The sequence below is a fragment of the Ixodes scapularis genome, unplaced genomic scaffold, assembly GCF_016920785.2.
Source record: "Ixodes scapularis isolate PalLabHiFi unplaced genomic scaffold, ASM1692078v2 PGA_scaffold5__190_contigs__length_132052651, whole genome shotgun sequence".
Classification (NCBI taxonomy): domain Eukaryota; kingdom Metazoa; phylum Arthropoda; class Arachnida; order Ixodida; family Ixodidae; genus Ixodes; species Ixodes scapularis.
The window spans coordinates 40,103,289-40,175,229 of NW_024609880.1; the positions used below are offsets into that span (position 1 = coordinate 40,103,289).

Genomic DNA, 71,941 nt, shown 5'->3' on the forward strand with positions numbered 1-71,941 from the left:
GCGCGCCATGACCTTAACCTTAATTGCGTTTAAAAACGTAGATATAGTGCGCATTTTTTTTTCGATAGAAAATGATACCTAGGCCGTTTCAGAGAGATTTTGTTTTAATTTCAATGTCCCTTTAAGCTTCTCCCTCTCGTTCTCACTAGAGTAAACATTATTTTTATCTTTATTTTGTTCATGACGTTTGGTTACTGTTCCATAAAATTATCTTTAGTTTTTGTTTTAAGATAAAAGTTGAGGCGTTATGCATCCCTGGCGACATGCCTGCGTATCGCAGTCTTATGATAGCAGGCTAGAGACTATATAAGCGGCATCAAGAAGTAGTGATGACCTTCTTTGTGTGTAGAACTCTGTGTGTGGGAGCCGCTGCTTTGTTTCTATACTCCGTTTGACGATTTGCGTAGAACTGTCGAAACTGCTGGCATAAGTCTGTCTCCTGGTTCCCACTCTCTCGTGTGGAAATGAGATTCTAGATCAAGCAACTCATTCGCGTCACTATACACTCTAAAAAATGTCTGTAAGTCTACTTTCACGCACAACACTCGGAGAGCCAATCACCGCAACTTACGGATGCTGCTCAGCGAATGACGATGCGGAAACATATGTTTAGACCAAAAAAACGCAGTTTGAGTTGTGACACTAAGCAATGCAAAACGTCACGCTTGCATTGCTTAATGTCACAACTCAGACTGCGTTTTTTGGTCTAAACATATGTTTCGGCATCGTCATTCGCTGAGCTGCCTCCGTAAGTTGCGGTCATTGGCTCTCCGAGGGGTGTGCGTGTAAGTAGACGCACATACTTTTTTTAGAGTGTATACTGACGCAAGTGGGACTACTTTCCTGCAAAGCACTTAGAATCAATCGGTGCAATCTACGAAGAGAGCTCGGCAAATGGCTAGACTGAAAACATGTTTACACCTCAGAACCAGTGCGAGCTCTGACAAATACCACTCACGTTTCTTGTACTTACATGACGTAAGTCTCACAGAGCAGACCGTTTTTTTAGGTATCCTCATAGACGTTTGATTACGTTTTTTACGTTACGTTTTGAAATATTCGCAAGTTGCCGGTACATCAGTGGTTCGTATGTTGCCTGGAAAGCTACTCTCTGAATTGGTTGACATATTTACTAACTCTACTAGTTCCCACACTTCTTAAGAGTCACAAGTGTCCCGGCGACTCGCAGTTTTAGTTGGACGTAATCAGACGTAAACGTTCCAAAGTAAGAAAATGTAAAAAAAAGACGTTATTTTTTTTAACGGGTTTTAAGTATGAAAGGTTATAAATATGTCGAGGCCATGCCCGAAAATTGACCAGAAGGTAAATAGTTTTGTTTTGTTTTATTCAGTCACCGTCATTAAAAAAACTAGAGTGACAACTGTGCACGTGAGGAATCAGACGTATATTATGCAAACTTGGTAGAAAACAATAACAAAGTATGTACTCTCCAAACAAAATCTGGTCATAAAAGTACTCTTAGGGGTTCTTCGGCCTGTCCATATTTTGCACCCTAAAAATTTCTCTTAAGAACCTATAAAATTATTCTTCGTAAAAACCTAGAAGGGGTTCTTTCAAGATCCCTTTTGATGCGAAGTAGTGTGTGATCGTCCAGCTGAATTTCTATTGCGACAGGGGGCGATAGTGCTTGATTCGAAACGGTTCTTGGCGAGCCGAAAATGCCCTTTTGGACGTCCAAGCACCTTTCAAGAACGATTTCTTTTATTGTTCTTAGAGAATAGACCCATGTACGCAACAGCCGAAGTAAAGCTGCGATTTCATACTGATTCACCGCGATGCTAAAAGAACGTACGCAGCTGCTCCAAGCTGCGAAGAAAACATGTTTCGATAATGTTAACCATCTGTGCGACCTTTTGTAGAGCGTTTGGGGACGCATGATGATCCTTCGACGTATATAAACGCTATATATTCCTTGCACGTTACGCACTTGTCGGATGCTGATTTTGCTGTCATCTTTATTTAATTATCTCTTGTTAACACTTAGCAAATTATAATGATTCAGTATTATCGACTCAACCACGCATTTGTTTGGTATATTGTGTTTTTTATTACGTTTATGATGCATAGCTCGGCAGAAGACGATGTCAATAACGGCAACGAAGTTGCAAAAGAAGTGGAGAATGTCAAAAAGATTTCGGAACCGCTATTAGCCGGGAAACTGGCTATTGTCACTGGTGGTGCGAGTGGGATCGGCCGAAGTGTCTGCCAGGTGCTGGACCGTGAGGGTGCAACGGTGGTCGTAGCCGACATAAATGACACAGGATCGGCCGAAACCATCAAACTCCTGTCAAGTAAGTTGTAGTATATCATTCTCAAACATTTATATTATTGTTTCGCTTTCAGAGGTGGGACGCTGTAAGATAAAATAATATGAGAGACAACTTATTTAGTTACACATACTATTTTGCAAGCCTGGATACGTCGCATATCGAATTTAAGTCTTCCACGATCGAGTAAAATACCGTTTTAATTCATATTGTATTGTTGAGGCTTTAACGTCTGTGAGCTCTCAAATCTGTGATATTTCAATTTGGATCGCTAAATGAATCGCGAGAAAAAACCCATGCCACTCGATGAGTAGGTATGCACGGGTAGTGATTCTAATCGAGTATTGCTGTTTCAGTGACAGACTTCACAAGTCAAAAGTAAGTTATGAGGTGCCAGCTGTCTTTGCATTGTTGAATGCTAGATATGACACAGGACTATTTAGTTTTGAACAAGTATTCGTGTACCTTTAAAATAATCAAAGCCGAAATTAAATCGTTCTTTTTCATTATTCCACAACCCATTCGTAGATTCAACAAAAATAACATTTCTACCATATTTCCTCTCTGAATAGAGGCCCATTTACTAAAAGGCGTCTCCTTACGTGTTCTGCTTACGTAGGGTGCAAAGGTACTTAGTGTTTGTACTGTCTGCGACGCTTCATTCGAAGCACACATTTCTTGGTGACTCTCGACGTAAGCATACGTTAGAAAAGAGTGATTTGTGAACCAATTTTAAATCAGTGCGCAACCAACGCTCAGGCCATTGGGGTCGGTCATGTAGGCTCAAAGGCGCAGCGTCACGGTGGTCGTCTTGTTTCAATGCGTATATTATCAGCGGAACAACCAAACAAGGGGGCGTATGTGTGAGCTGTGAACTTGTGCGGTTCACTTTATGCGTCTGTGTATGTGTGTCTTCCAACTTTTGAAAGCGTTACGACTTATGCTGAAACAAAGTATAGGCCTCCTGCCAGTGGCGTAGCCAGAAATATTTTTCAGGGGGTGTTTTACTTCCCCGGTGAGACCGGAGGAGAAGAGAGGGTTCACATATATACTCTTAACGAACATAAGAGCATACTTTTGGTTATTCCTCTGCTCTTATCAAGAAAAAGACTCACTTCTTATTTCCACTCTCACCACTACCTACATAAGAAAGCGCAGGAGACTCAGTACATTCAGGTACTAAGAGAAAAAAAATGTAATACATGAAAGCACAACAATTCCTGTAGACAATGTTTTGAACATAACATAGAAAATGAAATGCCATATGTACAGGGTCCAAAGCAAGGAATGTAAGCAACAATTTTAAGATTAAAAGAATTCGCATCTCGTCATTTTTACGTTGTTCATCGTATCCCGGAGGATAGAGAAAAAACTCCTTCATTCAGAAATTTCGCGATTCCGCTGCATAATCGCAAAGAAAAAATCGAGCTTTTTCCCCCACCTGCAGCGGCAAGTGGCAGCCGAAGGAACTGCGGCGAAAAGATTGCTTGACCTCGGTCGGGGATCTAAGCTGCAGCATCACGCCCGCTAATGTCAGCAGAGAGAGGGACAGGAACTGTCGTCCTAGAAAGCACACGAGAAGCTATATGGTACCCCAAATTACGTCACTAGGAGGGGGACCAGGTGTGACCCCGAAGACTGTGACTGAGTTGGGGGGTGCGAAAATGCCAATATTTATATTTTTTCTTCACAACAACTAGGACACGCAGGCGAAATCTGTTTTCTGTTCTTTACTTTAGAAGAGTCAGAGGGCAACTTCCACAAATGTCTGACCGAAGTCCGGGAATCAGTATTCTGTTCGCACGAAGTCGCGTAAAACAATTCCTTTCCATTGCCGCATCTAGCGTCCGTGTTTTTCACAAAGCTGCACATAAGTAATGAGACGGAGTATAGCCCATACTGTGGATATGAACGGAGTGTATCTTTTTAAAATTCCAGAACTTCAAATCAAGGGAACTTGTGTTAGGACGTTTCTAGTAGTACCATTAGTTTTCTCGGCTTGGCGGCCAGTGGGAACAAGCTTGCTGGTGCAATTAGGCGGCTAATCATTTGATAGTTTATTAATCTTTTAATTAATAAAAATACACACATAGCTCAAATTGAAAAATTGCTGGCATCGTCAATAACCACGAAATCAGTCAACTTCAAAAAATTAAAAGCAAACGCTTTTTTTTTTTTTGGGGGGGGGGGGGGGGGGGAGAAGGGGGTTCAAAATGGGCCTTGATGTGCCCGCCCCAATTTATCACAAGCGGTAATTTTTGCACTTTTCTGAGATGCTCCAAATATTTTTCAAATCGACTGATTTAATGGTTTCCGATCATTACAAGATAAATTGTAATAATGAAACTTGAATAAAGATAGTTTTCCTAATTAGCCGCCTAAATGCCCCTTTCTAGTGTCCACCAAGCCAAGCAAACTAGTTGTAAAGCTAAGTGTCATAACGCAAGTTCCATGTTGCTAAAACTTATTGATCGCCTAAAGTAACTTGTTTTTAAGCCGTTATTAGACTGAGAGATGAAGGTCGAACCTACCTGATATGTCAGTTGTCTCGTCCACCAGCTATGTGAAGCACTTCGCATTGTTCATTTGGATCAGAATTGTTTCCTGAATGATCCTCCCACTCGCGGCGATGACCTCATTTTGAATTAGAGGGCTGAGGTAAGTCGCATTCCCAGGTCCAGATTCGATGTGCTCCCCGAGGACCTCGTCACCGCTGTGCACTTTCATACGTAGGAGCGCTCGAAAGTTCCCATCGTTTTCAACTGGTTAGTCCAGTTCCAGGCGGCCCGCGTCGCGGTGTCCTCTCATAGGAATCCCTTGCCTGCCACAGACAAGAACAACGACCGATTATCGAGAGAAGGTTCTTGCGATTTTTTTCTCGTTCACGGCGATTCGCCGAGTACAGCTGATCGTGAACCGATTCTCTTTCAATTGCTTGCAGGAAGTTGCTTGCAAACAGAACGGCGGCTTTGTGGTACTCCGCTTCGCTGTAGGACTTGAAGGTCTCCAGCGCGCATTGCCATCGTGTGAACGGCGTACGCACCAGAGCACCGAGCCGTTGGTTACAGCCCTTTCCCACTTTCTCTTGTCTGAAGAGCACGCAGACACCACAGAAAACCCCTTTCTGGCATTCTGAGTACTGGAGCCAGGAATATGACTTTAGCCAGTGCGGCTGGAAGTTCAGTCTCCGCTTGCCTCCAACAGGAAAGGCGTAGTTAGCGCCGGGTGTCCAAGGATTCAATAGCAGCTTTCGCCTTGTCTCATCATTCTTGAGTTCTGAATTCCTTGGGCTAGATGTGATATAAAGTCCGATATCGTTTTTGGGAACATTTCTCTCGCTCAGGCAGGGGGATGGGGGTGCCTGACCTGAATGTGTAGACTGTGCTGGAGACTTTGATGGTGCGCTTGACGACGTGGGTGATATTTCTTTTTAAAAAAGTCGTCTATGGTCAGCTTGACTCGTTTAGGCGTGCTCATTTTCAGAACAGGCACATGGCATCGAGGCACACGGAACACGCTCTTAAAATCAGTAACAAAAATTACTCGAAAGTTGATTCATCCACTCAGCTGCGCAGGTTCGTGGTTTTCCTAGGACCAACGCCTCCTCTACTTTATAAGGCTGCCAGGGGACTCGCTCTCCCGTTGCGGCCGCTCTGCCATCGTGTTGTATCCAAACGCCACGCGGTTGCGCTCACCTGCGACACTGACCCACGCAACCCTTCTGGGCGCTGTAAAGGACGTCCTTCGCGGCCGCACCTGGAGGTGGAAGCGGATTCTCGCGTAGAGCGACCCCGGCGTTCCAAGGGCACGACTTCCGCTGACAACCTTGAGCCACGATTATCTTCCCCCGGTAGATCAGGTGAATGTCTTTCACCCGTTGCGTCGACAAAAGAGGGAAACGAGCTGTCATCGATACCTTTTTCAGGCGTACGGCGCAAAATATAGACTGTCAACAATAATTTCCCACTTATGGGCTTCCGAGGTCCTTCTCGTCCGGAATGAAAAGGGGGATGGTATCCTCTGATCGTTCGTGCCCTCTTGGAGTCCACAGAAGTAATTATCCTCTGTGTGCGTTTATGCGTGCTTGTAGGCGGTTGCTGAACGTTTCGGAATGACCTTCTGGGGGTCACCTCGACGTGCAATTCAGAAGAATAGCCACAGCTTCCGAGTTTCCCCTACAACCCACACGAATCGGCGGAGCAATTATCCTCTGTGTGTGTTTGTGCGTGCTCATGGCCTTTCAACACTGCGATTCAGGTAGAGACCTGGGGTGTGAGCCGGTCGTTTGAGTCCTGCGTCGTGGATGGTGTTATTTTTGCCATTTGAGCCGATATGACGAGGACGCGACGGAGCGACCTGGCGCCCGAAAGAGAGAAGACCGCAGAGGGGGGGGGGGGGGGGGGGGGGAAGGGGGGGGGGGGTGTTGGTCGGAATTTCGGGGGGGTGTTCTGACACCCCAACACCCCCCTGGCTACGCCACTGCCTCCTCCGCTGCCCAGGGGGGCGCTCCGAAAAAAGACTTGCTACGACTTGTTTTGGGTAGTACGAACTTGAGCGCCTCAAGCTGTCGAACATGTAGAAGCTTGACTGCTCTGGTGCGGAACGCGAGATCATTAGGAAAATACAAAGAAACAACAAAAATTCGAACGCAGTCGAAGTAGAAGTCAAAGCTAAGGCGCTGAAAGTGTGCGACCAGAAAAAGGCTCTTTCACGCGTTCCAAGGTAAAAATGAAAATAAAAATAAAAGTGTCGAGACGCCAGATGTTCTGACGCCACCACCCAGAAATAAGAGTACACTAGCGGTGGTGGACTGAATATGAGACATTTGATCGTCCTGCGGCGTTCAATCTAGCTGATTTTGAACGTCCAAAGTTTTTTTGTTTTTTTTTTCATTGTTCAGCACTTTATAGAAAGGAAAAAAAAAGCTAAAACCAACCTGCCAAAGTAGTGCGAAACCCAATCAAGTGAGCTTGTACTACCCAAAAATGAGGGCGCCACAGTTGCTTCAAAGCTTCAGCACAGAAGGCCAATGCGGAAAAAAAGTCGTCTGCTTCTAGCACAGGAGTTGCGGTGACGTCAGAACGACGTCGAGCTTTGATTGGCTTTGATTAAAAAAATAGTTGGAGGACCTCGTTGCTAGACGCCTTGAGGCCTACCCACTATTTTTTTTTTCAATCAGCCAATAATAGCTTGGCGTTCTGGCATCGTCGCAACTCCTGCGAAGAAGCAGACGTATTTGCGCTTTACATAGACCTTTCCAGGGCTTATCACGCACGCCAAAAGTGCTGAGCCACCGAGCTGCCGACTCATGCGCAGCGTCTCACATACAGCACAACAGAGCAACAGCGCATGCTCAGAAGGGGATCCACAGCGCATGAGACAAAGATGACAGCGCGAAGAAGGCAATTTTCGGAAAGGTTTATTGACGACCAGGGGCCTTAATCACTTGGCGAAAAAGTGGGCGAGAAATCCGGTGGCTATGAGTGGCCGGCGCGAAGGTCAAGCGCGGAATCGGCCAATCACTGCCGCAGGATTTCTCTCGACGTTTTCGCAAAGTCCCAGATTAGGGGCCCATAAGCTGGCCAATTGGCGAGAATGACCGCGAGATTTCTGTCCGCCCCGATTGGCTGGCGCCGCGCTTGACCTCGGCGCTGGCCAATCATGGCCGTCAGACATCTCACTTGCGTTTTCGCAGAATGTCCGGCTTAGAGGCCAAGATCTCGTGATTATGTACGGCGTGCAAGTTTTGTGTTCTCCCTGCGCATCTCGGAGGTTTGTTAATCGCCAAATGCGCGCCCGTGCTTTTGCTTACCAACGAATGCAGCCATTGACTGCGCGCAGTTCGCTGCTTTGTCATCGCGCGGTTGCTACACTTTCTTCGAGCTAGCCTTTCTGGAACAGTTGCTCGCCAGCAGAGATGGCGAATTTACTTTCTAAAAGTAATTAAATTACATTACTAACTACTTGTCTGAACACTTCAAAAATGTAATAAATTACATTACAAATCACCGCAGACTAAAGGTAATGACATTACATTACACTTACTTTCCAAAAGTAATGAAATTCCTTTGATATTAATTTTGAATACCTTGAGGTAGTAATTCATGCTCATTTTATTTACAGTATACACCAACACAGTGTTTAAAAAACAAGCCCTTGTTTGCCCACACAGCGCGTATGCAGGAACCAGATCCGGTAGAAGCGAGGCGCTGGGCATCCGCAGTGCCGACAGCAGTGCCACCCCAGCGATGTGACGTCAAAGAGCTGAGTTGGTCTATAAGTACCAAAATGCAGATCTTCCCAACGTTATTAACCAACTTAGTTCTGGAACTCCGCTCCGGAGGGGGGGTCCCTTTGCGTGGCGCCTGTTAGAGGGCGCGCGCTCCGCATTAATACTCGCCATCATCATCATTGACGGCACGCTTGTGGCCGTTGCCATAGAGATCGTACATGGCCGTTGCATGTGGCCTACTGAGCATATGGATGTTAGTGGCGCTTTTTCTGACAAGAGCAGACGACTTTCAAATTGTTTCTGCTGCAGCTGGTAGTCATCGGCACCTCTACTATTACAGTATGTAGAAACTTGCCCTGATTGTAGCCACCGGATTGTGGCGCCGACGAATTTGGGTTGTTCGAAACGCTTCGCGCTGTCAGCAAGCTAAGGCAGCAGCATTTTACAATAATGCAAAGCGTATGCCAAAACGGTCGTAGCGCTTTTCATGCTCAAGTTGTAATTTTTACTGGCGAAAAAGCAAACATTACCCAAAAACCACGCTGAACCTTGAGAAGAGTCGGGACTCGCAAGCAGCCGCGGAGCAGTAGCAGACGAAAACGCGTGGATTAATGCGCCAGCAGCGCCACCTAGTTGCAAAAAATCGGACACGGTTTTGGACTCCCTCCAGTGTACAGCGTCTATGGGAAGTGACATAACTGAGTTGATCTAGTAACGGTGGATCTTCCTGCCTACCCTGCAACAACCTTATGTGCCTCAAAGTGAATCATACTAAACAGTGGCTTTGCTGGTGCCAGCGTCATTAGATTACCTCATTTGTGAAACTCCCGTGGAGAGGGGTACCCCTCCTCGCTCACTCCAATCCGCCAAGCGTCGATCGAAGCGCCATCTATATTTTCGTCTCATAACTATGCGTTCCCAAGAGCCCAGCTGAAGCGCCAAATGGCGATCACAACGCCGCCATTTATCCTGCAGCGGTCACTCAAGGAACTGCACGTAACATCTATTTTGGGTTCAATCGGTCATTTCGGAGCCGAAATAGATACAATGGAAAGGGTCACAGGGGTGCCACCCCAGTGTCCCCAGCGGACGCGCCACGGAATGCCCCGAAGTTAAGATGAGCCTAGGTTGGGACGCGCTACCTGAAATCGCCACTGAGGCATGGTTGTATGAAAACAATAATAATTGTACTGCAAAACCTTGCAAACTAAAGAGTTTAGAAAACATCACGCGTCCCCCATTTTGTACTAAACTCCAAAAAGCAAAACCTTGCAAAAAGAGTTTTTTTCCGTTGGTTTTTACGTTTATAGTAACGTTGAAACGTACGTATCCTGATTCAGTTATCAAAGCAGCCGTCTGGCGGCGCGTCGAGCGACGCTTGGCGAGTCGTGGTGAGTGAGGGGGGCTACTGTTCCTGTATGCGGCGCCTATGAGCAGTTCCGTAACTGAGCTAATCTAATAACGTTGGCTGGTGCACGCGACATAAGTGTTAAACATGATGAATAGCATCTTCTTTAGGTGTGACTCAGAAAGGAAGTGGACTCACCGGTTTCGCTGTTCATTCAACAGAGAAGGTTCTTACTAAAAGGGTGATATGGTTCCGTCTTCCTGATTTAACAGTTGTAGTCCGTGTCAGTTTGTTAAGTCGGGCAATGGCAACTCGTTCTTACAAGGAGTCGTAACGTGAAACGTTTCCCTCCTGCCCCAGATGCCAATCTAAGTCTATTCTCCCAAATGCACTTACTATGCTCGGCAACCACTTTTCTTGGCAACGCAGTGGAGAGGAGGAGAGCCCTCGCACAGCCTTATTCAGCATTCAAAATTGGAGAGGCAACACGTGCCTACACCCCCCCCCCCCCCCCCCTGCATTGCCAAGAATTGTTGTCGCCAAGTATAGTTCACCTATTCTCGGTCATTCCTTTCAAGGAGCATTTTTCCCAAACACCCGAAGAGCACAAGGTTTTGCGGATTGCCCCACATAGAGCCTGAATAATCGCTCAGCAGAAGCGTTACCAGTTGAGAAATGGCGAAAGCTTCCTAAATTGTGTACTTTCCCAACAAACGGGGGCGGTATCTCATTGTAGGCTTATTCCCGAATGAGCTTCGCTAGGGAGGGCAGCGAGGCATAGCGCGATCTGCACCTACTTTGTTCGAGGACGCACGAAACGTTCTGGGGCTTTGACAAGACATTTAGAATTAACTATTTATTCCGGTCTTTGGTTATGCACAGTTGCCGATGCTTAATGTTTTACCTTGCTTGACAAAGGAGAAAGAAGGCTGGGGATCTGTTTGTTCTATCTTCTTAGGTTTTAAAAGGTGTTGACCTCACTGGTGACGTGTCCTTCGCCTTGAAGCCTATAAGCCGTTCACCCCTAAGCTGAAAGGGCGGTGGAAGCTACGTGCTCGTTGGAACAGTCACACGTCAATCTTTTGCCACGTAAACACGTTCTCGTCCATGCCCACGCGCAGAGAAAAGTACGGGTCACGCGCTGAAGGGTGGTGTTTGATTGGTTCTGGTTAGCTTACAGCCCCCAAACCACTGTCAGCTTAAGGATAAGCGAAGCACAGCATCGTCGTGATGACGCGACGCCGTGAATCTGTCGTGCCTGGAGTTCGTAAGCCTTTGCCTTCCAGCGATGTCTACGCGGAAGCTTTTTCCTTCTCTATTCCAGCCCTCCTTTGTGCACCTGTTTAGCTCTTCGTGCGAGGCTTTGCGCTCAGGTGGCCGTCGATTATTTCCTCTGATGCTCTTTCACATTTCACCACGGAAAATAATTTTTCTCTTTTTTAAAGCTTGAAAACGAATTTTATAATTTAGGACAAGTAATTTTAAAAGTACTGAGTGATTTTCTCGAAATTACAGCCTGAAAGTAATTCATTACATTATTAAATTACTAGCCTAGAGAAGTAATTGATTACATTACCCATTACTTCAAAAAGTAATTTAATGACTGTAATTCGATTACAGTAATCTCATTACTGACCTCTCTGCTCGCCAGATACGAGCCACATATTGCCGCGCGCAGGGCCGAGCAAGCAACGCTCAGACAAGGACTTCTAGAAGATTCGCGTTTATTCTTACTCTGGGAGTAGCTTTTATAATTGTTTCCTGGTTTCTTGTCTTCAAAAGTGCCTGTTCATTCACACGCCGAACGCGCGACGCTCGAACCTTCTGGGCCGAATTTTCGAGATGGTGACGCACACTAGATAAGGAGCTGCGCGGGACCTTCTCGAGTCAGTCTCGTTCCTGCTTCCTGTCACGCCGCCAAATCGCCACCCTTTTTTTTGCTGCCTCAACGCTTGTTTAATATTTTGTTTGGCATAAGTACGCCGATTAAATATTACTTTTCATTTCCATATTTATCATCTTCTTGTCTTCCTCCTTGACAATGTCAGCCGTGTTTGCTTTCGTGTTTTTTTTAATGTCACGGGCCTTTTCTACAATCTACACCGAAAGCTTTAGCCTCCAGAGTGTTGAAGGATGAATGGGGACCATCAAGCTGCCCAGATAGCGCTGGGTTACGGCATTTTTACGCGACAACGTCTCACCCGAAGGTGTGCATGTACGGAAAATTATCAACGGAAACAGACATCATCACGGGGCGGTTCCACGTGACACACTTCCGGGTCGAAATTTTGAATCTGCTCGAGCGCTTGTCAACTTTATATATATATACTTTTTTTTTACAATGCGGGATTTTGATTTTTTTTTTTTGCAAAGAAAGTTACAAAAGAACAAGTAAAAAACATAACAGGCGCTGTCTTGCTGCATTTTTTGAATATTCAGACGTCGCCAGCGACAGATGAACCATCGGGATCAACAAACGGGACCGCCGATGTCCTCGTCTGTACCCCGCCGTTCCAAAGCGCCCCAACGAATCGGACCTTTCCCTCTAAATGAACTCTATGGGAGGTGGTTTTCCGTCGCAGAGTTGTGAACTGTGTAGCCGATCCCGGGGGTTGTGGATTAATCTTCGGTCGGAGCTCGGAAAGGCGACAGATTTAATCATCGTTGAAACACTACGATATATATCACATTCCTTCCACAATTGTCCCATAATAAATCGCGTGCGCCAGTCAATGAGTTTCGTCTCGAAGGTGGAATGAAACTCTAATTCCAAAATGGGCTTGTTTCGACTGTTTGTATGATTTCTCAGTGTATACGCTTGTAGTTGTCTTGGCAGTTTCGTTCGCTTTCTTTGGCATACCGTACAGTTGTATCAGTTTACCTCATGTTTTAATATTTGTTTCTTAAAATTAATTTTGTGATTAACAAATAAATTTGTTTCATTATATACTTGTGTTTCATTATATCCTTGTGTTTCATTACACTAATTTCATTACATCAAAATAAATTTCTCACGTTTGAATTTGTTGCAAACGTTTCATTTCACTAGACTCGGCCCTTAGACGTTGCCACAACAGAACTTTGCGGCCGTGTCGTATACACAGGCTATCTGTTTCTGTGTGTTTATAGGCGGGTGTTTCCGTCACCTAATCTAATCAAGTTGAAGAATGCGTCGTAACATAGCCTTTGTATTCTTTCGTTTTGTGTTTATTTTGCACATTTACAGTCATCTGCCGTTTAAATGGACCGCGTAAATATGGAAATTGTTTTCTGGGACAAACTGAAAAAAAAAAAAAAATGCGTACATTCTTGTCGAGTTATTAGGAACAACTCACACCATAGATGATTGTTTTCCAGGAACGTAGGTGTCCATATTAACGGGACATCACCGTACTTCGCTTCACCTTAAAAGTATGCGGAAACGAAATTCTGAAGATAACGTCTTTGCTTCAACGTGACGTCGGTAGCTCTAGGACATCAGAAATATAAATATTTTGTAGAAAACGCAAAGAAATATTTTAAACCTAGTTACACGATAACCAAAATCCACCTAGTAGTTGGTTGTGAAGCTTCAATGGTATGTCGTGACGGCATCGGCCTCCAACGGCAGCGCCACAAGTAGGAAAAGTACGCCCTGCCAGTACAGATAACCTAAGTTAGAACGTAATACCGAAGGTTTGATGTAGAAAGTAAAAGCGCAGTTTGCCACCTTGGATTCACTCTGCCAGTCAATCGCTTCCACTCATTCTTTGACGACACTGACGTCAGGGGCTGATGAACTATCTTTCTGAACATGGCTCGTGCTGCTTTCAACGATGTTCTCCAAGTGGGACGTCGACTTCTCGATTTTTTGTTGTTGTTTGCGGGTTTTATGGCCCAACAGCAACGGAGGCCATACTGCGCCAGACTAAATTAACTGATGAAACTCCTATGGTTACCTCATTATAAAAAGGCGATCCTGGAAACAACTGGGACTAGATCTGGTGTATAAGGCCAGTACTAGTAACAAATGATAAAACTCGATCAAGAGGAACGAGAGGGTGCTTTCCCAGCAAAAGAGCGGGAAGAAATGGAATACAAAATCTAAAAAAACTCTGGAAAATGAGTGCGTCGTTCAGTGTCGAATTCCGGGCAAATCCACAAAATATGAAGAATAGTAAGGTTGTCTCCACAGTGCTCACAAACTGGTGGATCCTCCCCATAATGGAGATATCTGTGTGTTAGGTAGGAGTGCCCGATTCGAAGCCGGCACATTACAACTTCGTGAAAGCGGTTCTTAAGTGAGGAGCTCTCCCAAGACCCAAGGACTGGTTTGCTTACATGGAGCTTATTATTAGACTCCATGGCCCACTCTGCCCGCCATAGACGAAAAAGTGACGACTTAATGAATGACTTGATATCCTGATAGGGCAAGCTAGCTTGAAATCGAGAGTAGTTACCTGAAGATGCATCGAGCCTGTCTGCCTCCTCATTACCCTTTATTCCCACATGGCTCGGAACCCAGCAGAATTTTATATTGTGACCTTTACGTAAAGCTTCGTTAAGTTTACTTCGCATCTGTTCCACAAGCATATTCTTAGTGGCTTTTAGAGAGCATATTACAGTAATGGCACTTTGAGAGTCTACAAATATTACGGCCCGTCTAGTTTTAGTCTTCAGAATATAATTAAATGCAAAAGACACAGCATAGATTTCAGCAGTAAATATACTCGCAAATTCTTCTAGACGTTTAACTTTTACAAAACGACCTGAATGCACGGCACACCCTACAAATGATGACGTCTTGGCACCGTCCGTGTAAAAGCGAGCATAATGTTTATATTTCTCTTCCAGGTCAAGAAATTCCTGCTGAATCACAAGAGCTGATATGCTATTCTTATTAAACTTATTGAAAGTCCAGTCACAAAAAACACGCACCACATTCCAGAGCGCCAAGCAGACAGTGTTCTGAATTAGGTTAAGTTCGTCCAGATGAAGTTGAAGTGAGGAACAAAATTGCTCTATACCAAAATTCAAGGGTCTGACAATGCTTGGCTTATCTTCAAAAAGACGGTTGAATTGATATCTTTGTATGGAATGATACGTTAGGTGATCAGGGCTTGCTAGGATTCTAGACGCGTAGGTTAGGCTGAGGTATTGACGTCTTTTACACAGCGACATCTCATTTGATTCCGCATACAAACTAAGTACAGGCGATGTCCGAAAAGCACCTCTTGCCAAACGCAAGCCAAGATGATGTACAGGATCCAGCATCTTGAGAGCAGATGGGCGAGCTGGCCCGTACACTACGGCGCCATAATCAAGACGAGATCGCACAAGCGCGGTGTATAAATACAACAGACATTTCCGATCCGACCCCCATGATTTATGAGCCAAAACTTTCAGAAGGTTTGTGGAACGAAGGCAAATTTCCTTGAGAAATTTCAGGTGGGGAATGATGGTAAGTTTTTTGTCAAATATGACACCAGGAAACCTGTGCTCCTTCCTAACAGAAATCAGAGTACCGTTTAGTTCCAAAGCTAGGTCTAAGGAAAGCCCGCGACGTAGGGAGAAAGGCACACAGACTGTCTTTGCAACAGAGGGCTTGAAACCATTTTCGTCTGCCCACTTACAAAGTTTGTTTATAGCCAGTTGTAACTGCCGTTCACAACTAGAAAGATTGCAAGAAGACGAGGAGGTCTGTATATCGTCAGCATAAAGAGAGTAGGAAATGGACCGAGGTAGCATTCGTGCGAGAGAATTCATTTTCAGTACAAACAAAGTAACGCTCAAAATGCCTCCGTGTGGGACTCCGTTTTCTTGAACAAAAGGTTTAGATAGGGTCCCCGGACTTGAAAGGTTCTGTTTGTTAGAAAGTTCTTAATGCATTGCAACATCCTGCCACGGATATTGCAAGCATACAAGTCTTTCAGGATACCATATCTCCAACTGGTATCATACGCCTTGTCTAAGTCAAAAAACACTGCAACACAGTGCTGCTTGTTCACAAATGCCTCGCGTATAACGGTTTCTAGGCGAACCAAATTATCGAGAGTAGATCGACCTTGGCGAAACCCGCACTGATTTTTGTCAAGGACCTTTTGCCTTTCTAATATGTATACTAACCGCCTGTTATGAGCCTTTCAAATGTTTTCCCGACACAGCTCGTCAGAGCAGTGGGACGGTAACTTGATGGTAGTGAAGGGTCTTTCTCTGGCTTTAGGAGCGGGATGACATGTGCATGCTTCCAGGCATGGGGAAGCAGGCTTTTTTCCACAATAAATTGAAGAACAAGAGAAGACTCTTCAGGGACTCAGGAGAAAGGCGACGAAGCATTTCATAATGAACTGCGTCGGGCCCTGGAGCAGAAACCCTCGTTATGTCACGTGCCATTTCAAGTTCACCCAGCGTAAAAGGCTGGTTATAAGGCTCAGAGTCTCCTCCAGACATGGAGATGTTTTGTCGCCGTGCACGAGATTTAAATCTACTGAACGAATCACTGTAGTTTGCCGAGCTGGATGTGTTATAAAAAGGTTCACCAAGGATGTTGCGATGTCAACTAAAGATGAAGAAGGGGCATCAAAAGTAGGAATTGCAAAGCACCTATAATCCCCATTTATTTTCCTGTATCTATCCCAAACCTCCTTGGCAGGCACAAAACTATTTATAGAAGAAACATACCTCATCCAGGATTTCCATTTTGAATGCTTCCTGGTCCAACGGGCTTTAGCTTTCCGCTGTCTGAACTCTGCGAGATTACATGATGTGGTATATCTGCGAAGTTTGCCCCAAACCCTGTTTGGATCCTCTAAGGTTGTGGCACACTCCTTGTTCCACCATGGTTCGCATTTTTTTTGGCACATTACCAGAGGTTCGTGGAATAGACACCTCAGCAGCATTTAGTATCTGCTCAGTAATATACAGTGTAGCATCTTCGAGTGACATAGAAGAAAGCAGAGAAGGGTCCAAGGTGGAATGTAGCCCAAAAAGTGACCAGTCAGCTTTATCTAACTTCCACCTAGGGATACGTTTCAGAAGTGAGGGCAGCTGAACAACGCTCTCTGAAACAATCGGAAAGTGATCACTGCCAAAAAGGTTGTTGAGAACATTCCATGTAAAGCAAGGAAACAATGAGGGGGATGGGATCGACTTATCTATGGATGTAAATGTGGTGTGAGTTGCACTGAAAAATGTTGGCTCTTTCCCATTAAGAAGGCATAGCCCAGATGCCAATAAAAAACGTTCAACTACACCTCCACGAGAGTCTTGACGAATACTACCCCATAGGGGGTGATGGACATTGATATCGCCTAGAATCATAAAGGGTTGTGGGAGTTGACCTACAAGACCCTGCAATTCACTAAGATGGAATGGAGTGTTAGGTGGTAAATAAAGTGATACTACAGTTATGAGGCAGTCTAAAAAAAGGCGCACTCCCACGGCTTCAAGTGGTGTGCAGAGTGGGACCTCAGAGCAGGCAACCCCAATCTGTAAAACCAATGCCACGCCACCAGAGGGAGTGTCACTAAGATGGTCTTTCCTAAAGACCCGGTGACGTCTTAAAATATGAGGAGAGCGGTCATGAAGATGAGTTTCCTGAAGAGCAAGAGCTATCGGCCGAAGCTCATCCATGAAATGATTTACATCATCAATATTTCTTAAAAGTCCGCGACAGCTCCATTGCATAAAATTTACTTTTGTCATTTATAAAATTTGTATATATCGGAAAAAGTAAATTAATAAAACTCGGTAGTTAAAAGGTTAAAACTCAGGAGAGAGACCACTTAGATTACTTCGGCGCGGTAACCGGTTTTTTGTTCTTCCCTGCACGGGTCTGCGTCTGCCACTCCATACTATCCGGGTCAGAAGCAGGAGCAGCCGAATCGCCTAACTTCATGGACAAGTCTGCCTCTTGAGTAGTGTCGCTGGTGTTAGCCAGCGTTTTCTTTCGACTTGGATCACGGGGAGCCAGGCCCCGGCCGCGACCAGCCGAGGAGGCAGCGGAGGTGCTGGGCAGAGCGTCTTTCAGCTCTGCCTGCTCCGACCCCTTGGGTACTGGGGGAGCAGCACGGGAGTTGTGCCGCTTTTTGGAGTAGGCTCTCTCCAGTGAGTTGGGGCAAGTGTGTCGCTCCTTCTCACTGGGGAAGGCGTCGAAGTAAGGACTGGCAATGGCATTGCCTGCCTGTCCTTAGACTTGAGGGCAGCTAGTGTGCTCCCTCCAGAAGGTGGGGAGAGCTGCTGCCCCTGCGGGGGGTGGGGTCCCGAAGGGCCACTGCCAGGGCTTCAGGCGAGACCTGGGTGGCCTTCGATTCCGTTCGCGGTGGAGGGCCCCTGCGCACCGCGTCGGAGTATGTGCTTTTAGAAAGAAAAGAGAACCTTTGTTTTGCCTCGGGATACGATATGTTTTCTTTGGCTCTCAGGGTAAAGATTTCTTTCTCTTGTCGCCACAAGGGGCAAGAGCGAGAGTAGGCAGGGTGAGGACCCTTGCAGTTGGCGCAGGAAATGGCATCTTCCCAGATGTCGGCTAGATGGTCGTGGCTGCCACACTTTGCGCAAGTCTCCCTCCCTCGACAGCTGCGCGATTCGTGGTCAAAGCGCTGGCAACGGAAGCACCGCTGGGGGTTGGAGACATAGGGGTGGATGCGGCAATTAAGGTATCCTGCCTTGATGGTTTCTGGCAGTGTGTGTCGTTCAAATGTAAGAATGACGTGTTTGGAAAGGATTTCCTCACCATTTTTTCGGAATATAATGCGCTTAACAGCAACAACACCAACACCTTGGAGTCCCTCGAGGAGTTCTTCCTCACTAGTGTGCAAGAAGTCGTCCTCGGAGAGGACCCCACGGATGGTGTTGAGCGTGCGGTAAGGGCTAACTGACACTTTGACATCAAGAAAACTAGTCAACTTCAGGATCGCTTTACTTTGTTTTTTGGTGGTTACCTACACTAAGAGGTCTCCAGAGTGCTGCTTTTTAACCTTGTAGGAGAACCCGACAAGGTTTTCCAGTACCTTGGCAACAACAAAAGGCGACAGCTTTGCAACAGGTTTATGTTCATCGAGCGAATGAACAATGAAAAACTTTGTAAATGTTTCGATTTCAGGATCTTTGTCAGTGGTCTTGGGTTCAACACAACGCCTTTTAAAGGCGTGTCCTGAACGGGGTTTAGAGGGGTGGGGCGCCATAGGAGGGCAAAGAGTGTTCAGAATCCGCGGTGCACCGCCCACCACCGAGCCCACCCGAAGGAAAAATCCATCAATGTAACCCTGTTTGGCAGTCAATGTTTTCTAGTGGACCGCTGACTGTGCCTGACTGTACGTCAAGCATGTCTGATTGGCCAACAAGTTACTCTGACCGACAGTCAAACTCCAGTCAGACTCTGCTTGTCGGCTTTCTGATGGTTTCCTGGTGGCAGTCGGCCGCCGCGAAATTCCATCAGGATGTCTTGGTGGCGATTCTGACTGTACATCGATTGTCTCTGACTGTACGTCAAAAAGCTTTGACGTGCAGACAGACGTACGGTCAAAGGACGTAAAGTTCGTTCGGACACCACTATTTCGTCAAATCTATGAATACGAAAAGTAATCTATGCACGAGAAAACGATTTCGGGACGTGAGCCCATAAAACCACTGACGTTAGATATTTGACACGCAACCGACCGACAACCTTGATCAGAAGCCCGCCGAAGCGCCGAAAACGACACTTCGCTTCGCCCATATAGGCTTTGCCGCTTCGCCGAGCTTTCATGAACGATCGCTCTCGACTCGTTTTGTTTGCCCGCTTGCTCCAACCTGTCGATCCTGCCAGGGTTCTACAATGACTTATATTTTAGTAGAATTTCTACCCGACAAGACCCAGCCTGTTGTGAGTTCCGACGATGTAAGGGACTTTAGCGGTGTAGTTGAAGACGACAAGGTGTACCAGGTCTACTGGGCCGGTGACGCGCGAACAAAAGGATCGTTCTACGACGCGAAAGTACTCTACATGGCAGGTGAGTAGAACTGAAGTATGGCGAGTGATGTACGAGTGCTTTGCATAATATGCTAACGGCTTAACTGCATTTGCAGCCGAAGCATCTCGTATAAAAGGATTAGTGAAATCGAGTTTCACGAACGGTGCCATAGCATAGCGGTTAAGGTGTGCGTTTTGTACGCAAGTGGTCGCGGCTTCGAATCCGCGGTTGTCCTGCTTTTTTTTCTTTTTTTTTTCTCGAACATTTTGTTTGATCGAGGCATTTGGCGATATTTATGAGTGCGTATAGCTTTACTCTTATATAAATGCTGCCCTTGTTGATGAAATTCCCCTGGCAGTGGCAGTCAGCTAGACGTCATCTGATGGACCATCAGATGACGTCTGATGGTCCATCACGTTCCACCAAGGCTGCTGACTGGCAGTCAGTGTCCCAAATTACGTACCTTGATGGAATTTTCAATAGGGCAACAAGGGGTTAGGTAACGCATCATAACAAGAAGGGCTTGGCTGGAGACGTTACGCTAACAGTGCTGCCGGGAAACTATACCCAAGTGTGGGTCAAGACAGAGGTCCATCGCCACCCAAGGTTAGCGCTTGCCGCCAAAGAGGGGTGAAAAAGGAGTAAGATAAGTGAGAGAGAAGTAAAGTAAACAGGAAAGGTAAAAGTGAAAGATCGGAGGTGATAGTAGAAGAAATAGCGACTAGACTGAATCATCCTGGCCGGGCCTTACCAGGACTCCCGTCTATGAGAAGCGGGGGCCGAAGTGGTGTATTGCCTCACCCGGGGGGCCCCGAAGGGTCCAAACCTGCCCCGGGCTCGGCTCAACCACCATGATTCGCTTTTCCCCAGACACGGGAAAGCCACGCACAGCCAGACGTGGGCGGGCGAACCCGCATGGCTCGGGGTCCGTGGAGACGCCACTCTCCAAACACCTGCTTTCACAGGTGCCCCCTGCGGGGCTCGACTTCTCGAAGTGACCCGGATTTAAGCCGCAAAGGCGTGCCGGTATCCGCTTTTGTGCGCAGTAGTTTCTGCGCGACGTTGTGAGAATTCAGCTATCATCTCGCCGACCAACTTCGTCGCCGTTGACGTGCTAAGTGCCCCCGCCTGGACGACCGCGTAAGCCTCGTTGGATGAGACCGAGAAAAGCGGCGCCGATCGTTTCTCGTTATCCTTTTAGTGCTCGCCATCGAGACAAGTCGCGTCGCAAAATAGTGGCGATGCGATTGTTTTTTTCGCGGTAGATTTTTTGTTACGATGGGAGAATTGTATAGTCGTGTTTTCTGTGCTCTGTGCCTTCGCTTGGAAAATCGCGTCCCGTCAAAACTAGCACTAGCTCTCTCTGCGCCGATGATTTCGTTCGTTCAGTGATTGCCCTTGAGACAAGGAATGTCGCAAAATTGTTGTGGTATACGCGTTTTTTCGCGGTGGCGCGACAATGCTGCAGTCACACCACTATCGATGGCCACCGTGCTGCCTCACCGGACTCGGCCTTCTTCCTTGCTCACTTTAATAAATGGAGCATGTTAACATGTATCGCGCCTTGAAAGCGATATTTATTCATGCGTAAAGCTGGCGCCCTCGCCGAGTCTGGTCGTTGTGATTAGTCAGTGCTAAATCAGGTAAGCAGCAATCGCCCCATCCTACCAATGTCACACAGGATCTTGCCGTCACCTTAGACAATATCAGAAAGGAAATCTACCAGCATCTTGCCTTGTGCGCGATAACACAAGAGCAATATCGTCCTGTTCAAAGAGCAGCAAGCTCGCGCCCGAAACCGACTTTGCCGATGTCCCCAAATCGGTCTTGACGCGAAGCAGACGACTCACTACGTGTTGTGATAACGCGCACGGCTCTGCCGGCTCCGCAGTCTCCCGGTTGTATGTGACAGCAGTGACAGTGCTTGGGCACTCTTACTAAGCGAGATAGTAACACGTTGACGCCACCAAGTGTCAACGCTCATAACTACGGTAAGCATGGCCATAGGGAAGCCGATGACGTCGCCGGCGAGACGCGGGTGCAACGGCTATTCCGAGACGCACCGTGCTCTTTGATGGCTTATTTTGAAGCGCTGGCAAGAATCGAACATTTAGAAGAAACAATACAGCCAAACGTTTGAAATGCAAACGTGCGATCGACTGTCTTGAATGGAACAGCGCGGATGAACAGTCACACTCACAGGCACACAAGAAAGAAACAGATTCGCAGCGCTGACTTACAACTCAGTCCTATATTTCTTCTTCCTCAAATCTTCCACTTCTTCGCCTTCGCCTTAATGAGAATTTTTGAAAGCCTGCTCTCTGGCCTGGGAATACAACTCAGCGACTGCCCGTCTGGCAGGAGCCCGGTCCTATATATAGAGCCGGTCCCCTGCTGGCGGCGACCCCCACTCGCATCCACGAGAAATGGTGTGGTGGAGTCTGGAGGGGCCGTGAGCCGGGTTGTCGAGTGGTGAGACCCATTTCAGCCATGAGCCTTCATTTTTCATCAACAACACTGACACAGGTGCTTCGACCACGGAAAAGGTCCGGCCGTGGCCTCGGGTGAGGGCAGCGACGACTGCTTGGTTGTCAGAATGCACAAGAGTTCTTGGGGGGGGGGGGGGGGGGGGGGGGGGGCAACGAGGAGGGGGTCAGGAGGACGGCCCACAGCTCGCGCTTGTAGATGGTGCTTGGGGTGCGGGTCAGGACTGCCATGTTGCCCTGGGGTAGGAATATCCCAAGTCAAAAAGAACTGGCGTCGGCATAAACCTCATGGTTCACTCTTGTGATGGCAATCGGCATGCATGCGGGCAAAGCTGCCAGAACGAAAGAAAAAAGTTCTACCCATTGAAGTGGAGGGGAACACCGGTGGCTGCCGCAACATGCAAGGGACGGGGTACATGGTAGTGTGCCTGTGAGTCTGACTGTTCATCCGCGCTGTTTCATGCATGCATGAATTACCAACTAGCCCAAGCATCCACATTATCACGATCAATTGTCATTGGCAGATAGATTTCTTCATGTTTAGCTTATTTCTGAGCGTGAGTGGTATATTTTATATTTCCAATCAGGGGTAGGCCAGCGATATTTATATGGTCGCTGATTTGCTTCATAATTGCCTCAACACACCAACAGACACAGCTGTTCCAGTCCTCCAAGTATTCTGTGAAATGAATAACTTTTCGCGAAGTTATTGAATATTAAAATTTCGTTCTGATCGTGTTTTTCAAAGCAACAATACTGAAGTGTGACCACAGAGATGTTTTAAAGTGGGCTGTACACCACGTTCCTATCGAATTACAAGACGCTTTATGGCGGGAAAAGATTGTTTTGAAGCTCATTCAATGAAGGGCACGAAAAGAAAGTTGGACATACTCTCTTTAAGATTACCTGAACGACCTGAAGTTATGTTCGAGTTGTGACCGGGAGAGCGCGCGGGAATTTCAATGCTGGTTTCGGCATCATCGCCATTTACTGTTTTCTCAATGGCTATTTTAAATTTCGAGACAATAAATAGCATACCGTGAAGTCTGAAATCCGGGTATTCAGAAAATGCAATTTGTTTGGGTAGCTTCAGAGGGGGCCGGAGTACCCCTTGAAATTTAGACGCAGTGGACGCTCATGAGTTCAATCAGTCAGTGTCGGGAGCGCATAAGCATCGTGTTCCTCATGTTCCTGTACGTGTTCAATCTTCGTTGAACCAATCTCAACCTGAAGTATCTCGTGTCTTGCGGTATAAACGCTGGTTGGTCCCATTACCTCGTGGCGTCGCCTCCGTGTGGACTTACACTGAAACGAATAGCTTTTGACCCAACACGAACGTAACGCAAACGTAACGTCATGTGTAAGTTTTTCTTTGCTAGCAGCGCTGAATTGCACTGGAAGTCATGCAATTGCTTGCATTTTACTGCGTTTTTGTTTATTTATTTGTCAATGCCGTCGGCCTTTTCTTGAAGGCCATTACAGGAGATGTTGAGAGATAATTACACAATTGCACCAAAAGTTCGGCAAACAAAATAACTTAGAAAATTGCGCATAATTTTTGACTTTTAGAAAGCACGTAAACACAACAGAAGGAATGCGTAGTAAAATTTTATATTATAGTTACTCAAATAAAAACCCCTTTATACATTAGCACAACTACAATCGGGGAAATGTTAAGAGTTGAGTTGAAGCTATTCTTGGGTGGTATCAGCTGAACATTATTAAACAGAAATTTACAACCGCTGGTAGATCATTGTGTTTCCTAGTGTTCAGGTAGCACCACCCAAAAGTATCAACAAACTAGCTCGGCTCAAACCAGTAGTTGGAAGCTACTCCCACCTCTTTCCACCTTAGCAGACCAAGTGATGGAGAGGTTGCGTCCTCTCCATCATTTGGAGAGGAGGCAACCATCTCCATCATTTGGAGAGGAGGCATCAAAGAGGTAGGAGAGCTTCAATTTTACACTTAACCTACCGCCGACTATAGTGCACGCTGAAAGTCCATTTCCCTCTTCAATCGCTTCAACAGAAATCAATGTTTGCAAATATCTTCTGTGTTATTGTAGGGTTCAAACCATTTTATTTTGATTTAGACTACGTGATCGCTTTTGCACTTCTTTATAAACATCTGCTATTATAGGGTGGAACCGTTTTATTGTGATTTAATCTACGGTGATCACTCATGCACTTCTGTTAGATAGAGTTCTAGTTCGAGCTTGAAATGCCTGTTATAAATGTGGTGTACAAATACCGCATTGAACTCAATAGGGGGACGTCATTACACTTGAGCCTCCATTTGCATACCCCTCATTTGTTTCATTTTCAGCGTGCATAACTTAGTTTACACATATTTCTAAGAAGATGAAAAACGGATTCCTTATATTAATGCCAAGTATCATTTATGAAATTAGCACAAGGGTTATTTTGTGTCAAGATGCCAATTTTAGAGTCGCATGTTAAAATGAATCCATCTTGAAAAACGGCGCGAATAACACACGGACAAGAAGGAGAGAACACACAGGACGAGACTCCTTCTTATCCGCGTGTTATTCGCGCTGTTTTTTTCAAAATGGATTCATACCAACTTGCCCAACTTTCGATTCTGTTAAAGTGAAATTAAAATTAGTGTTTCTTTGAAGGAAACCTGAATGCCTTCGAAAAAAAGATGATTGCTTAATTCAAACACGTTCAATAGACACACAATTGTTTTTTTTTTCTACAATTTGTTGAACAAGTGGATTTCTAAGAACACAATAAAGTCACATTTACTTTTCCGAAATGAAGTGGGATCCTGAAAACCGCGTTTCTGCACATATTTGGTGCTGCTGCGGACGTCACAAGGAGGACGTGCCTTTTTTTAAATGCAATACATGCCTTTCGGCAGACTCTCTCCCGCCACCCACCTCAAAGCACTTAGGTGACAAGAAAAAACAACTTAAAATTTCTAAACATGCAGGGTTTTTTTGAACAAGACTTTCCGTAGCATCAATACTAAAATGGACGCGATATATTTATTAACGTTGAAGGGCGTCTACTTTTCACCAGTGCTAAATCATGCCAAAAACATAAATGGCTTTCCTCGACACGCTTCACAGGATGTGATGACTCCGCCATCACACTCGCCTTCATGGGGATGGCGCTTTCACTGATCGATCAATAGTCCCCCGTGCATCATCGTCTTTGAATCTTCTATGCGGGTCCATCGGGTTACTGTAGCCTGTGGGCGTACTTTGCCCGCATGTCGTCTTAGACTTGATTTGGATTGTGCCGAAAAGGAATTGAACCAACTCTTCTTGAAAATAAAGTATAGGTAGCTATTTGACCAAGATTATTGCTAATAGTGATTTTTTTAGTTTAATAGGGAAGTACCGTCTTGGCGGCTTGATGGGTTAATTACGTGAGGCAGCCGTGACCCACGCTGCACTAGATGCCCTTTGCTGACTAACTTCTCTGGTGCATGCCTTTGCGGCATGGGGGTTAGTCAGGGGTAATTTAGTCGAATGCAACTTATTGCTCTATCCGCCGTTCGCTTTTCTCAAGGATGTTTCCCCCCACTCTAGAATAGTACTGAATGACACTTTACTTCTCTGTGTCACGCGACACTGTTTAATGTGAAAATAAATTATACGAGCATCCAGATATGCGCAGATAGTGATATTTCATTCTGCATAGAGGTTGTTCGGTAGGTAGATCAAGATGATTCCTTAATTCTTTTAGTTCATCTACGAGGGCAAGGAAACAATTTTAATAAAAACTGTCTTTCCTTTTCATGTTTTTACTTTAAAACGTGATTTCTTATAAGTTTGTTTAATGCACTGCCTTAAGATCGAGTGACCAGTGTCATACATACGGGTTGATTTAAGTTTTTGTTTTACTTACAATCTGTCTATCTGGACATTTTGATTGAAGGGCTGGCTTAAATTTGATACTGGAACTATATTATATGTACAAAGAACTGTAAAGAAATAATTACGATAAGAGAAGCTGGGTGTAGGAGGTAGTAGAAGGGATGTCATGGGCACTGTCAATAATGCTTGCAACCTAAAATAGGAATCTGTAAGTTTTTTTATCCAAGTGTCGGAGGCTATTCTGAGGCTTTATATACTCGAGGAAAACATTCCTTGCCATTTCCGAGGAGAGGACGAAAACACATCGACAGCTTTAGTCAGCGCCTAAAATGGGAAATGAAACGAGTGTTCGTGGCTTTGACTGCATTGGCAATAAGAGTTTTCTTCGAGTATAGTAAAGTAATCTTTTTTTAATAGTTGTGAATAAAGCACCGACCTTTATTCCCGCTTAGAGCGAAAACCTTTGGGGGACAAAAACCTTCTTAAATCTTTTATACAGCTGGAATTTACTTCAAACTCAGTAGGCCTCTTTTAACTGGGCGTTTTTAGCCCTATGTACGATATTCGGCAGAGCTAGCGCAGCTCCAAATGTGCAGTAGTTAGATGATGTTGCATAAAGTTTTCTTGCATATCAGATACACGAATATTTTTAAGCTAGAGTCCCAGTACTCCATTACACTATGAATGTAGCATTTAATATATGTTGCTCTTTGTGTCTTAGTTTTATCATATACGCTGATCATTTCTTTTCACATGTTCAATCTACAGGAGAAAGAAATCATACGGCAATTCATACCGATGTTACAATTAAGGAGAATGTCACATATCTTTTTAAACAAGTCGCCAGCTCCTACGAGATGTCCCTCAGCATTGTTGTTAACAGCGCTGGTATCGTTCACAATGCATCAGGCGTGCAAAATGTACCGGAAGCCGTTTTCGACAAGGTGATTGGTGTCAATTTCAAGGTGAGTAGAGTGCACTTGTCAGGCTACAGTTTTACTCAAGTGCTGCGTTTGTTCCTTGTATTACTAAACTAAAGTTTTCACAAATTATTATCGCTAGGTTAAAAGTACTAGCGGACTGACGACAGGATTATTCGGCCAGAAATGAAAACAAAACCTGCATTGAGCAATGTTTTTATTTTTTTTCTAACAAATACACTTTCCGACATCAATTTAAGCCGCATTTTAAGCCATGGTTGTGTAACGGAAACTGAAGGAGTACTAAAATTTAGCTGCATTCCCCTAATACAGTCTATAAAGCGAATAATTCGTTAACCTTGACTAAGGTATGCAGGTCACAGCATAAAGTGTTATTTTGCTATTATGTTTTTAAAATCCGGAACAAAATGTCATATTTGAGGCGGCAAGCTTTTTATTGAAATAATAGTCTTCGTCAAGCAGAACTTTACATTTTGTGGAAGTTTCTCAATTTTATACCTTGTAAATAAAACTTGGAGTTCGATTGAATAACACACGTAAACTATGCCAAAAAGTTCATGCTGCATAAAAAGATTTTTAACTTTATTTCCTAAGGCTCACCTGTGTTTAGATGTCTTTTTTTTTTTTGCACGGAACACCTAGACATAGTATAATTTGTGTAAACAAGGTAAATAGGGTTAAAAGCGCTTCTTGCCTAGAAAAACTTTTATAGCAGTGGCTTGAACGGCAGTCTTTTTTACCACCACTTCGTGACCACAGATTGGGTGAAGTATCATGTTGAACACTCGTGTATCATGAATGCCCTAACTGTGATTCCGACTCCTTCTAAATGTTTGCTTATATTGAGTTCGTATAACATGATACCGAATTTCTCGCACAATGTGGGATGAATAACATATGTCGTACTGCTCAACTGAAAACAATATTTGCTATAACACAATCAATTCGATACACTAGTGGTCGTTTTTTGTTTTTACTTGATAGGCAGGCGTGAGCAGAGAAAACGTGGTGCGTTCATTAAGTACAAACAAATTGCATGCTGAACTTAAAAAAAAAAAACGAGTTAACACGATTTTGCATTAACTTTCTACAAAAATGTACACTGAAGAGCAAAAACCCACGAAATCTGCAAATATGAATTTTGCAGCGTTAAATTTTCTCGGTTATGAGAGTTTCGAAAAACCGTGAAAAAGGGCAACTTCAGTCTTTCATTATAGTTTCAGAATGTATGGACCTTTTGCGATCGGTTGAAGGCCTGTCACGTGAGACTTATTTATCTATATTTATATCGTAGCGACGATCTACACGCCAGTGGTTTGCCAATTTAGTATGCTGGTGAATTTAATGCTCTAAGTGTAAGCTTCCAGATATAAGGCTTGGATTGCCCGTATACACCACATAAGTAGATTGCTAAACTCATATACCCCCTACTCTGGTATCTAGTGCGCTTGCGTCATTCAACTAAAATATAAATAACAAATTGTAAAAATAACTTTTTTTAAAAATTTGTATTGTTGTGATTGAAGGATATGTAGTTCCAGCAAAGTATTTTGGTATTATATATATTGGTAGGCAGGTTATATTTCAATGAAATAATAAAGTTTTCACAAAAACACATAGTATTGTGAGGTTTAAATGAGCGTTAGCGTAGACTTTAGGTTGTATTTCACTGAAACCCCACTTTCAGCAATAGTACCATGAGCGCAAGCGGAATGCACACACTTTTAAATAATTACAAATCTTAGCCTTGCAGGATACGACACGGTGATCTGCCGCGAAACTATTGCCAAGTGGTAGATTTTTTTTAAATCGAAGGAAACACTTGCTTGAATGGGAAGTCGCAGTAAATACATTTAAGTTGCTAAATATGCAGGGCGTCAAGCTTTTCTGAAGGTAAAAAAAACATATAATAAAGAGTGTAGAAGGCTGTATGTTTGATTTATCGTAAACTAAAAAAGGTAGAAAAAATAGATTATTCTATTGTTTTGTTTTTCTCAAATCAAATTCCAATATAGTTTAAAAAAACGTTTGTTTAATTTGACTTGAAAGATATTTATTTTCTATTTAGACATTCAAAAAGTTTAGTTTTATTTGGTCGATTCGGGCAAGCTTCATCATCATTTTCGCGGAACGAATCAGTGCTTAGCCCCCCTTTTATAGTACGTAGGTGTTTTGGCATGCAAGGTAGAGTTCTTATATATTTAGGCAAGGTTGAATTCAGCGCGATCACGCGGTAGTTAATGTGGCATCTCTGTTACCCCCCCCCCCCCCCCTCTCCCAAAAAAACGAAAAAAAAATATGAAAAAGCTTGAAAAGTGAGCAAGAAATTTAAAAAGGAGACGAATTTTATTTGAACGCTATTCGGCGGATACGCTTGGGCTGAATTTGAAAATCATCTTAATAATATATATTGTATAATCTGCACACATGCGAAAACAAGTTTAGTACAATCGTATGGTGTCTTGTACCCAGACTATAAATAGCAGATTTTGTTTTCATGAACTCCAACGGTTTGATTGATCTGTGGAACGCACGAGCAGGCCAACGACATGTCGCCTTGAAAGCATTAACACAGCCCACTTTATTGCAGGGTACTTACCTCGTTACAAAAGAAGCTGTGACATTGATGCTGCAGAAGAATGCTACAGGCCGGGCCATTCTTAACATTGCCAGCGTGTCTGGCAAGGGCGGCTACCCGTTCCTGAGTGCCTATTCGGCCTCGAAGGGCGCCGTCATCTCCTTTACCAAATCTGTGGCGTTAGAAGTTGCGCTCAAAGGAATTCGCGTCAACACTATCCTTCCTGGTTACGCGGACACACCCATGACACAGGGTACCCCCAACGCTACCAAACAGCGCATAATTTCGACGATTCCAATGAAGCGGATGGCGACAGCGCTTGAAATTTCCGAAACTATTGTCTTTATGTGCGGCCCGAGGAGCACGTACATGACAGGATCCAGTGTTCTGGTGTCTGGAGGCTCGTACCTCTAATTCAAGGCCAATATTATTTGCAAAATCTGTCAGCGATGTTGTTGTGAATAAGCTGAAATTCTATGTAGTGCTCTTGTTATTTTCGTGCTCATTAAGACTGCTGCAGGTAAATGGTAAGATTAAAAAAAAAACATATCGGGATTTTATGTTTAAAAGACAAAAGAAAAAAGGATGGTCAATAAAAAGCACATTCGTGAGCAGTTTTATCATACCACACTTTCTAGCTGTGCATGGCTACTCAATATAGAAAATACAATGCAATAAAAATGCTAAAGTACGCTTTTTCGACCATTTTAATGGTACATCTCGTCGTACGGAAGAGAAAAACACTTGCGTTTGTGGGATAAATTGAAGTGCACAGATATTTTACGACTGAATATAAATATTTTAGTTATATTTACAATTACACCAGTTCAGCGCTTGTGTGAAATACAAGCCCATCATAGCGTATCCCTCAGAAAAGAAAATCTTAAGCATCAGTGAAAAGACTAAGTGCGCAGGCGAGCTGGTGGTAGCTAACCATGTAGTTTAACACCTGAGACTGTGGTAGAGAAAAATAATAAAAAATGAAAGGGTGCGTTCGCAATTTTCTGTAATGTCGATTTAGAGCGCAGCCCTTGAGGAGGACAAGGGAGGCTATGCCCCTCCTCTTTTTTTGTATCCTCCCTTCCTCCTCTCCTCCTCCCCTCCCTGTTTAGCACAAAACGTTTCTTCTAAATTATGCGTGGACTTTATTGCGCTAAATTTAGCGAGGAACTTTTTACCGCTAAGTTTAGCAGGAAAATGTCTTCGCTAAATTTATCTTTGAAATTTTGTCGCTACATTTAGCGGGGATATTTGTTCGCTAAATATAGCAGGGAACTTTTTCGGCTAAATTTAACAGGTATTTTTTTCATCTAAATCTTGCGGGGAAATCTATCCGCTAAATTTAGCACGGAATATTTTTCGCTAAATTTAGCAGAGAAATTTTCCCGCTAAATTAAGCGAGGAAATTTTCTTATAATGCAACGCGCGGTCACGTGTGGTTCCATTATTCCAATATGCAACGCGTGCGGTTCCGCCGACGGCGGCGCCGCTCAAGCCGAAAACGGGCGCCTTGGAGCTGCACTCTAAAACTTCTGGTCGAAGGAACAGATGCAGAATTTAGACGTTCTCTTCCGTGTCTCTTCCTTCGGCTAAACGTTTTTCTTTTTTTTTTGTCCTTTTTTTCTGCACCGCAGTGTCAGGTATGAAACGACATCGCTTTAAAGCATGCATACGGTTTATGAATAGCTTAAATAAATACTTCTTCAAGTGTACGCAGGAACTGCAAAGCAGTTCTTTTTTCTTATGTACAGGTAGGTAAGCGAGAAAAACCGCTTGGTTGACGCCGCTATTCAAAAGCGGCGAAATATATTACAAAAACGTGAAAGCGCTTCTTAGATGAATGCATATAAGCTGATTCAGCAAAACCCAGCGTGTGTAGCACCATCCTTGAGTTGCAGCGTCAGCCAAAATTGTTTTGGCAGTTTTTCTTCCTATGCATAGGATAAAAAGGTGCTTTTAGGCTGAGAGATTTTTTTTTAATCTATAATTATAAAGTATAGATATATTAAATGCACCACCTAAAACAAATTTGTGAAAACATTTCATTGGTTTATTTATATAAAGATTTTTTTACGCCCGGATTGCGCTCAAAACAGAGTGTGCATCTGCGTGGTATGTATTTCATGTGATCATTATATTTACGCAGTTTGATTGATAGGCTGAATATTGATTTACTTTTTGCGGTCATGCTGCAGAAATCACGCATCTACCTTAGGGGTCGGAAAGAAAAGACGCGTGGCTGTTTATCTATGCTCGCTCCGCACCCTTGAAATAAAATTAAAGAAAGTACAGGAAGCTCCCGAGAAACGAGAACCACGTTGTCGCATCGCGAAAATAAGTTGCGCCTTTACGAAGATTTAGACTCCGCCAAAATGCAGCGCTGGCGGTTGGGACCAGATGCAAATAGGAAGTTTTACCGAGTCGTTTCCACACGGACGGTTTGTCCTCGAACACATTGCGCATGGGCGCAATGTGTTCGAAAGGCCACTGCGCATGGGCGCGCGAGTCGTTGAAGGATTCGGGGTGAGCTTCTCATTCGTTCCCCACTCCAGCCGTTGGAGTTGTCAGCGCAACACAGCCAGCACCGTTCACGTCTTAGGTAAAAAAGATGGCGGTTGGTTTGGTGACTGACTTCGCCGACATAGCCGAGCTTTCGGCTAAAAACAGCGGGAGGCGATTTGCCATCCTGTTGTTCTGCTGCATTTAAGAGGTTGACCCAAGGCATTTTGAGGTCTGCTCGCAATGGTAAGCGATCGTGAATGCTGTAAACTACGCATGCTTGTAATTGTTTGTTATCTGCGGGCTGACTAGCTGCCGTGGCGACCGCGTGCAGAAGAAATGACTTGGTTCAATGGCACGCAACGGAAACGATCGTTGACGTTCAAGATGACGGAGACACACCACCAACCTTTGCAGTTGTTCGAACATTTTCCACTTTATTTAGCTTCCCAGGTCTTAAAAATCCGCCTTGTAAATGCTACGTCGGCCGTCTGGTCTACATTGTAGGCACGGTACTTTAATCTTTATTACTTTATCTTCAATATATTACAATATTTACATTAAATGTGCGGAATCCATGAACGGTAGCTGAGATCACAGATAGCTTATTATGTATAATTAAAATTGAGGGAAACGAAAACGTCCCTTCTCGTTTTTTCCTCAAGTTTAATTATTCATACCAACGCACTCGGTCTGTGCTTATTATGTCCCGCCGATCGTTCTGTATCTCGAGCTCCTTGGCTGGTCTCGCCGCACGCGCTTGTCCTTTGTGTCTTCTATCGCGCACCGTCCAAATAGGTCCCTACACCAGCTTCCCCCCTAGAAGCGGAGTCCGAACAAGCTTCGAGATGGTGTGCGGGTCAGGTGGTTGGAGAGTTTGAAAATCGGACGGTTTTTGGTCTGTTCGTTTACGTGATGACTGGTTTTGGTGCGAATTGTTTATAGGCCCGGTTGGTATCGAGATAGGCAGGCTTAAGTTGGTCCAATGAGGCATTTTCTTCTCGGTTGCTAATTTACAGCGTAGAGTACTTAGGATGTCGTCGGAGTACCTTGAAGGGGCCGTCATAAGGTGGTTGTAATGGTTTTCGCACCGCGTCATGTCATTGGAGAACGTGCGAACCGGTATCGAGGTCTTGGTCTATGAAGACTTCAGTGGTGGCTTGCTTGCAATCTACCGAAGGTCTGAGTTGTTGCATTGTTGTACGAAGGTCAGATGCGTAATCCATTACGTCAGGGTCAGCAATTTCTAAGTACGCGGTACTTTACTCTCTAATGCTGTACCTACAATATTTCACAATATTTACATTAGATGTGCGGAACCCATGAACGGCAGCTGAGACCACAGAGAGCTTATTATGTCCCGCCGATCGTTCCGTATCTTGAGCTCCTTGGCTGGTCTCGCAGCACACGCTTGTCCTTCTTGTCTTTATATCGCGCACCGTGCAAATGGGTGCCTACGACATCATCGTACGTCGGAAACACGAGTAGCCACAGAATGTTTTACATGTGTACCAAAAGGTGGCGTTGCCGGTCAAACGCAATCATCGACATCGTTTACACGGGTGCGCCAGTTTTACGGTTCGCTAAAACATGTAAATTTCACTTACGGTTTCACGTAGGGTTTCACGAAGCGAATCAACTGCACCGCTCATGATCTAAAATCCGTGTGCTCTAAAAACGACTCGCTAATACGCTCGAATGTATAAGAACTTACCATCATGTTTATCAAAAGTTATAATCCAAAAGCTGGTTTGGTCTGCGAGAAACGCCGCCTAGCTGGAGAAGCAGAGGGGATAAGGCGGTTTTCGAATGGATCTCTCAGATGGCGCCACCTCCTGGCTCAGCTCACTGGACCAGCTGGAGCTGCTTCTCTGATATGAATGGCTGGGGGCGCAATAAAGATACTTGTCAAATTAACGTAGGCCTCCCCTCAACTCTGGCACTCATGATCACAAAGAAAGTAAAACTGAATAAAGAATATGAAAATTTACTTACTCGGAGGTGCAATGAAAATAAAAATTTTACGACAAATATTGAATCAGACGTCGGGTGCCTCTTTGTTTACGAACGTCGACAGTCTTATACTCGAATCTTGCACTCATTGCTTCCGGTTTACCTTATTTTATTACAAACTCACACTCCTGACACGCCAATTAACGCTCAAGTACCTGTTGTGGTGTGCTACAGTACACTGAGAAGCTTTAGAAGGTCCGGAGAACGTTCTGTTAGAGGTTCGGCTCACGGCCGCCTTTGAAGTCGGTCATATGCAAGAGGATTAGGTAGAAAATGGCGCCATGAGCAACTAGACTCACGTCTTTTACATAACTCCAGAAAAGGAAGAGCTTCGATTTGCCATCATAGCAGCCTGCGAGATGGATCCTCATTTGTGCCTTTGAAGAGCGGCCCATTTATTTGTGCGAAGAGCAAGTTTGTGCGAAGAGCTACAAGGAAGATGCATCCTTACAAACTTCGTATGTGCATGAGTTGAAGCACCTCCGAAATGCTGATGATCCCCTCATCTGCGATTTCTGCAATTTACCAAGGTGAAAATTTCTGAGTTCTAACTGGACTCAGTTGAACTGACTTAAGGTACACATTTTAGTTGCAACTGGCCCCAGTTGGTTCTAGTCGCAACTGATCCCAGCTGCAGCTGGTCTAAGTTGGTGCTACGGAATCTTTCATATAGTAAACTAAATAGCAAACTGCATCTGCTTAGTGTCAAAATTCATTGCATCACTCATCAGTGATTTACACAGTTCTGCTGGCTCAGCCGCGGCCTGTCTGCCTTGGCTGAATCTTGCATTCTTTCTGTCAAGATATCTTTCAGGTTAAACGGTACTGGTGTGACATTAACCTTGTAATTATTCCAGTAGGACAAAGTAGCTGCAAGTGAAATAGCAAAATGGTATACACTTGATAACGTTTGTTATTGACTTACAAGCTCACCCTCGACAACGTCAACCTTTTCTGGGGCCAGGGCTGGCTTAGGCAATTCGCCTGAAACTCTCTTATTCGGCGCTAGCACCCCGTTTACATTCCGAGCTGCAGCCCAGCTTGCGACCATATAGATCGTGGAGTCTCCTTCAAAACCATTGTAGGCTTCACTTGCTGCATTATGCTCTTTCTTCACAGCCTTGTCACGATCACACCTACCCCCTTCTTGAGGTGAAACTGTAAATATATATTGAATATTATTGCGAGTCATGCAACGAATACTAAACTGGAAGTTAAATCAGATGTTTTATATCTGAGGGATGCAATACAAAATAGTACTACCAAGCAAACCTGAGAAAGAGGATGAAAAAAAAATTGAAAGACAGCATTTAGAGACACCACAAATATGTCCTTTCTGTTTATTTTGGTCTTTTTTACATTACATGATGGAAGGATTCGCAATGAATGCTTTTCGATTGTCTTTAGTGCACTAAATCTCAGATGTGGCATCATTTGCAGAACAAATAGGTGTTGTGATTGGGGAACTTTACACATATTTATTATCGCCATGAAGAGCAGCAGCAGGTTTTTGTTCAAACAATTTCTAGTGCCTGCCTAACGACGTTTACTGTGTACTCAAGGCTTCTCTTTCCCATTGGTGCCAGCAAGCTTGTGTAAAGTGAAAAATATTTTAACTGAACATCGTTGCACTGTCCCTTTACCTAAAGTTACTTCTTCTTTATTTACTGTTACATTACCGGGGAAACTTAATGGTAGTACCAAGGACGACTGGAGTGGTGGTCGCAACCAGCGTCGTAAGACGCAGTACTCAAAAAGTCCAATAAATATTGAGCAACTTTGCAGCAGCTTCGCTTGATGTGTCGGGAGCTCAAGTTTGAGTTTTCAAATTTGAGCTCCCGAAATTTTTGAAAGTTTTCTGAGGAACACCAACATTTTGTGGCAGTCTGTGATAAACTATATATATGAAGTGTATAACTACAGCCACTTTCGGCCAGTGAGTGGCCGGAAGTCAATGGCTAGTGGCTGGCCAAGCGGGAATGGCCAGAGGCTGGTCAAAAGTGAATGGCCACTGGCTGGCCGAAACCGACTAGCCAGTGGCTGGCCAAAATCAATAGACCAGTGGCTGGTCAAAAGTGACTGGCCAGAAGTGAATGGCCGATGAGTGGCTAAAATGAAATGGCCAGTGATTGGCCAAAGGTAAATGTCCAGTCACTGGCCAAAGGTGAATGGCCAGTCACTGGCCAAATATGAATGGCCAGCCACCGGCCTAAAGTGAATGGCCAGTCACTGGCCAAAAAGGAATGGCCAGTGACTGGCCAAAGGTGAATCGTCAGTCACTGGCCAAACGTAAATGTTCAGAAACTTGCCTAAAGTGAATGGCCAGCGACTGGCATAAAGTGAATGGCAAGCCACCAGACGAGGACCAAAACACTGCTACTGCCGAGCACTTTGGCCAGGCCTCGCCCATCGAAAATTTGGTTGGCCATAGTACACTTGCCAGTGATGGCCCATTCACAAAGTGCTGCTTGGGCATGTACAGAAGTGGAAGAACACACATGCTGATAAGCACGTGCATCACGTTTCTGTGACCTCGGAACCAGGTCGGCAGGGGATGCAATGATGCGCTTCAGCCACGACTCGAGCATTTGACACATTTTGCACTGGCAGCTGGAATGTTCTGCCGCACGTCCACAAAAAACCCGGGCGTGCTCGCTCAGTTTTCCAGCCCCCTCCCCCAAGACACGGCCAGACAATGGGAGATTCGCTTCCAGTCTGAGGAGTGGGAACGGCAACCGCGCCGCACTGAGCAGAATAGACGGAGGCCCATAGAAGAGAAAAGCAAAAAGAACAGGACCCTGCTTATTACGCATGAGAGGCAATGCGTATGTGCTAAGTGTGTCACCACGTTTACGAGAAAAAGGCACAGAGAAGTCAGCAAAGATGGGCCGAAAATGCTTCCTTCTAAATCCCATGTTCCAAGAAAGCAACAGCTGCCGCTGCCAATCCCAGCATGTTTTGAGTCGTTGTCCCCCAATTTTCTGTTTGCTCTCATGTACTCATGATTAATTGTAGCTACTTTCAAGCAATATTTTTTGTATTCACTAATTCAAAAGAGCCGCTCCCAGAGGAGAAACTGTCTGAAAAAACCCAAAGTAAGAAAATGCGCTAGTAGTTATCTTCACGAAAAGGCTTACCAATGTAGAATCTCTGATCGAAATATCACGATCCTAGAAGGAGCTCTGTCAACTTCCTCATGACACCGAGTAGCACAGAGTGCATGCAATCAACAGGATTATCCCAGACGGGGTCGAAGTTGGTCACACTAGCGAGCGCAGATGCTCCTTTGACGCCTTCTGTAGGCTCCCGGAATCGCTCCGCAAGTTTTGCGTCCCTTGATATGGACTCCTCTGTCCTCTCAGCCGGCTCACCCTCCTCCTGCTGGTAGCGTATGCATCCTGCAAAAAATAAAAAGGTACAATAATAGCACACGAATCTCATCACAATTACTGACTGTTCCACACCTAACAGAAGTATCTCGAAGGCAAAACTTTTTTTTTGTTTGAGATGTCAAAACGACAATGAATAGACATATAAAGGACGATGCAACGTTTTGAGTTTTCATTTTACGCACTTTGCACAACAATACTGGCACAAGCCTGACACAAGAATACTCACACATAACACTACTAAGACGTAAGTTTCGCTGTCACTATGTAATTTCACGGGTACACACGCAACATTCCATTCCTTCTAGCTTTCCAAATCTTGCTGATAAAGAACGTTGCTTTTTCTTTCCAACAAAATTTCGTAAAACAAAAAAACGCTAGGGTTAGGTGAATGCAGTTTTCACTTTGTGTTTGCGATGCTTGACAGATATTAGATAAGGCGATAACCCTTACAAAACCAAAATCTGTAAACTTTTTAATTGCTTTATAGGCAGGGCTCCGTGTTTTCGGATAAATTCGAAAAACACCCGCCGGTAAAATGTTTGGCTATTCGGATTTATCCGATAAACTCCGAATTGTTATGTGCCCATGCCAACATCCCCCTCCCCCCCCCCCCCCCCCCCCCCGAAAAAAAAAAAAAATTTTTGTTTTTGTTTTCGGCAGCGCAGGCTCAATGGTCCTGGGAAAATGACTCCATATTTATATTTCAAGCCTCGGACCGATGTCAAAAGGGGGTGTTACGGCTTGTCTCGTCAAGGTTGGTTCAGGGAAACAGGTCATCGTACCATTCGTATCACGGCAAAAGCCACTCTTTTGGTTTCCAGTTTGGGCCATCGGATTTGGGATTTAGAGAAAGAAGAGGGTATGTTTCTGGGGGCAACAGTGAAAGCTATGGACCATAGAGATTGTATAGAATAGGGAAGAGGGCAGTTGAAACTTCTCTATTACATTTACCTCGTGTGGCCGCGGGATAGATTGATGGGATGACTACGAGCTTCCTTGCGGCTATCTCCGGCAGTTTATTCATTTTAAGGTATCGACGTTTATCGAAGCCACACTTGTGTGCGACGTTTGCCGTGGAACAAATTAGTATTGCCAATGACACCAACGTCCAATTCAACTGAAGAAATCTTAATTGATACAAGCGCGTTTTATTTTTTACCTGGCATACGTTTGCATCCGGTTATTATTTATTATTTTTAATAGGAAACACTGCGAAATTAATCTCCGAATTTCGGAGAATTGGGAATATATGAAAAATAAACTTCGATAAACACCGAATTTTCGCTACAAAATAAGCTCCGAAAAACACCTTCCGAAAATCATGAAAAATAAACTCCGAAAACACGGAGCCCTATTTATAAACCATGTTGCAATTGGAGTTGTAAAGCTAGTCAAAATGAGCTAGCTTGTTGCAACGCTGGTCGGAGCGACAAAAATCCCGCATCGGGTCATTGGGTGCGGGACTGGAGGGACTTCTGCGATAAGTCATTGGGTGCGGGACTGGAGGGACTTCCGCAATTTCATATGCGGGGGAGGATGGCAATAATTAAGTTAAGTGACAAATCTAGGGTGAACTTAACAAGAATCTTTACATGTCTGGCTGTTGTGTTTGATGCATCATCTGAGAGAGTCGCGTGCCATTCATTGTCGCCTTTTTGTGATGAGAATAAGAGTAAAAAATATTGATTTGTTAATCTTTTGGGTATTTTGTGATTTGTTCCCTTTATTTTGTTTGTCTATAAGTAAAGTCCAAAATTATGAGCCATCTGCGCTAATTCCATGTCATAATGTTTCAAGTGACCTTAAACAAAAAAAGGAAAACAATGGCTGCCGAGCTGCTCTCTAAGATGATGCATTAAAACCAACAGGCTGATGTGCAAAGAGTGGCACCAAGGTCGCCCTAGATGCGTCGCTTATCATTAATACCATCCTCCCCTGTTCCCAAATTCGCGACAGTCCTTTTAGCCTCACTCTCAATGGCTTATCGTGACAGGCATGCCTCATGTGGAAGTTTAGTCACTTCGGCCAGCGTTCCTACAAGCCAGCTCATTTTGATGCCCACTGTACTAGCGTCTCATATGTAAAAAGCATACATAGCTTGAACTTATGTAATTTGGTCTGACATGCTGGTTGCAAAACTTCAACGCTTGATTGTTTTACACCATAGAAGTGGTACTTCGAGGAAAGCAATAAGAAGGAGTAACCCTCAGCACTGCAATAGTATGTCACATAGAGGAGATGTACAAAGTGCCAGCCTACCTGCCACATGCTCCCTTTGATGAGACACCATGGGCATCCAAAAAATATCCAGAGTACAGGACATGGTTCTGCACCACTCCACACGCAGGAGCGTCTACACAGCAGCAAATTAGGTGAACTTGTAACTTGTAGCCTGCTGTCACATACATCCACCGGATCGGGTTCACGTCCGTCACAACACGAATGCAGTTTTCCCTTTGTGCAGCATGTGAAATTATGTCGATCTTCAGGAAGACAAACAAGGGCTGCAGCGAAATATTTGTTTAATTTACCGCCATGCCATAATGGATATAGACAAAGGCTGATCTAATTTTATGGTGCTTAGTTTGGAATGAAATACCTATAATATAAGGCTGGAAAATAATTTTCTGCCCTCCTCAAAAAGATTCTTTCATGATTATGAAATGCACTTACGTTAGTTACTTTCTAGAACGCGATTTCTTTTGTTTATTTACGCATTGCATGAGTCTACTGTACTCTGCCGCTTGTTAAATCTTTATTAAGGCTCTGTTATACTCCGGCGTAACGCGTGCGTGCATGCAAGCGCGTCACAGCGACGTCACGTCGGCGAAAACCCGACGCTCTATTGGGAGTATTCACTGGACGCCATATTTGTGGGTCGTGTTTAGAGCGCGTGCTCAGAACGAGCTCACATCAGTAGGCTGCTAATACTGGCACTCTTGATGGTGCGGAATGCACGTTGCAAAAGAACTGTGGAAGCTCGCCATTAGCACGCGCTCAATATTCGCGCACACAGCTGTGGCCGCCAGAGAATACTCCCTGTACTCCGGCGTCTTGGCGTAACCGGCGCGACCGGCGGAGCTCGACGCTGCGTGACTCTCGGGCAGAGGGCGCGAGCGTGTCCGCAAGGCGCGACCATATTATGCTGGCAGCACTATCCAGGCGGCGCTGTAACATTCGATTTTGCACGTGCCACGTTCGAATGCAATCATCTGTCAGCATCTGTAGACGCGCGATAATAAAACGTCTAGAAAATAAAAAAAAAATAATATAAAAAAAAGATTTATACAGCTCGCGGCCTCAGTGTCCCATTCAGCTTTATTATTTTATTGCGTTCTTTCATAGCTTTTGAGAGCCCGTATGTTTCACTTTACGTGATAGTGAAGCTCAAGCTACTTGCAAAAACATGTTCCCCTGAACGATTCTCGCACTGCACGAGCGCGCGTGCTTGGAAGGGTCACTGCTAGTCACTGCAACCTCGGAGCGCGAGCAACGTTAGCGACGTTGCTCGCGAGTGTGCGCTTGCGAGCGTATTTGCGAGTCGCGCGCGCAGCAACATTAGAGCGCCAAGAGCCTAGCGCACCAAAACGTTAGCGCCGCGACTCCCGAGCGCGGCGCGACTCCCGAGCGCGGCGCGACTCCCGAGCGCGGCGCGACTCCCGAGCGCGGCGCGACTCCCGAGCGCGGCGCGACTCCCGAGCGCGGCGCGACTCCCGAGCGCGGCGCGACTCCCGAGCGCGGCGCGACTCCCGAGCGCGGCGCGACTCCCGAGCGCGGCGCGACTCCCGAGCGCGGCGCGACTCCCGAGCGCGGCGCGACTCCCGAGCGCGGCGCGACTCCCGAGCGCGGCGCGACTCCCGAGCGCGGCGCGACTCCCGAGCGCGGCGCGACTCCCGAGCGCGGCGCGACTCCCGAGCGCGGCGCGACTCCCGAGCGCGGCGCGACTCCCGAGCGCGGCGCGACTCCCGAGCGCGGCGCGACTCCCGAGCGCGGCGCGACTCCCGAGCGCGGCGCGACTCCCGAGCGCGGCGCGACTCCCGAGCGCGGCGCGACTCCCGAGCGCGGCGCGACTCCCGAGCGCGGCGCGACTCCCGAGCGCGGCGCGACTCCCGAGCGCGGCGCGACTCCCGAGCGCGGCGCGACTCCCGAGCGCGGCGCGACTCCCGAGCGCGGCGCGACTCCCGAGCGCGGCGCGACTCCCGAGCGCGGCGCGACTCCCGAGCGCGGCGCGACTCCCGAGCGCGGCGCGACTCCCGAGCGCGGCGCGACTCCCGAGCGCGGCGCGACTCCCGAGCGCGGCGCGACTCCCGAGCGCGGCGCGACTCCCGAGCGCGGCGCGACTCCCGAGCGCGGCGCGACTCCCGAGCGCGGCGCGACTCCCGAGCGCGGCGCGACTCCCGAGCGCGGCGCGACTCCCGAGCGCGGCGCGACTCCCGAGCGCGGCGCGACTCCCGAGCGCGGCGCGACTCCCGAGCGCGGCGCGACTCCCGAGCGCGGCGCGACTCCCGAGCGCGGCGCGACTCCCGAGCGCGGCGCGACTCCCGAGCGCGGCGCGACTCCCGAGCGCGGCGCGACTCCCGAGCGCGGCGCGACTCCCGAGCGCGGCGCGACTCCCGAGCGCGGCGCGACTCCCGAGCGCGGCGCGACTCCCGAGCGCGGCGCGACTCCCGAGCGCGGCGCGACTCCCGAGCGCGGCGCGACTCCCGAGCGCGGCGCGACTCCCGAGCGCGGCGCGACTCCCGAGCGCGGCGCGACTCCCGAGCGCGGCGCGACTCCCGAGCGCGGCGCGACTCCCGAGCGCGGCGCGACTCCCGAGCGCGGCGCGACTCCCGAGCGCGGCGCGACTCCCGAGCGCGGCGCGACTCCCGAGCGCGGCGCGACTCCCGAGCGCGGCGCGACTCCCGAGCGCGGCGCGACTCCCGAGCGCGGCGCGACTCCCGAGCGCGGCGCGACTCCCCAAGGCGTGCGACTCCGAGGGTGCGCGACTTTCGAGGACGTGCGCCCTCAAAGGAGCACGACTTGCGAGGGTGCGTGATTCCCGAGGGCGTACGACTCCCGAGGGTTCGCGACTCCCGATGGCGCGCGACTCTCGTGCGCGCGCGACTCTCGAGCGCGCGCGACTCTCGAGCGCGGGCGACTCTCGAGCGCGCGCGACTCTCGAGTGCCCATAACTCTTGAGCGCGTGCGACTCTCGATCGCGCCTGACTCCCGAGGGCGCGTGACTCTCCAGGGCATGCGACTTCCCCGCGCGCGGGTCTCTCGAGTTCGCGCGACTTCTGAGGGTGCTTGAAATTCGAGGGCGGGCGACCCGAGGGAACGCGACTTCCGTGCGCGCGTTACTCCGGAGGGCGTGCGACACCCGAGCGCGCACGATTACCGAGGGCCGTGACATCGGAGGGCGCGCGACGCCTGAGCGCGCAACTTCCGAGGGCGCGTGATACCCAAGGCGTGCGACTCCGAGGGTGCGCGACTTTCGAGGGCTCGAGACTTTCGAGGGTGCGCAACTCCCGAGGGCGTGCGACTCCCGACGACGCGTGACTTCGGAGGGCGCTCGACTCCCGAGCGCGCGACTACCGAGGGCGCGCGCGACTTCCGAGGGCTCGCGACTCCCGAGGGTGCGCCACTCTCGAGGGCGTGTGACTCCCGAGGACGCGCGACTCCCGAGGGTTCGCGACTTCCGAGGGCGCGCGACTCCCGAGGACGCTCGACTCCCGAGGGCGCGCGTCTTTTGAGAGTGCGCGACTGCCGAGAGCGCGCGACTAGAGGGCGCACAACTCCCGATGCCGCGCAACTTTCGAGGGCGCGCGACTCCCAGCGCGCGCGACTCACAAAGGCGCGCGACTTCCGAGGGCGCGTGGTTCCCGAGGGCGTGCGACTCCGAGGCCGCGCAACTTCCGAGGACGCGCGACTCCTGAGGGCGCGCGACTCCTGAGGGCGCGCGACTCCTTAGGGCGGATGATCTCCGAGGATGCGCGACTCCCGAGGGCGCGCAACTCCCGAGTGCGCGCGTCTCCCGAAGGTGCGCGACTTTCGAGGGCGCGTGATTCCCGAGGGCTTGCGACTCCGAGGGTACGCAAGCTCCCGTTTTATGGGGGGTTTGAGGGCTGGATGGCGCCATAAATAATGACCTCAAGATGTCACTTCATTTTTAGCTGAAACTTAGATTGGCTCTTATGACATTTCAACATATTTGGCACTAATCAGTTTCTTTTTAAGGTCGATGTTTGTTTCTTGTTTCATACCGTTCAGACGCCAGTACTTTGTTGTGCTTCTGTTATAGCATTCTTCAGGAAGAGAAAAAACACTATATGCAAAGAATATCTTTAGAGACATATTTAACTCGGATGCCTCCCGAGTGAATTTAGCGACCAAGTGTACGATCGTGTGCTTGGTATCTAGTAGCGTTCGAAACTATCGGCGCGGTGATGTTTGAAATCTTGAAATCCCACTAGATACAAGCGCGAAGTAATCGTAAGGATAAATTAAAAATAAAGATTGCACTGTCAAAACGGATATTTTACAAAAAGCAGATAGCTCGACATCCCTTCTTTATGAAATCTATTGGTGTCGCCGAAACGCTGGGCTGCTTTGCAACGTGGAAGTCATCTGCTGTTGTTGTTTTTTGTCCTAATATTTTCATGCGCAGGGCCGAGCAGGCAAAGCTCGCTCACTGACTTCTAGATTATTCGCGTTTATTGTTACTCGGGACGTAGCGTTTTTCATATCGTCTTGCTTCTTTTCCCTCGTAAGTGCTTGTTTATTTTCACCCGAACACACGAGTCTCGGACTTTCCAGGCCGAATTTTCGAGATGGTGGCGCACGCCAGATAAGGAGGGGCGCGGGACCTTGTCGGGTCTGCCTCAATCTCGCTGGCTGTTTGTTCACTGCCCAATCGCTGCCCGCATTTGTGCTGTCACAACGCTAGTATTTTTTTTAACAATTTTGTTTGTTGTTTCATCTTTTATATTTAGTTCACATCTGTCGAGTTCTTTTCCACCCGTGACAATATATATCGACCCTCCCCCGCCTCCCGCACCCTTATAATGGCCCTCAACGTTTTGTGGGTGGGCTATCTTCCGCCTATACGTCCAAATGAGTGTGAGACCCCTCCTTTATAACTACCGGCTTCACCTACAGCGTGGGTGGGTCAGTCCGAACCACTGGACCACGAGCACTGTGATCCAGATGCAGTGACTATAGCATGCCTATATGTTTATGACATTATTGACTATAAGCAGAAAGATTTTGTAGATAGGCTCTTGTTACCGCTAGTCTTTGAGCCCGGTCAGCTACAGAGGCGCGGTAATTTAAGGCTGCTTCAAACAGCCCCGCTTTTGTATATTACGTTACACCCGAAAGATTACCCCACAATTCCCGCGGATATCTGTTATTTATATTAAGCGTAGATACCAGTTCATTAGGATAGCCTGGCACGCGACTTTCGAGACACGAATGCATCGGTGACTAAGAAAACAGTGCAATGTCAGCTTTTCCGGCTATGTTTCGGGTTTTCGCAAAAAATACTCGATTGGCTCCGAGATATAGGGACGGGACAGACAAATGCATTGTTTTGTTTTGATGCTTCGCAAAAAAGCAGCTCTCTTGAAAACTTGCCCTAAAACAAGCTGGATTCCTTCCGATCATAATGAAATGCCTGTCGTCTACACTCTGTATTGAATGTGCTGCGGTACTTGAAACATTTCTCAAACAAATCATTCTAGGATGACGTGGCACTGTGGGGTACATACAATATAGGTTGTTTAATTGATGACACTGTTGAAATCTATGTTGTGAGCGGGGAATACGCACGGCTTTCGGCCATCTTGTGTGGTCAAATATTTTTGACCGTTAAGAACCTTGTCGATTGAAACGACTCAGTGTATGGCGTCGTAAAAAAATCAGCATCAAATTAAATAAACCTTCCTGTTGCATTCGTTCTCTCGCACGCGGACTCAGCAAAAATAGCTTTCAATTGCTTTGGACCCCAGAAACTGTACAATGCTTTCTTTAGAAAACGGAAAAGCTTCTATTCGTCATAAAAAAAAAAAAAATTAATTGCATAAGTTTAGCCATTCTCACCATCCGGAATGGCGCCTACGCAGAGATCTACAGCCCACTGATGAGAGAACCCACAGCACGGTGCATTATGGCAACACCGACGTACACTCTCAAAACCTGAGACGCACGCTGTTAATCGCTTCGTTCGAGACTGCCGCTTGAAAGGTCCATAACAAGAGTGTCCCACTAGTTACAAATATTTTTCACATGCTGTGTAGTATTGATGAGCTGTATCATGATTATCCCTGTATTTACCGGTATTGAGCACATAGTGTTTAATATTGATAATATTGTCTAGCTATACCAATAATGTTCCAATATTCACCAATAATATGCACATACTGGATAAATTGTATATTGTCCAGCGGTACCAAGATCGCAGCAATATTTACCAATCCCAGGGACAAATTGGATAATATTTGACAGCTTTACCATAATTATTTTAATAGTTACCGACATTGGACACATACTTGGTAATCTTGGTATTATTGGTATTATTGTCCTGCTATATAAAGATTGTCCGAATATTTACCAAAGCTGTGCACATTCAGGATAATATTGTCCAGCTACTTTATGATTGTCCTTATATTTACTAATATTGGCATATATTGCATAATATTGGACAACTACACCCAGATTATAACAATATTTATCAATATTGGTCACAGCCTGGGTAACATTAAGAATACTGTGCAGCTATGTGACTATTGGGGAAGCCAGCCCACTATGAGCTAAGTTACCCAATTGCCATCCAATAATGGCTTAGCATTTCCTGCTGCCTCTGAACAGATACCATTACCATTACTTACTGCAATACAGGTTCAAAACATCAAAAACAATACAGGTTAAAAACAGAAGGTTAAAAACGGTTAGTCAATTTTTATAAAAATGACTTTCGTGTGCGCTCATTTTAAATATTACTGAATAACTTAAGATAGCGATTGGATTTAAAAATTGTTTCAACTTGTGGGTGAGTCCACGAGAGATCGAACATGTAGGTCACTCAACATTTTTATCTTTTTTTTTATATGTGATGTACACAGAAGTAAATCGCTCGAAACTGAACGTTTTTTCTCAAAAACGCGTCTTTTTTCTCAAAAACGCGTCGAAACATTTTTAGTTCACTACGTGAACTAAAAATGTTTCGAGATCGTGCGACAGCCCTGCTCCCACCGCGGACTGCATTACTTGCCACCTCTTTGCCAAGGGAGGCAAAGAGTGGTACGCCAACACTTTTTTTGTTTCATGTAACACACCAAAGTTTAAGTCAACTGCATACAACTATTATGTACCTCATGAACTAAACAAATATTTAAAATATTCGTAACTGTAAACCGGGTGAAACAAATGCACTAACTGTCAGGCCGTCTACCTCAATATATATGGCAATAACAGGTTAAACAAATATGCATAGTATCGGCCAGGGAATCTAAATTATTCCCGAAGAATATAAAACTTCCGATCAAAATATAAACAGAGAAAAGATTATTTTGAAAAAGCACACTTTTAAACAATTGCTCAAAATAAAAAAAAACGGCCTCAATTTTATTAAATCTCTGGTGTATAACTCTCCTTAGGCCAGTGAAAAAGAACGTATAAAAATATGTCACACCATTTGCTTGGTTCAAAAGATCTAAGCGGTCAAAGTGGCGGTTGCGAAGCGCCTTGACTACGGTGTTTTTCGGAACTCGCGACTGGTATACATATTTTTTTTTTTTTGCTTTTTGCTTTTTCTTTTAGGAAAAAGTAACGTCTTTTCCCACAAATAAGAAATTCATGTGTTATAGCTTGCTCTAATAAAAAAATATCTTTCCCGATTTTTTTTGTTGTTGTTTCTTGTGGTTGTACAGGCACTCATGAAAGTTTACGCGCCTTGATTGCGCTTGGACTTCGCATGTATCGTTTATTAAAACTGGAGGGCATGAAAGAACGACGCCTCCGGTACAAGGCTAGGGGCGCTTATGTTACGGCGAAGCCGAGAAGAAGGTTTATTTACGTTTGCCACGCAGTATACGTGGTTCGCAGTCACTGTCGCTGTCAGGCGCTGGTAAGATATTTGAGCTCACGTTTACCGCGGGGCAAACCTACACATCCCCCTTTGCTCCACCGTAACTTAACCGCCCCGTATACTTGTACCCGAGGCGTCGTGCCTTTTCTTCTCTACAATTCTAATAGACGCGCCTCTATCAGTCTTTAGTATAACTCCGGCACGAACAGTTGTCCATGCACGACCTAAATATGACGGCTTGTCAACGCTTCCAATTGAAGAATATTTGGAGAATCCACAACTCTTAGCGCATCAAGGTGGATTACTGCGACAGCTCAGCTAGACTCTTTTCGAATGCGTTGGTGTCGGCACGTGAGTGAAGTTATATAGACATTTGTGTGTTTCTGCGTGTATGCTCAGGAAAGGCACAGATGCAGAGCTTCACTGCACGGGAACTTTAACTCTGCTTGGTTCGTGGCCACTGCGTTGGTCGTCAGCGGATGAACTCCTCGGTTGGAACAGCACTGCGAAACCTTCGTGCATCATTTGGTTTGGCGGCGTGGACGAAGCAACTGGAGAAGCGACAGACGTCGCCGTTGTGCACGCAATGCACGCGGCTCGTAGCTCCCTCAGAGTTTTTTGCGCCGACCACTTCCGCGTTCACAAGAAGGAGATACCTTCCAACAAAAAGTTTCACAGTGTCAAGCTTCTAGATGTTGAATCACTACGGAAGCTGATTGCTACCAGGATCTGGTAATTTACAGGATACAGACCAGGTCTGCCAGTACTGCTTTGGGCGTCTGAAGGTGCTCCTATCCTCACCTATCGGCAGACCTGATGAAACCAACGCGACATTTTTTCAGGCAGAAGAAGAGCTAATATCCTTATCTGCCGACACACCTGAAGAAATCGACGAGACATTTCTTCAGTAAGAAGAAGCTGTCAATGACCTGACCAGGTACGTCCAACTTTCCAGAGTTTGTCTGTTGAAGCCAGCATTTTTCATTCGAAAACGGCACACAAAAATCTAATGAGGAGAGAAAAGAGGCAGAGGCTGAAAAGAACGTATTGACAAAAATACGCGCAAGCTTAAGTATCCCCTATACTTAAACATGAGCGTATTTTTGTCAACACTTCCTTTTCAATCTCTGCCTGTTTTCTTTACACATTGCATTTTCTGAGGCCTTTCCAAATGGAATGGCTTCAGCGGAGAAACTTTGGAAAGTTGGACTTACCTGAACAGGTCATTGACTGCTTCCTCCTAAAGAAATGTCTCGTATGTTTCATCGGGTGTGCCGGCAGATGAGGATAGGAGCGCCTTCAGGTGCCTAAAGCAGTGCTGGTAGACCTGGTCTGTATCCTGCAAATTACCCGATCATGGTAGTATGCAGCATCCGCAGTAATTCTACATCTAGAAGCTTGACACTATGAAAATTTCTGTTGGAAGGCATCGTCTTCTTTTGAACGCGGAGGTAATCGCCGCAAAAAACTCTGAGTGAGCTATGTGATCCGTGCATTGAGTGCCAAACGGCGATGTCTGTCCCTTCTCCCGTGGCTTTGTCTATGCCGCCAAACCAACTGAAGCTTGAGGGTTTCGCAATGCTGTTGTCTTGTTGCGACCGAGGAGTTCCCCTGCTGACGACCAACACCATTGGCCACGACCAGGCAGAGTCAAAGTCCACGTGCAGTAAAGGTCTGCCTCTGTGCCTTTTCTGGGCATACACGCACAAAGACACAAATGTCCAGATCAGGTACGTAGCCAGAATTTTGTTTCGCGGGGGCGGGGTGGGTGCCCATGACAAAATACTGTATGAGGGGGAGGGGGAGAGGAGGCCCCAGCAAAACGAAAGATTTCAAGGGGCGAGGGGGGGGGGGCACAGGGCCCGCCCCCCCCCCCCCCCCCCCTTTCTGTCTACGTGCCTGATCCAGATGACATCACTGGCGCGCCGACACCAATTCTGCCACAGCGCACTCTAACAGAGTCTAGCTGACTGTGGCACTAATCCATCTTCATGAGCTGAGAGTTGCGGATTCTTCAAATATTCTTCATGGCGAAGCGTTGACGAGCGGTCATATTTAGGTCGTTGTTGCGTTTTTAGACGCAGGGAAAGAAGCACATGGACAACTGTTCGTGCCGGAGTTAGACTAAAGACTCATAGAGGCGCGTCTATTAGAACTGTAGAGAATAAATGCACGACGGCTCGGGTACAAGGGTGCGGGGCGCATATGTTACAGCGGAGCGAAGGGGGTGTTGTACGTTTGCCCCGCGGTAAACTTGAGCTGATATATCCTACCAGCTCCAGACAGCGACTGCGACCGCGAACCACGTATACACAGCGTGGCAAACGTAAACCTCCTCCGTGGCTTCGCTCTAGCATAAGCGCCCGATAGCCAAAGTGGCAACCGCCACTTTTACCGATTAGAACTTCTGTAGCAAGCAAATTGTGCGACATGTCTTTGTAGGTTCTTCTTGCCTGGCCTAAATCGAGTTGCATCCCAGACCTTTATCAAAATCAAGATCGGGTTTTTTATTTCGTTTTTCAATATCGGTATTTTTTTTTAAAATGTGTTTTTTCAAGTCTTTTTAATGACAATATTTTTATTGGAGGTTCATATTTTTTATTAACACTTTACGTGCCCTGGCCTATAGTATGTGTAGTTTTCAAACTCGATAATGCCATACATATTGAGGTAGAAGTCCTGAAATTTAGCGTATTTGTTGCACCTGGTCTAAAGTTATGAATTTTTTTTATATATATATATATATATATATTTTATAAAGCACATAATAGTGGCTCGCAATTGACTTAAACTTTGTAGTGTTACATACAACAGCAAACATTTTTGGTGTACCACTCCTTGCCTGCCTTCCCTAAGACAGCAAAGTTGGCAACTAATGCAGTCCGCAGTGGGAGGAGGGCCGTCGCCCATTCTGGAAACATTTTTGTTTTCTCGTAAAAAAAGACGCGTTTTGAAAAAAAAAAAGAAAAAGGTTCAGTTTCGTGCGATTCATTTGTGTCCACATCAGATATAAAAAAAATCAGAACAAATAAAAGTGTTGAGTGGACCTGCAGGTTCGATCTCTCGTGGAAACAACCGTAACACAGTCCCATAAGAAAAACAAAGAAAAAAAAGTAGACTTTGATGCTTTTTCAGAAAATCTTCGCAGCAACCGCAAGATTTATAGGTCAACATCCTGAAGCAAGTATTTCCAAAGAAACTCCAGCAATAATGTACATTTTCAGAGTTTTTCTATCTGGAGGGCCTTACTAGCTACGAACGAATTTCCCATCAAATGGTATGGGCGTGGCCAGCGTAAGTACTTGTAAAGTAAAAAAAAAAATGTAAAGCAAAAAATAATCCACAAATCCTAGCTTGCCTTCTTCTATTGGCACATCAACATTAGGATAGCCCCAGTATTGACTACGTATTCAAGATAACGCAAAATCAGCCGTGACGTCTTGGGTACGAACATTGCAAATATCTGTAAGCCCACGCTGGAAGGTAGCGAATTGCTCTTCTGACCTTACAGTGGCGGAGCTCAACGCCAGCTGCTCTCCACCAGCTGCTTCTTTTTGTCAAAGCTAGCTAACAAAGGCATTGCAAATGGTGAACTTCAGTGAGACCTTTATAGATAGTGGATGGTGCCTGGCGATTCTTCGCCGTATATAAATGCTGATCAGTTTTAAGTGGTCGACTACTTGGCTGCCGTTTTATAGATCTCTGCCTCTTTTCTTCTTAATTCTTCAGTATCTAACATGCTCCACGTCCCCCTTTTTAGCCGTAAGCTTGTGTGTTTATTTTTGTGTTGCTTTATTAACGCGTTCAACGCAGAAGAAATAAGTAAAGCTGAACTGGTGAAAGAAGTGGAGGCTGTCAAGAAGCTGAAGGCACCACTTTTGGTTGGTAAGGTGGCAATTGTCACTGGTGGAGCCAGCGGAATAGGACGGAGTGTCTGCCAGGTACTGGACCGAGAAGGTGCTAAAGTTGTCATAGCCGACATCAATGACGCAAAAGCAAATGAAACCCTCAGTCTTCTAAAAGGTGAGTTGAAGTCCGCTATTTTATTGCAAAGTGTGTTTTCCCGCGCCGGCCAATGTTACTTTTTATGTTTCTTTTTTTTTAAGAATTGGTTTTAAAGTACAGCTATCTTATTTAAAACGCAAGCTGTACTCTCAAAGACAAATATTAGATTTATAAAAAACATCGCGTGATTAAATTGACGATAATCACATTTGCACATGGCGCTTTGCAATAATTATAAAAAAAGAATCATGACCGTCTGTAATTACATATTGGATCATGTATTATAAAGACAGTAATTTACTCACGCGCTCGTGGAGAACCGTCACTTGTCTAGGTTTGCGTCATCCATACACAGTCTTAAATATAATAGGGGTTCAGGTTAATCGGACCTACGACAGAGGACAATGAATGAGGTAGTGCAAAGATAATGATTTATTTTGTACCAAATATTTTTGACTTTTGAAATGTGGCATGCTCACATGGCATATTCGAATGCAATGACATCAAATATTGATGAAAACGATATTTCTCTAAACGATGACATGACCTGCTTAACAAAAACTTCCAAAGTTTTTTTGCTTAGATGAAAAAATCTGGCGATATGTAGCGTATATTTGTCCACGTTTTAGAGCCCCCCCCCCCCCCCCCCCCCCCCGCAATTGAACGATCCTTCTTTTTAATTCAACGATTTTGCACTAAGCGGTCTCAGTTTTTCGCGCTCCTTAATTTTATTTCTTAAAATTAAAGATAAAGCCTCACTGGCTAACTTTTTATTAATTAACTAATGTAGCAACATCAATATTTCAGCATCGTCAGATGAACCAAGAAAAAAAAAGATTCACAGAAGATTAAAAAGCTAGCTTTTGCTATCGGTTGTTTTATGGGTATATTTTTGTATTCGTAAGATCATTCGAATATTGAGATATTCAAAGTGCAATTGAATATGACGTAATCCGGGGCTAATAACATGATACAAAGAGCACGGCTACAATCGCTTTCAGAATAACGTAGGATTTCAATGAATAATTTAGTTTATCCGCTTTTTTAATGTCATGTGATTATAAAATCATAAATGTCCAGCGGAGAATAAAACCGCCTTGCCTGGCGCGCGCGCTAGTCTCAAGGAACGCCACTCCACGGCGCTGCGGGTTCCCGCGCCGGTAAAAAAAACACGTTTGCGCGCGCTCGCTGATTCTGCTTCTCTGGGCGCCAACAAACATGGCGCCGCCTCAAGCATCTACATCGTCGGCAGCCGAAACACTCCGTGGCGTTCAGTCGGATTTCCTTTTTTGTTGAGACGTAATTAGCAAACTAATTAAAAAATATTGAAGTAGAAAACGAAAGTATAAGCCTAATATTGTTTTTGTGAATTTTTCCACAAACCTTTTGGAAATATTTACGTTGTTAGACGCCATTTAGTTGGAGGTTATGGCACGCTCTTAGGCCAGCCCACAGATCAAATTCACCGCTCATTACTACTAGATTGACTTGGGTGATCCGCTGAGCATCCTAAGAAGTACAGTGTCTTCCTTTCGCGACATCCGGTGCTTTAGTCTGGGTATGACGCCTGGAGCGCGTCTTTGACTAGTGTGTTTAGGGTCCTATGCTGCTAGTACATCAAAATGGGTCCAGAAGTGGCAACGAATGTTGTCAAAGAAGCCGAAGTGCTATGATGTTACATGTCGCGATCCTGACGGTTTCTCGTAGAAATGCTAACGAGAAAGTGGGAGTAGCACAACCACCGAACACGAATGTCGCTGTCGTCACGGAGTACCAATTTCTGGCTGGTTAAGTTTCCGTGGACTGCCATGCCGGAGAGTGGCGCACATGTAGGAGGACAGGCGTCTGCCACATACGCCCAGGCTGCTAGGACGCCGCCAGGATTGCGACTGGCGACAGCATGCCACATCAGTGGCGTCATCAGGCGGAAATTGAAGGACTACTTTCTTCGACGACCACACCCGTCGGAGACGCGTTCCAGGCACCATAGTCTGGGGTCTGACACAGCGCTTGCTAGTCCTGCGAACAGGCGAGCGGCAGCCACTGGCATCGTCCGCTATTTCGCCACCGTCTATCCTCGTCTGCCGAACCCATTAAGGGGTGTCCGAACAGGACATTACAAAACGCACGACTCCGACAAATCGTGAAAATTGAAGCGGACGCGCCCGCTTCGCGCCCGCTTCAATTTTCACGATTTGTCGGAGTCGTGCGTTTTGTAGTGTCCTGTTTGGACACCTTTTTAGACGCGGATACGATAGCTGCGCGTCTGCGTCCGTTGTCGCTTCCGTCCGTCCGCTATTCATCCGCCGCCTAAAAATTTCTGCAAAGCTCAGAACACGTGATTATGAAAGCGGTGTTCCGGCGTTCCATCATGCACGAGTCGCGGTCCAATACAAGCATCTGCCGGCGTCTATCGATTTGCGGTAGTAACTTTTAAGCGGCCGAGGACTAAAAAAATCAACAAAATAAATATGTTGTCCTTCTAGTTTTACTGTTCTTATTATTTTTTTTCGCATGGCATTCGCCAGCAAGGTGGGCGAGCGCCGTGACGCAGAGTTAAAACGCGACTTAAAAATATTCGTTTAGGTAGGCTAGGTGCACAGTAAATCTTGATAGCTGCTTGCTTTTGGAAGAGGAAAGAATTAGAACGTAGGCAAATTAACGCACTGTTTTCTTCAGACAAATGGCTAGCGAATCCTTACCTGTGCAGGTAAGAATCTTCTCGGCATTAAACCATGGTTGCACTCACAACTGTTTCACAATTCACAATGCAGCGGGGCCGTTTTAACAGGAACCAACATAATATTCAGCACTAACGCGCAGAAAGGAACAAATCAAACCAGATCAACCAACATAGCTGACGTGGTACTCTAGATTTAGGCCACTCCCGCTATGAACCAAATCAACTATCCGCACCGCTCTTCTGAAGGCGTGCGACGCTATGCTTAAACAACTCTTACTACGAACCCAAGCACCCCCACAGCGCTTACGAAGGCGCGTACTTGCGACAGTTGTTTGTTGCAAACTGCGTCGGTTGAAGAGATTTTCATCTAAGAACATTGTTGAACGCACTGACTCGTCCTCTTAAACATAAGCGTGCTTAACAAGCTACGTTCATTGAGTACGCCGTAAACGCAGTCTTGTTTGTTATCGCTTGAAATTGAAGCGGCAAGGCAATCTCAGTATATTTTTTTAAAACACTGACTCTATCTAGAATATTTGCTTCTGAAACATACATATAGTGTCTCTATAAATACTATCACGGCACGGAGAAACCATTTTGCAGCGAACATTTCACACGTCAATCTTCTCTCTAAGCAATGAGAGCCGAGAAAATATACTTAGCTTTCAAAGCTTCGGACGGGGCTTAGAGCAGGGCTACCCACACTACAATGCGTGTAACAGCGTAAATAATGCTAAACAATATTTTTAGTAACAAACTAAAGAAAAACTATTAAGCATTTTAAACATGTTTTACTTCAATGCCCTTTTGAGTGTTTTTATTGATGCTGGCACAAAAAATATATGGGGTTCTAAGTTGACAAATTATTGACGCTTGCACTCCTACCTTTTTTTTCGCAGGACAGAACCACACGGCAATTCACACCGATGTGTCAGTCCGGGAAAATGTAACACACCTTTTTCAAAAAGTTGAGGAAATATACGGGACCGTCCACATTGTTATCAAGAGTGCTGGAATCGTCCATACACCATCCTTCGTAACAAATGTAACTGAAGCCGATAACTGAAGCCCAATGTGAATCTATATGTGAGTATAACGAGCCACTGTCTTCTCTAGAGGTTTTTTATTGGCATTAATTTAATTTGTTTCGATGAACTTTCATAAAGCGTCTTACGCATCGGGCTTATACTAACGTAGCGGACTTATCGGGATTCCTAACCATATCATATGACCTACCGAAAAAGCTTTTAAAAGTTATAAAATGAACATCCAACATGCGCTATGTTACAGAATGTAGATATATTATTTCCATTAAGTTTTAAAATTATCGTATTTTTGTACAAAAGTGAGCGCCATAGTTTTCGTCGTTAAACCAATGGTAAATCAGGGCATAACCAAATTTAGTTGCATTTGATTAGGCTCTTTTATAGCACGAAGTGTTTACCGCACGCGAATTCATGGATCTGGTATCTACGACGAAAAACGTGAATATTGCACAGCAGCTTATACTGGATTAGTTTCTGTGATTTAGTGGTTGCTTACTCTAAGACACGGCGGAAGAAACACATTTAGGTGCTGACTCTGGACGTTCTTCCTACGGGAAACGAGCGACCAGATCGTGTTCGGAGCTAGGTGAGCCTTAATTCGAAGAAGAAGGAAGAGAACACAGATTTACAAACTCTTGCGACTTGGTGGCGGCATGGCGGCGGTGAGGTACAAGAAGAAGCGGCAAGCGAGGGAATGCGGGACCATCGCTGGGAGAAACAACCGGAGCGGTCGGTTTGGGAGGGACCCCATACTTGGGCGCCGTCTATCCCCGTGTGAGTGAAGCACTCGGTGCGCCGAACATAATGTGGCCGCCTCGTAGGGTCAAAGCACTAGTTGCTTGAGGCGGTCGAGAAATTTACGTTTCAAATCCGGATCCAATGTAAAAGACGCATACTATCGCTGCTGCCACCACAAGCACAGAAATCCAAGAACACAGCGTGCTTGAAGATGAGAGGAAGTCGCACGAGGCTTGCGTACGTTTTTCGGCCGACCGGCAAAGTCAATACAAGCGGCTTATTTTTCCTCCACGCGGAGCGCACAGGCGAAGAGAGAAAAGTGGAAAGAAGGACCGTCACACCTCGCTTGAAAAAAACTTTCTCGCGCCGTAATTAAATGGCTATAAAAATGTTATTTTTCGTTGTAAATTTCTTTAATGACATCATGTTTTCCATCGAGGATGTATAAATTGTTTTTTTCGTTTACATATTTTTTTAAGTGGCCACAATATGAATAGAGTTACTAGTATTTATATCTTAAAGGTGGAAACCAGGATCGCAATGGAGCTGTTGATTGCTCTCCAACAAAGTTTTTTTAAAACTATAAAGAAAAGAGTGAAAACTATGTGTAAATTTAAAACATAAGTGAGCTAAATAGGATCAGCTTCAACAAGCTGTGCCCATGACAAAAAAGAAAGAATACTCAAATTAGCACCATTAAATCCTAGGATCAAGACCTGCCAGACAAAGAATTAGTAACCGTCTATGTCAAATGCGAAGAGAAAAATAAAGGGCTACGAAGAAAAAGAAACGAAAGTGATAGCTGTAGTACGGTCGTGAAATGCGAATGAAATGGTGCCGTCGCGTACATCAGGATCGAAGCTTCCAGGATAACAATTATCATTGTTATCCGGGAAGTGTGTAAGCACGGTGGAAGCTTCTAAAATCATCCAACATTACGCCTTGCAACGGGATACTTCCAAAGTAGAATTTCGCATAACGCGAGGAATGTTTGGAAAAAAGCTGTTTGAAACAGACGACAAAAAGGTTCTCCCTTCGTCGTGCCATTCTTGGCGGGACGCTAAGACTGCCCCCCTCGGTCTCCCCGCGCGGCAGGCCAACGATAAGTACCGACTTGCACCTCTGCGCGCCAAGAGGGGAGAAGAGGTTTTCCGGCGACGACAGCCCACGACCTCAAAATCCCTGCAAAGTATCACCCGCAAAGCTTCCGCTTTAAAAAAAAAAAAAGAAAAAAAAAAAAAAGCGAAATGAAATGTTACTAGCGAGACAGCGAGCCTGAATGAAGACCCATCCACAATTTAGAAGCAGCGGCGGCGTCGAGAGAGTCCCCACTTTGGGTTGGATCAGGGCTTCCGCTTGGTGAAGACACAAAAACTTCTCGCCGCGAATAAGTCGAGTGACATAAATTTTTTAAGTAGATTTAATTAGATACTTTAATTGATGTTTAGGTCAGGTGCAGTTAGGGTGGAAGCCTTTAAATTCTCCACTACAGTTAGCGCGAAAACTGAAAGTGTTTATGTCACGTGAATTGATATCCTCGCCAAATATAGCAGGAAAACTTAAATGTTGTATAGGTAAGTGATATCAGGTCACTTGAAGTCAATTTTCGGCTAAATTTACCGGTTAAAGTAAGTTTTTGTATAGCTTTTATGGCGTCGGGACGCATTACAATAAAGTTTTCTTTACACTTAACAGGAAAAGTGAATTGGTGGATAGATCACGTGATTTAAGTTCAGGTGACATAAAATTTCTCGTAAATTGAAAGGGAGGGTGGATCCATACATACGTCCTGTGACGTGAGGTCAGGTTACGTAAATGTTTCCGCTAAACTTAGCTGTGAAACGTAATAGGTGTATAGGAGAAGTGTCCTACCCGTTATCTATACATCAGTTACGTTTCCTCGCCAGATATCGGCAAGAAAATAGGTGCCCCGTGTCATTGGCTAACGTGACATATATTTTCGTTTCGATATTGGGCGGAAAAACGTAATTGGTGTATAGATCACGTGACGTCAGGTCATGTGGTATAAATTGACATCCTGTTAACTAAACACCAATTCAAATTTGCCACTAAATTTCGCGGGAATGCACAGACGGAAAGACAAAATTTTGGGATTGAGGATTCCTTAAATACCATTTCCTGCTTTAACATAATTTCTCTTCTTTTAGACGCAACACCAGATGCGTTTTGAAATTAAGCTTATGAAACTAAGGTTGCGTTTTGGAAAGCTTGTTCTGGAGTCAAAGTTGCTTTGGGAAATGGCAGACCACGAGAAAAAAATCTAGACGTCTGTTTTGAATCTGGTGGTAACGTGGGATAGATGGGAATCTGTGGCGATTCCTCGCTTCTCCCAGCGGTCGAGAGTGGTCCGACACTTGATGCCACATGTGTTATTATCACAATATGCAAGCTAGCAGCAGCTTTACAATGACAAAGACCAGTTAAATATTTGAAAATTAGCCTTCAACTAAATAACGCAGGCAAAAAATATTTAGAAAAAAAAAACAAATCACGGGTGTTATTTTATTTTGCATGGACAATACGTCTAATTATTGTACTAATGAAAGAAAAGGAAGAGGCTTCAATACTTAAATTTTGTTTTCATTCCTTGCTCGTTCAGCCCTGGAGAAGAAGATGGCACTGGTACCAACACGCAGATTATGCTGCGCTCTGTGGACTTGAATAGCAGGACTGCATTCGTCAGCCTAGCCCACCAAACTAGTATTTAACAGTTTGAAAATGGGCAAGCTTCGATATTCTTTGGTGGTTAATATTATTATAATCGGAGGTTTCCCCTTTTCCTCAAAACCTGAATGGGTACACTAGCAAAGCATTTAAAGTGGTAGTTTATTGAAAATCATCGGTACAGGGATTTTTATATTTTGTTCAAAAAGTACTGTGCTGTTTTTAAGTTCTCGTTCACGTTTTACAAACAGCGACTGGTGAAGGAGGAATTCTTTCTTGAGAGTTTTTTTTTATAACTTTTAATCAATCCCACTTGGAGTATACGTAAACTAAAATTTTATTTTATTTTTACTGATGCTCGTGTTGTGAACTTTTTGGTGGAGAGAACGAACAAGTCATTTACCGACGGGACACATTTTTTTTTTTTTTGACTATGAGCGTAGTAGCAGTTCGATAGCGAACTCCGGGCTTTCAAAGTGTCAATATCGAGCATGCGCCCTCGTGATGATGAAGCCTCATTCAGGTCACCATGCTCGTGCTTGTAGCTTAGAATTCGCTCGTACTCAATGTGAAACGAGGTATTTATTATTTTTTTATGTTGACAGTCGTAAAACAACTAACGTATTATTCTTTAATTACAGGGCACTTACCTTGTCACTCAAGCAGCTGTGAAATCGATGCTCAAGAATGAAAACGCCACAGGCGGGACCATTTTAAACATTGCCAGCGTATCTGGCAAGGGCGGTCGCCGGTACCTGAGTGCTTACTCGGCTTCGAAGGGCGCCGTCATCTCCTTTACCAAATCTGTGGCGCTGGAAGTTGCACTCAAGGAGATTCGCGTCAACACTATTCTCCCTGGTTTCACGGACACACCCATGACACAGGGCACCCCCGAGGAAGTTAGAAAATGCATAATTGAGGAGATTCCAATGAAGCGGGTCGCGAAACCGCTAGAAATGCCTGAAACGATTGTTTTTATGTGCGGCCCGAGGAGCACGTACATGGTAGGATCGGCCGTCCTGGTGTCCGGGGGGACGTTCCTTTAACACGAGACCATCAATAATTAAATAAAAGAAAATATCACCCAGTGATGTTGTTGTTAATGCGCTGAAATTGAATGCCATACCTTTGGAATCATTGTACTTCCTGAAAGACATGGAGGGTTGAATTCCAAAAATGTCCGGATTTCAAGTTGAGAAAAAAAAGGACGATCATTAAAAAAATATTTTTGTGAGCCTTTTTATATTTTGCTTTTTCATGGCGAATATTAAAAAAAATGCACCAAGAGAATGCAATAAAGATAGCAATTAGATTATGTGTTTTTACAAGATCATTTTTAATGCACGCTAAGTCTGGTCCTCAGAACGAACCGAATTTGTTTTAGTGAGCCAGATTTGTATACATAAATATTTCTCGAGAGGATATAAATATTAATATTATATTTAACAGTAAAAACATTATGATAGCAACAAAGAAAAGTATTTTCGCAAAGTTGTCTGTAGATGAAGCATGTATTCTACTCAAATGCCTTAGGTGCAGGTTTCAGAAAATAAATTAATAGAAAAAATACTCTCCGTTTCTTATCTAAAGTCAGTAAAAAGAGAATAAGCGTTTTTTTGACCCCGCTACGTACAAACTGCGCAGCATGGAGCAAAAAATGCAAAAAGCTTTTTTGAGACGAATACACGAAACGGGACTAGCTAATCCCGCCTAGTGTGGTGGAATGTGTGACTATGAGCGTCAATCAGGTGTGTGACTGTCAGCGTCAATCATAGCGTATAAGTATAAAAAATAAGCCACGTAAACACAGCTTTCTAAAAAAAAAACGTTTTAGTACATTCAGTTTATTGGTTTATTTATACCCTATGCACGCAGAAGCACCCGGTATTCCTTCCTGCTATGAATATAATATGTTTATTATTTACGCAGTTTTATTATTACACAGGACATTGATTAACTTTTTCCGCCGTACTTTGCTGCAGAAGTCACGCACCTATACCTTACCGGACGGACAGAAGAGACGCACGCCAACTTATATATACGCGCTTCGCACACCTGACACATAATACGCTGGATGGATTTTATAAAACAAACGTCAATCTAGTGCATGCTGGGACGCACTTGAGCCAAAAATGGAGAAGCGTCGTCGCCATTTTAGTTTGTTACGGCGGCGCGGCGCCGGAATCTACAATATATCAATTGGAGCGTGCTCGCAGACGGCGGCGCGTTACCGGCAGCCAGAGCAGACCAATACGAGCCTACGCGTTTGGATGTGGGATGCGTCATGAGCCGAAAATAGCGACGCGTCGCCGGCATCCAATGAAAGCGCCCGCGGCACGATCAAAGCATGGCGGTACTTAGATAAGTCAGGATATAGGTACCATTCCGTACAATGGACATATTCTCGAGTACACTAGAGGTGGTTTAAGCACACTTTTTACATACTAGAGCGATAAGTCCATATACATTTTATCTGCTTCTTTCCACCGAGAGTCGGTGGGTGTCCTGCTAGGTATCCGAGAAAGAGCTGGCATTCTATAGCCTTCGAATTACAAGTAGCATTTCTTCGCTCACCGATCATAAACGATCAATTTACCACATTTATTTTCGCCGTGTGTCACAATTCTGAGAGTTGCTGGAAAAGTTTCTCAAATGGAATAAAACACGATGTGCATCAGCTTTAAAACAATCATGATTGCCAGTGACTTTTATAGTGCAAAAAAAAAAAAACATGTCTACAAGCGCAATCGTCCATGAAAACGTCTCTACTCCAGATATTAAATGAATCAGTCGACAAAGGTTATAAAGTCGATACACTCTAAAAAAAGGTTTGTAATATAACAGAAAATATCCGGAAAATATCGCTCAAAATAAGTAAATGGTGGTTAGATCAAAATGTAGACAAGCTTATCGGTTAAAAAACGGGGCTTATGTTATTTGTCAAGAACACAGTTTTTCGGTAAATGAACAGTCTAAAGATGCTTGTATTAACGGTAAAAAAACAACCCAGCACTTCTACACAAAAAAACGTCGTTTTTCTTTAAATAAACACTTTACAAAACGCCCTGTTTTTTTATCAAAGACTTGAGCGTCTTGGTGATCTACATTGACTTAAAACGAAAGAAACACTTGTGTGTTTCTTTCGTTTTAAGTCCTGTTTTTCTGTAAGAAAACAAAGCTTCTGTTATATCCACATGCCAAACGTTTTTGGTGAATAAACAGGGTGAACAAGTCAGAATACTGTAAGAATACAAAAACTTTCCTCATTCCTGCAAAATTATTTAAAATTAAATTAGAAAAGAAAGTCATAAAGAAAATAATTTGTCTTTATGAAGGAATGCTTCTTCACACGATATGGTACAGTACTCTCGGGCTATAATTAAATGCGAACAGCGGAGCGCGTGGCCGTCCACACATGCTTAGGCCCGTTTGCTCACAGCGCGGTTAAGCGCTAATGGCGGCTAAAGTTAGCCACAGTATACAGGAAAGGAATTTTGAAATCACGTGACTGGCAGAGTAAGGACGGCGGGGAAACATGGCGGTGCCCCGGTGAGTGAGCGCCGCCCGCTTCGGCACCAATATGCCGTAGCTGCAATATCGGGCACGCCCGCGTTAGTCAACAATGAATGGTGCAGGAGGCTTTCGCTTTGCCCTACCTCACCTAAATCGCAAAGCCTGAGCAATGATCTCGCCGCACTTTTTAGATAATATTTTGATTCTGGCCATTCCTAAGCCTAAATGAACGCGATAATTGTCGGCATGGCAACGTCTTTGGAAAGTGGATTGCCTTGACTCAATCGACCCGGTGTTGATAGGATACGAAAGCAGACAGCGTCCCAATATACCTTTTTCTAAATTTTCCAAGCACCGAGGTGCATGCTACAAGTGTAGTTACACGCGTTGCACGTGCTGTTGTCTGCAGTAGTAATTGTTCTAAAGCAAAAAAACTCTAAAATAACTTTTTGCCTTGCACGCGCGTTCGTCAGAGCCTTATTATGATTATTTACTTCGAATCTTTTACAAGAGGAAGGCCAGCGCGCGCGTACTACAGAATTACACTTCCAGCGTTCTCCTCGACGCTTGGGTAATTTACCAATAAGGAGAGTTCACTGGGCGCCATATTTGTGGGTGCTGTATTAAGCGCATGCTCAGAACGAGCCCAAAATAATAGGCTGCTAAGATCGGCAATCTTAAGGGTGCGGAACGCACGTTATGAAAGAACTGTGGAAGCTCGCCATCAGCACGCGGTCAGCAGTCGCGCACACAGCTACGGCCGCCTGTGAATACTTCCTATAGACGCTTTCAGGCAGCTGTGCATGGGCGCCGCCATAACCAACCTTCAGTTTTTGTTCCCTCTTATTCCGTTCGCTCCACTTCATCATTACCACAGCAGCAGAGGTTATTGCCATTTTAGATGTAGCTGTGTCCTTCTCCCCAGCCTACGCCTTTGTGGAGGATCGTCAACGCCCGCTTCAGTGGCTGGGCATCTCGGTAAGACAAGAGAAGGTCGGTTATGGCGGCTCAATCTGGCGCGTGCTGAAAGCGTCTATAGGCCTATTTTCACTGGAGCCAAATTGCAGGTTTTTCAATTTATGATGGTGTTATATACAGTTCTTATATGCTGGCCAAACATGCTTCCGGTGTACCTCCCGCCTTTCACTGCTCACTTCTTCCTTATCGTTTCTTGGGCTGAATTTCGTTGTCCTCTTTTGAACTTGGAACGAAATTTCAACGAGGCTTGTCTTCAATTCAGACAGCCAAGCATTTAGAAATTTTCCAAACAAGGGTGAATTTAGTTTTACCTTACCCAAAATCTGTACCACGAGCAACAAAAAATTTGTCGGCTCAAATGTATGCAGCGCTAAGTAGCGAGAACCCGGTAGCGCGCGTTTTTTGGCCCCCCTTTTTGGGGATTTTTTCTCTCACGGTAGCGACTTATATTCGCTACAACCAGTCGGTGACACCAGCTATCACAATACGAAGCTATCGCTCATCCAGCCCTCGTCGAACTTGGCTAGGTACTTGTCGGTACCTAGTAGAAAAGGGCGGTTAATTTTTAACCGGGGTTAAAGTTAACCGGCTTCGAGCAAAGGGGCCCTGAAGACCAACACCAATGCGATCGCGAACGTTTAAGCTACGCACGTCGCAGCCATTTTGTCAAACGAAGCAACGGGGCCATGCGTGGCTCCCCGTACCACTACCCAGCCAGTCACGTGATTTGAAAATCGCTCTCCTAGGTACTGCGGCTAACTTACCACCGAATTCAGAAACCTCACTCAAACTACACTCAAACTGAAGGGCCCCTCCACTTCCTCGAGGAAGGCGCGAGGGCCGGCGCTGGCCAATCGCGAGGACGGATCCGCCGTCGCGATTGGCCAGAGCCGGCCCTCGCGCCTGCCTCGAGGAAGTGGAGGGGCCCTGCAGTTTGAGCGTAGTTTGAGTGAGGTTTCTGAATTCGGCGGTTAGCCGCGGTTAGTGCTTAACCGCGCTTCGACCAAACGGGCCCTGGGCGCCTCTGGAAACTGATAAAACTGCCGGAAAGCAGGGCACTGCGATGGTGTGCGTATTCTCCGATGTGTTTGACCCAAGAACAGCACAGCCCACGCTTCGACGCTGCGCCGCTGGGTGCCGGGGGTGCCGCTGGAAGTTCCACCACACCCACTTTCGTTGGCTCGGCACGAGCCACGCGAAGAAGCTCGCCGCTCGCATGAAGCAGGAACTGAGCAGGAGCAAGTTGGTTACGCGGGTGTCAGCGTAGCATGACCGCTAGCGTCATGCTCCCTTCTTAATTGCGTCGTGTTTTTTTTTCTTATTTTTTTATACGCGTTGCGACTTTGTTTTTATGTGCACAGTATAGCCGAATCTCTACGACATTCGAAAGAGAGAAACAAGAGGAAACCGAGGACGACTGCTGGCGACTAAGTGAAGCGAATTACTAGGCAGACTTTTGTATATCAGCTTCCAGCGCCTGCATTTATCAAAATACAAGTCCACCACCTCCTGTATTCACCAAACATTTAAACCAAGTGCAGAAACTTTATAATTGCGTACTTTTAGCAGGCCGTTACCGTGTTCCGCGTACAGCACTAGAGGAGCCTCTGAAGCACTGCTTTTAAGAACGCGCCATGCGGTCACGGTATCACCCGGCCGCGCGGTTAAATGCACACTTCAAAGGCCCCGGTAGTAAGGGACGCGAAACACGGTAACGGTTCACTAAAAGTCCCTATTAACAAACCACATTTTGAAGGCAGCCAGGATCTCGTTCAGCGTGCCCATTGAATTATCACCCCGTGTTGAGAAACCCGAAATAGAAGTTTTAAGGAGCTCGTTCGTGTACGGAAGTCCTGTGGAGCTGGATTGACGTCAGTTATTAGAACCACGCAGATGTCCTCGCGAAAGGCCAGGAGCGCGTATCCTGCAAAACAGTGCGTAATAAGAAACGCGTAAAAAAATCAAGCTGCACAAGTGAGGGGGGCGTGGCCCCGCGGTTATGCTCCATGGACGCGCGCGCAAGGCGCGCTCTCGCCAGCAGCTTGCTCCAGCTAAGCTCCTGCTGCGAGCGGCGAGCTTCCTCGCGGGGCTCGTGGCGAGCCAACGAAAGTCAGTGATGTGGAACTTCGAGCGCATCACCGGCGCATCGTCGAAGCTTGAGTTGTGCTGTTCGAGGGTCAAGCACACCCGAGTGGGGCACACACCCTCGCAGCGCCTTACTCTCCACCCCGCGGTTTTATCAATTCCCAGAGCCTCTAGGAGGCGCAAGTATGTGTCGACGGTCATGCGCTCTGTTCGCATTTCATTCGAAACGATACCACATAGAAATGTTGCAGCCGTGTGTTAATCTAGAGTACAGTCCCAGCGATAGCTGCGACACATCACGGCGGAGTCATTTGGCATCAGCGTCTGATCATTTTGTTCAGAACGCTTTTTTTTCTCTTTTATTCCTGACCGCGTGTAAGCGTGTCTCCCTGCACGAGCTATTGGCATTGAGTGCTACGACGGGATTTTGATAACGGCTATATTTTTTTTCAAGAGAGCGCATGCTGCGCGCACCGGGTGCTACAAAAACCCTGGGTATGACGCTGGTTGTTAACGCCGTGGTGTAGCTCTGTGGTAACACCGCTCAGCAGGAAGCGTACCCAGATTCGACTCCCATGGGCCGCGGCCTATCTCTTTCAAGTATTTCTCAACGTCAACGAAAAGACACCATAGGTCCTACAACGCAATCTACAACCCACACAACAACTACCACTACACTCTAAAAAACAAAAAGAGAGGAGGAAAGGAGGAAAAACGTATTTTGCTCCTCGTCGCCAACGGAGAGAAGGAGGTTGCTCCCGTTCCTTCATTTCATCAATTTACGTGCAGCGCTGGTGACGCGAGAAAAAGGGACCAAATCGCCTCCGTGTTCGCGGCGGCAGAGGCGGTAGAGCCGTATGAACTACCCCAATGTTTTAAAAGACAACCTTTCGTGATATCTTCAAATTTCAAAAGGGAGTGGAGATCAGTCGCATAAATAATGGGAATGCGCAGACCCCGACTTTGTCGAAATAAAAGGGTGCTCACATGACGAAAAAATTTAGCGTTCGCGCTTTACAATGAATTGATAGACGAGTATGCAGTGCCACACAATCACAATTGTGAGAATGATTTTTTTTTTGTGGTGTATTCGTAGCCCATTGCCATTCTCCGTAAGTGCCTTTTATATTTACGGCAACTAAGGGTATAAACTTTAATTTTAGATCAAACATATTTTTATAAAAAGAGAGTATGGCGGTTACATCAAGGCCGTCGTCTCTACCCTGTGTGTTTTTGGGCTTGGAGGACGATAGATGGGACGATAATCGTCACGCAAATGGAATCACAAACTAAGTTTTGATATTTTCTAAAACCTCTAGTATAAATCGGAATCAATTGTGCATTTTAACATAATTCGCCAAATTAATTGCAATGTTTATTTGATGTGTTTTAGTTAATTAATCTACTGTGGCTTAAATGGAGGTGCTTATATAGTAAGAGACATATACTATTCATTCTAAAAATTTCAAAAATAAATAAGTATTAAGTAGGAGTAATATTTGTTCAGGCTCTAAGAGTTTTTGCTACAAATGTCGCAGTCACCGGCCAAGCTGAATTAAAAGATAAGGCCGCCATATATAGCGATCGGGTTAACGTGGTATGCGTGGAGGGTGATGACGGGTTTGGCTGTCGTGTTGCTGTTTTTTGTGTGTTGTTCTGTTTGTGTTTGTGAGTTCATTGTATCGTATTTCCTTGCGTTTATGTTTATTTGGATCATGAATAGCGATGTTAATGCCGTGGACACAGTTCACTGTAAAAGGTTTTTCGCAGCATGAAAAAAAAAAGAACAGATTGATTTTTTCACTCACTTCCTAAACAAAAACAGCTTTTCTTTTTTTACAAAACTATTATTTCTAGGAACAGAAACTGTTTTTCCACAAACTTCGAAAACAGAAGCCCGCTTTTTTTTAAACTTTGTTATTTTTAGAAACAGAAACGGTTTTCTTTTAGGGTGGGCAACAGAAATTTAGGCATTGTAAACGAAGGAAAAAAAAAACGAAAAAATTATTTTTCGGCTAAAGCTATGAAAAAAAAAAAAAAAAGACGACAACAGATAATTTGTGACACGAAAATAGCGAGTCTTGCTCCGTTTTTTCCACACTGTTATGTTTTACAGAGTAGGGGTTGTTGCGCCCTTGAAGCGCACTTTTACTTTGGCGATTTTCTTGGTGGCGCTGTAGTCGTTTGACGAAATACACGACTATCAGCTTAAAAAAAAGACCGTTTTCTCAGACCGAGATTTTCCTCTCGCTCGTGCTCGCCCCACCTGATGTCATTTTTTAAAGCCGAAAGCACAATGCCTGCAGCAGCAATCCCTTAATAAATATTTAGCAGGGCTGTTCCACGAAACGCTTTTTCAATTTCGCCAATCTGCGTTTCGCCGTGTTTGATAAGCAGAGCCCACCCCTTTCGCCATTTGTTTACACACAGATGCCTAGTTATTGCCGTCATTTTCGGTGCTTGTAAAGCTCTCAAGCTTAGCGAGTGGCCCCGTTTGCGACAACAATCAGTAGGTACAATCGGATGCGTATTTGCCTCGTACAAATCCAAGCCTATTCTGTCCTGATTCATCTCGGATTTGCCCCGGCAGCGCCTACTAGTGTTTTATGGCCGCGGACGTGTAGTCTTCTCGGAGTCAGGCTGGTCTTAATTTCGAATATTGACCGGTATGTCAGTACCACGACTACCAGGCGATGCTTCCCTTTGTCACCGACTACTTTGATAGACGCGGTCGATCGTGACGCAAAAAAGCTCAACCAAGTTGGAAAACATTGAGCTCCTGCAAAGAAAGACACAACGGAAGCTCATCAACATGGCGTCCGGCTATAATTCGGGCCGGTAAAACGTCACGTGAAACCAGTCTATCACGGGGATCAACATTGTAACTTCTTACACAACCCGTGAGGTGAAACACAGCGAAAGCTTAGGTGTGTCCTCGGAGTCGCTGAGGTTTCATTTTGGAGCAGATGGACCGAATGAACGTGGTAAAGGGGCGAGGGTCACCATGGAGTCTTCTTAGGCGTTTCGTATTAAACCGTGTAACACACCGGACCAGCATTCTATTGGCGAGGAGAACGAACAGGTCACGCCTCTAGCGGTACGCTTCAGCTGTGGGGAAAACAAACCGCGTTTTCTTGTCTGTTTTTGACCCGAGAAATAGAACATGACGGTTCGAAGGCCGCTCCTCGTGCGACCAAAGCACTGATCAGAACTAGAGCCGCTCTATATGGCAGCGTAGCTGCCAGAGTAGCGCCACGCTTTTCCCTGTGCCGCCTCTCACCGTGATTGGTCACACGCGGTACCATAGCAACGAGCTGAGCTGGCTCGGTTTCCTTAGAAACCGAGTGACAACTCGCCACGTGACCTCGCGTGATGTCACCGGTAAGATGGCAGCGACCAGAGATGGTGGATACGAGTTTGTTCGCTGCGCGTTAGTCGTAATGTGCCGCTGCTTGCTGACGATTTCGGACTTCTTCGTGCTCTCTGACGCAGGTATATCGTGAAGATCTGAAAGAGTATGACTTTATACCTTTTCTGTGCAAGATCTCTCTGGATATTAGCACCTGTGCGACAGCATCAGTCATATCGCCGTAGCGGTGCTCGGAGTCCTGGATGTGTTTGAGGATCGATAAGACATTTTGCATGCAATTTTCGCATACTCCTAGCCTTGTTTGAACGTTGGAATGTCGGAGAATCGATGCGAATTGTATGCGTCGCATGTTGGACCTTGGGGAAGTTGTTTCAGCCCCAGGTAATCGCGTAATCACAGAAACTTTTAGCGAGGAAGCTCTTGCGATCTTCACGTTTTGTACTAATGAACGATTTTACGATATAACTTTTAGGATAACATCTTCGCATTTCCTAGCTTCCTTTGAATCTTGAAATTTCTGAGTATCGAAATGAAACGTACACGTCGTGTGTAGGGCCTAGGGGAAGTTGTTTCAGCCCTGTGTCACCGAATAATCACAGCAACTTTAAGCGAGGAAGCACCTGCGAACTTTAACCTTTTATACTAATCGACGATTTTACGAATTGACAGTTCTGAAGATTTTGACGTCCTTTCTTTGCAATAGCTTGCATTTGATCGCAGTGTTTTTCTTTTTTTTTTTCAAGTGACAAGCTAGCGTTTGTTCAAATAACGTATATGAAATGACCTGCTCTATAACAATGCATCAACACATACTATTAAACTTATATGCTCAGAGGTGTGTTCGTATTTGTTATTAACAAGTTACAGAAAATTATTTTTACGAGTGTAATATTTATTTTTGTAGCTGGGCCCGTTTTGTGCTCATTAATGTCCGTGTGCTATGATGTTATTATCATGCGTGTATGGTTCTAAATATCCTCTTTGCAATGCCTACAAAAGCCATAATGACGTCAGCCGACCCCAGCTCACGCATTTGAGACGAAAACTGCGTCACTCGGACGTATGCGCTCGTCAACAATCAATTCGTCGATGAATATTTGAATTCACGTTCGCGGCCCATGAGTGCACTTGCGAATGACAAGTTCTATGGTGTGCTTAAAAAGCACGGTGGAAGCTTGGGGTCATCGCACCGGTGCACTAGCATGTCACGACCGCGTGATTCTACTGTTTTCTTGTGAGTTGAGGATTAATGCTAAGGAAGAAGAGGTAAAAAATCATTTCATGGCCCCTTTAACACGGGTATGCGTGCTACCCCAGATAAAAATGTTGACATTTTGCACGCCGGTAAACTTCCGGACCACCACTTGGCCTGTCGGCAAGAACACCTCATATCCGGCGTCCGTCTTTTTTGATGGCGTTAACAATCCTCTGTAGACCACCGTGCTGTCCTTGGTTTAACCCCGTCGACTGTTCATCGCCTAAAACGAGGGTGATGCCGTCGTCGACGTCGCTCCTCGCCAGTCGGTGAGATAATCTCATCTTGAATGAATGATTGGGTCTTGAAGAAGTATGGTGCTAAGCATACATTCTCTTACTATGGGGCAGTCGAGCAGCAGTCATGTCCCAAGGCAATCCTCCAGTCATGGCCGGCGTAATCGGATTTTGTTTTATAAGAGCGAAGTCCGTAAGTGCAAGGACGGTACGCTCGTCCCACGAAGCGGCCGCCGTCCCGGCGGCGCGGAAAACCTCTCGCCTTGTCCGTGCACGCTGCAAATCGTCTCATTTCCCAGAAGAAACAGGCACCGCTTCTCTAGAGGCCCGTACCGTACCGCCATGCAAAAGCGTCTTTTGAGTCTTTTACCCCTTTTCAATTAACGAATGGAGATATCAACAAGATAAAGGTTGCCGCCCGGCGTCGCTAGCAGTACGGTTACCATGGCAACCTCCCAGGCCCAAAATGGAGATCACTATCGGCGCTTCTGACGTCGTGCATCTAAATAATTTTGCGTCGTGTCGCTACTCTGGCAGCTACGCTGCCATATAGAGTGGCTCTAGTCAAAAGTACGTGCTCGTTCCCAAAACGTGCTAGAAGAGGTTAAATTTCTGTGTTATGCTGCGTAACTAAACACCGGGCTGCGAGAAAAACAAGCTAGATAAAGCGCCTCCTATAGTTCGATCCCTTGCCCAATAAAGTTTGGGAACCAATGAGTGTGTACTAAGTAGAGAGCATTTCGGCTGTCTGCGTAAGCGCGGAGCGTGTTTTCGTACGTCAGTGCAGTACAAATAGTCACACGTGCTAAACGAAAAGCACCGAATAAACAGGAACAAGGAGACAGACAAGACGAAGTGCACCCTTAAATTAAGGTTCATTGGAGCAAACACACATTATTGATACTATTTTTCTGGTAGCTCGTTTAGAATACAAAACTCGGTATCTGTCAGGTACATTGAAGGTGAACTAACGCACTTGCTTTTCCCTTGCTTTCTGATACAGAATGTATCGGAAAATCCTCAGGCAGTTTTATCTGCGTATGTCCCGAAAATTGTTGCTCGTGCTAACTATTGGTCACATGGGCACCTGTCCCAGTGCTACCAGACCGCCCGGCGGGGACTGCATTACTAACCAGGTATGTTATGTTGCTCCCACGACTGACCATGCATGTTGTCTTGCTTGCTTGTTATATCGTTATCAGCGGCTCGTGCATTATTTTGGCGGAGTGCGGAAAATTGCCTGGGTCGATAAGGAGCGCAGTCGACGGCGCCAAACCACGAAGTGTTTCACTAACAGCTATGGCTGTTACAAATGTTTTTAACAAAATGTGACTCCCTGGAGCTAGAAAACACACAAAACGAAGAACGAACAAAGTTGACATTTTGTATCTGAGTAAGCAGTTCTGGCGTACTCGATGCTGTTTTATGAATTGAACACAACCACTCCGAAGAGCAGGGAGTGAGGAAGCGTGGGTGCCTTGCCCAGCTTTATTTATCTTTTACAGCGAGAGCTCTTAGTGGCCCATGCCCCGATTTCGTGACGGCGTGACAGAAAACGTCATCTGTTTCCGCGCGCATCTGTTTCCACTGCCCCACCCAAAGCTACCCAGGGGCAAAAAAAAAAACAAAAAAAAAACTGGCGTCACGTGACCTTTACCCCAATTCAGTTTCCCCGCTAAATTTGACGGGAAACTTGATGTCACGTGACCTACAGAATAAAACCAGTTT

At 45.5% G+C, this 71,941-nt stretch overlaps 3 protein-coding genes across 3 annotated transcripts; all 3 read left to right on the top strand.

The window, feature by feature from the left end:
• Window positions 1-2,014: 2,014 nt before the first annotated feature.
• LOC120838524 ((3R)-3-hydroxyacyl-CoA dehydrogenase-like) lies at window positions 2,015-30,063 on the top strand. Its single transcript, XM_040208503.1, has 3 exons — window positions 2,015-2,312; window positions 26,899-27,095; window positions 29,662-30,063. The coding sequence occupies exons 1-3, from the start codon at window positions 2,015-2,017 to the stop codon at window positions 30,061-30,063; spliced, it is 897 nt and encodes a 298-aa protein (XP_040064437.1).
• Window positions 30,064-39,841: 9,778 nt separating this feature from the next.
• LOC120839512 (putative uncharacterized protein DDB_G0281733) lies at window positions 39,842-43,597 on the top strand. Its single transcript, XM_042294186.1, has 4 exons — window positions 39,842-39,896; window positions 41,614-41,871; window positions 42,208-42,265; window positions 43,573-43,597. The coding sequence occupies exons 1-4, from the start codon at window positions 39,842-39,844 to the stop codon at window positions 43,595-43,597; spliced, it is 396 nt and encodes a 131-aa protein (XP_042150120.1).
• A 7,759-nt stretch (window positions 43,598-51,356) lies between these two features.
• Window positions 51,357-59,822, top strand: LOC120836000 (carbonyl reductase family member 4-like). Its single transcript, XM_040208445.1, is given in 3 exon segments — window positions 51,357-51,642; window positions 55,207-55,361; window positions 59,382-59,822. Coding segments are annotated over 3 exon segments (882 nt in total).
• Window positions 59,823-71,941: the final 12,119 nt, after the last annotated feature.

Bases quoted from the DNA above. Each gene is read 5' to 3' on its own strand.
- LOC120838524 (XM_040208503.1), top strand. From the start codon at position 2,015: ATGATTCAGTATTATCGACTCAACCACGCATTTGTTTGGTATATTGTG. The intron at 2,313-26,898 runs GTAAGTTGTAGT...TTCAATCTACAG, and splicing joins AACCATCAAACTCCTGTCAA to GAGAAAGAAATCATACGGCA. The intron at 27,096-29,661 runs GTGAGTAGAGTG...ACTTTATTGCAG, and splicing joins TGATTGGTGTCAATTTCAAG to GGTACTTACCTCGTTACAAA.
- LOC120839512 (XM_042294186.1), top strand. From the start codon at position 39,842: ATGGGCATCCAAAAAATATCCAGAGTACAGGACATGGTTCTGCACCAC. The intron at 39,897-41,613 runs GCAGGAGCGTCT...GCGACTCCCGAG, and splicing joins GGTTCTGCACCACTCCACAC to CGCGGCGCGACTCCCGAGCG. The intron at 41,872-42,207 runs GCGACTCCCGAG...GCGACTCCCGAG, and splicing joins GCGCGACTCCCGAGCGCGGC to CGCGGCGCGACTCCCGAGCG.